We start from the raw sequence: 70,506 nt of genomic DNA, 5'->3' as shown, positions 1-70,506 counted from the left end.
TAATAAACGCGTAGTACTAATTTTCTAAACTAATTTACTACTACGTAACTAAAGTATCATTAAACTCCTACTTAAATGTTTCTACTATAGCACTAATTAAATTAAATTACTCTACAATACCAATGGAAAAATACATAAGCTAAATGTACTAACATGCAGATCACAAGTGTGCAATCCAGCAGGGCTTTGCCGCTTCCCTTCTCCTCACCCCTCTCTTTTTTCTGGATTTTTGGTGGAATTTTTGGACTCAAATGAGGTGGGAATGAGGGTAGAATGCTTATATAGGAGGGGAATGGCCGATCGCCCTAGGGGGCAACAGCCCCCCTATTGCCCGATGGGGGGCAACAGGCCCCCCTGTCGCGCCTGTGTGTGGGCCCCCGGCCGCCCGGGGGGCGACAGGCCCCCTTCCACCCGCGCGCCCCCGGCCAAGGACCTCGTTGCAAATTTGAAGAAAAAAAATTACATCTACGGCCTGTCGCCCCCATAGGGCGATCGGGGTATATTTTTGAAATTTTCCGAAACGGATATATATTTTTGAAATTTTGTTTTTTTTAATATAAAAAAGAAAAAAGCGCCTCACTGGACAGAGCCCGAAAGGCCTTTACGAAACAGTGAGCCCAAAAGACTGCACGAAACATCACGCGGGTCACTGTCTGGGCTCGGAAAGCGGATCCCAAAGGCCCAGATCTAGCCCACGACGTCGAAAAGCCCAAAGAATCCGGTGCCGTGACTGGTCTCCAACAGAGTTGCAAGTTGCAACCGCCGGTGTGCCGCATCCCTCTCATGAGTCATGACTCAATGTCTCTGCCTCCTGGGCTTCGGTCCTCCCCTTCGACTTCCGATGGTGATCCCTGTGTCGCCATCGGCTTTGGGCACGTCGGGATGTCACCGTGCCCGTGCATGTTTTGCGATCCTCAGGTGCAATCCCCGAGTTACAGACTTACACTGCTCTCTATCTCATCAGTCATCAGTCATCACCGCTGATGGACCAAGGAGACCCAGAATGATCTGCACAGGTAAAGATCTGAAGGAGGTTGCCACCGAGCGACCTCCCTAAACACCTTTCCTGTGTTATGAATGATTAGCCCGGGACCTTGTCCATTCAGAGTTGTTCCGGGCATCAGTAGCGGCGGCTCCGTCCTAAATGGATCAGAATTCAGGATCGGATTGAATGCATGGGAGGCAGGAACGTGGCCATTGGATATCCTCGCATTGCCAGCCGGCATAAAAAAGGTACTTCAATACGCCAGGTGTCCGGAGTTAAGCAAAGGGTGTTTGGGACAAAAGATTTTGGTAACCTTTTCTCACGGCCGTCAAACCTCCAAGGCCGCAGCAAAAATTGCTCGGCCAATCTAACAGAGGTAATATGAATGTTCTGATCAGATTTATTTTTTCGAAATGCTCACATCGGTCGTGACAGTGCAATTTTTTCGAAATGCTCACATCCAAAAGTCCGGAGAACGAGAGAAGCCAACATCTGCAGCATTCAGACTTCCAGAGGAGCAGGTCGAACGAATCATCCAAGCACAGACCCTACCTCAGGCCGCCCTCGGGGCTTTCATCATATATATATATATAGAAATACCGGCCACCCCAACGTTTGCAGGTTGACCACTCCATCCCTGCACAACGCAAGCATGGTGCCCAGGAAGTTCAAGCCGGTCGAGCAGTGCGCCTGCGAGGGCCGGTCGCGCCAGGCCGTGGCGGCCGACCTCGACGGCACGCTGCTCCTGTCCCGCAGCGCGTTCCCGTACTACCTCCTCATCGCGCTCGAGGCCGGCGGCCCCCTCCGCGCCGCGGCGGTCCTCCTGTCCGTGCCGCTCGTGTACCTCACCTACGTCGCCGTGTCCGAGCCCCTGGCCGTGCGCGCGCTCCTCTACGTCGCCGTGGCGGGGCTCAGGGTGGCGGACGTCGAGGCGGTGGCGCGGTCCGTGCTCCCCAGGTTCTACGCCGGCGACGTCCACCCGGAGGGCTGGCGCGTGTTCCGCTCGTTCGGCCGGAGGTACGTCGTCACGGCGAGCCCGAGGGTGATGGTGGAGCCGTTCGCCAAGGCGTTTCTTGGCGCGGACGTGGTCATCGGGACGGAGCTGGCGGTGGGCGAAGACGGGAGGGCCACGGGCTTCGTCGCCGAGCCCGGGGTGCTCGTCGGCGGGCACAAGAGGCGGGCGGTGGTGAGGGAGTTCGGGGACGCGCTGCCGGACGTCGGCATGGGCGACCGCGAGAGCGACTTCGACTTCATGTCCGTCTGCAAGGTATGGCTTTCTTCAGCTCTGTGTTCTGAACTTCTGATTGCATGGATTCTGCAGTGCAGTTTGCTACCAAAACTGTACAGTGTTGGATTGTGGTCTCTGGTGCATATGCACACGGCAGAAGGAACTTTAGTAATGGGACCGTACGGTTATTTAATCTGCGGGAGATATCGATCAGACACGCACCAACTCTGCATTTCCTGCGTTGCCGTTTATGGCGTTATGCCGTTATGCCATGTTGAAGAGTTGGTGCGCACACAGTGAGCAGGTAGCTGAGGTAGTTGTGTCACTGTTGGTCCACCAAGTCAATCAATAGCTCCCTTGTATTCTATGGAACTTGTGAGCCTCAAAACCATAGTACTCAATCGTGTCATCCGTTGCTGTGACAGTGTCTGAACGGTCTAGTCCAGTTGAAGAGCTGTTGTGGAAATGTTAGAAATCTGTACATGTTCAGATCCAAATTGAGGCCAAAAATGGCTGAATAGGAATCCAGTCTCAGAAGTCCGGACAGCCTGTAATGGCTCAACCCCTAGCGTTGTACTGAATTGGGTCAGTTGCTGCGGCTTTGTTTAATTTGAACGATCTGATCCAGGTGAATAGCTGATGTTCTGAAATAACGCCAAATCAGCCTGTAAGAAACACATACAAGATCAGAGTTTCAGACACAAATTAACGCCAGAAATAGCACTGAATAGGAATCCAGGTCTCATGACAACCTGTAATAGCTAGATATGTGTCGTCCCAGGGACAGATCTGCAGTTTTCGAACCATCCAATCCTGCAGTGAGTTAACACCACATTGCCTGACGAGTAGTAGGTCGCTGCTCTGGTACTGGTCCTGCTGCTTCAGGACGAGCAGCTAGCTTGGTTAATAATATAGCCAACTGCAGGCTGAAAGAATCCTTACAATCTACCTTTCAACTCATTTGTATAGTAGTTAGCTCTTCACTATTAATATATATCATCACTTGTCTCTCTCGCAAGTTTTCTTAGTTCTTATCGAAACGACTGCAAGCTGTCTCTCCTCCACATCAGCTTGTAGACTGACATCATCGCGAGTTCACGTTCGGATCGCCAAGCACGCGCATGCACTTTCCGCCTTTGTGCTGATCGTGGCGCGTGAATGCAGGAAGCGTACATCGTGACGCGGCGGAAGTACCGCGCGGTGCCCAGGGAACAGCTGCGGAGCCGCGCCATCCTCCACGACGGCCGCCTCGCGCGGCGCCCGACGGCGACCAACACACTGCTCACCTTCCTGTGGATGCCGCTCGGCTTCGCGCTCGCGCTGCTGCGCGCGCGCCTCCACCTGCTCCTCCCGGCGCGCGCCGCCTCCTACGCCTACAAGCTCATGGGCGTCAAGCTGGTGGTGCGCGGCCACCCGCCGCCGCCGCCCGGAAAGGGACGCCCGGGGGTCCTCTTCGTGTGCAACCACCGCACCGCGCTCGACCCCGTCGCGGTCGCCGTCGCGCTGGGCCGCAAGGTGAGCTGCATCGCGCACGGCGAATCCAGGTTCCCGCGGCTCGTCTCGCCGGTCAGGGCCGCCGTCGCGCCGTGTGGCAGGGTGCGCGAGGCGGACGCCGCCCGAGTCCGGCGGCTGCTCGAGGTCGGGGACGTCGTCATCTTCCCCGAGAGCGCCACCTGCCGCGAGCCGTTCCTGCTGCGGTTCGGCGCGCTCTTCGCCGAGCTCACCGACCGCGTCGTGCCCGTGGCCATCAACGCCAGGGAGAGTATGTTCCACGCGTCCACAACGCGTGGGGACAGGAGCATGGATCCCTACTTCTTCTTCATGAACCCGCGGCCGACGTACGAGGTCACGTTCCTGAATCAGCTTCCGAGGGAGCTCACTTGCGACGGCGGGCGGTCGCCGGTCGAGGTGGCCAACTACGTCCAGAAGGTCCTGTCCGCGCAGCTCGGGTTCGAGTGCACTAGAATCACGCCGGGAAGGACAAGTACGGGGTGGTCGACGGCTCTGACGGCCGCGCCCCGCGCGGCGTTGAAGTGAACGAAGGAGAGCTAGTGAAGGCAGAGCGAACCAACTGTCAAGGGAGGAATTTGGAGACCGTCGCTGTGCGTTGAGCGTTGCGATCAATCCATAATTTGACCTTCATCTACCATGCGTCTTAATTTTATTACTCGTGTACCTTCAGCAGGCGGCCTCGATCAGGCTGACGTGTCCCGTGTCCGTTTCTGCGTTCCTGTTATATGTTTTCAACCTTATTGTGTACTAATGATTTTGCCATGTGTTCTAGACTCATCACTGATTCACTTGTTCCAAAACCATAGGAGGGTCAAAGAAACAGAGATGCTCGGTCTTGTTTCCTTCAAATGCCACTAGAACATGGCCATGAAGAAATAGTCTTTTTAGGGGGGGGGGGGGGGGGGTTATTTTGAATGAAACAGTATATGAGGTACAGAAAAGACTTAATGGTGTTATGTGTAAAATTTTTGCAAGACCAGTGATATGAGTATTTTTTCCCAACAAACACATATAATGAAGGGTTTCTTCCCGACTTGGTAATACTGGATTCGATTGTAACTAGTGAGGTGATCTGCGCATTTGCACGACTAGTATTGATATTCTAAATATATCTTCTATTTTTTATTTAATTAGTATTAATAAATTCAAAACTTTCTCATCACATGCTACTTGTTTCAATAATTTTGAGTGCTTCTCTGCTGCTAGTGCAGTGGTGCCTCTTTTTGCCTACATCTTTTTTATCAGTGATGTAGCCGCATGACAAGCGCACAGCCCTAATCCTGTCAAGACTTCCTATCTCCTCGATCTTAGTTACTACCATTCGCTGTAGTAGTAACATGTTTCTTATCTGCCAGCCCTTGCAGAATGTTGCCCACTGCTCGGTTCAACTGACTCAGTTATTCTTTTGCTAACTTCCCTACTTTATGAACCTCTTGGTCGTCTGTTGCTACTATGTTTAATTATGTCACCTGTTGCATGGTGCCACGCCTCCATTGCCTAGTTTCTACTGGGAAACAATCAATTCAAGTTTCTTACTTTTTGCAAGCCAACAAATCTAGTGCAGACCACAATATTCCATTCAGAATTTCAACAACCTATGTTCATGTTCAAACCTGATGAGCTTACTATACCAATTATGCCCTGATCGATATTGTCCTGATTTCTAATATGCTTGTGGTGTTTTTTTTGAGCTTGTGGTGTTAATTGTGAGGTGCGGTAGTGTCTTGTAGCAATACCGGCAACAAACTTTGGAGGGTGGTAATCTAATATAGTGCAAAACCTAAAATTATCTGGTTTATTTTTACTAATAATAATATAATTGTGAAGGTGCATTTGAGATTTTGGTAATATAATAAGATATATGTGTTGTAAAATATGTTAATTGTTTGTGTAGCTAGTATCCTATATGTATGCATGATATGTAGTTTGATATGGAAAACAATGGATAAATTTATATTTATATATAGAATATATTTAATGGCACCGGTGGGTAATTTATAAACATATATATGGGTATTTTAGGCTAATTTTTTCGTAATGGCAGTGGTGGGTAATTTTATTTTTTTCTCTTTTTTCCGATTAATGTGAGAATTTCTAGACCTTAGATCGAACGTGAAGGCTCCGTTTGTTGGCCGATAATAATAATAATAATAATAATAATAATAATAATAATAATAATAATAATAATAATAATAATAATAATAATAATAATATAATCGTGAAGATGCATTTGAGATTTTGGTAATATAATAAGATGTATGTGTGGTAAAACATGTTAATTGTTTGTGTAGCTAGTATTCTATAGGTATGCACGATATGTAGTTTGATATGCAAAACGATGGATAGATTTATATTTATAAATAAAAATATATTTTAATTACAGTGATGGGTAATTTATTAATATGTATATGGATATTTTAGGCTAATTTTTTCGTAATGGTAGTGGTGAGTAATTTTATTTTTTTCTTCATTAACGTGAGAATTTTTAGACTTTGAGAGCGAACGTGGAGGCTCCATTTATTGGCCAAATAATATACAAAATGATAAATGATTGTTATTTCTAATTTCTAAACGAAAGAGGCTTAGGCAAGGTGCTCATCTCTCCCCGTATTATTTAATGTAGTAGTGGATATTTTGGCAATTACACTTATTGCTAGAGTCAAGGAGGAAGGACAAATGACTGAGATAGTGCCACGTTTAGTAGAAGATGGTTTATCTAACATAATATGCAGATTGTACAATTATTACCATGATATCGAGCAAGCAAAGAACAAGTTATATTTTGTACTTCTAAGCAATTATTGGGCCTAAAGCTAAACTTCCATAAGGCTGAAATCTTCTGCTTCGGATAATAAGGAAGAAAACAAAGTGAGTCGCAATATTTACTTTTTTGGCTGCAAAGCTATCCTTTTCGCTCTTTGGGAATCCCAATATACTATAGTAAGTTAATTAAATAACAAAGAACATAGGATGACGGAAGAATTGAGATAAGTTGTTGGATAGGGAAGCTTCCATGGGTTGGTAGTAGATCAGCGCTGATTAATACAATGTTGTCTAGTTTACCCATGTTTATTTTATCATTTTTACATATTCCAAGGAGAGTCCTTCAAAATCCAGTATTATAGACAAAATGTTGTTCTGGTAAATTTATTATCATTAAAAATATAGAATAGCGAGGTGAACAATTTTAGGCAAAGAACTAAGATGATTTGGGGATTTGAAAGTTAGCTATTCAAGACAAATGTTTACTAAGTGTTTTTAAACTATGTAACAAAGAAGGGATTAGGCAAGATTTACTGATAAATAAATATTGTAAGGACAAAATGTCAACTAGATGCGTTTCTTTGAGTTGTATGGGCGTCCATTTTCCTTTAGAATCGAATTTTATGTTGGTACCTTTTTAGGTGCTATGTGTTGTGTTGGTGCGTGAGTAGCGGGTGCTACAAATTGTGTGGTCTTATTTTTCCTTCATAGAAGGATGAAGTTCATCTTTCCAGTATCTAAACAGACTAGGAAAGTTGGCGCGCTAACGCCGCGCCTGCATGTAATGTGCGTATATAATTGTGACATGGCAACTGTAGTTGTAGGCGTCGTCACTGGAGCAAGGTGATGGTAAATTTCCGTGAAGTTAAGTTCGACGTGTTCAAGGCCTGGTTTGTTATATGCAGGTGATTGGTTAAACTGGGCCCATGATTTATTATTTATGATAGGTAAGTGCCAAATTAAAAGACGGAGCTGTGTATATTTGTTGCACGACAGAAACCTGACTGCAATAGATCATACTCATAATTTTGAAGTCCAGCCCTATCACATATCCATATTTGATTCTTTTACAGCCTCTGGGATACCATATAACCGCAGACCTATGTTATTAGAAAAATTTATGAATGTCATGTCTCCCTATGACTGCTACTCTGAGAATATTTTAATTTGGTAGGTTGTCTACCATAACTTTCAGCCAAGCATGTAAATGACAATACAGTTCTATGATTATTAACAGCATAAAATGATTGCAGTAGAAACCAATTTAGAAAAAAAACCATTAATTACATGTTATGACACAGTTACCAATCTGATCCACTAATCAGAAGTCATGTAACTTTGGGTATCATAGAACATGTGTCATGTATTTCAAGTTAGGTTAAAAAATGCACCAACATGTTACACTTTGCTCTATGAATAAACTGGTAAGCCTAATCATGTATAATTTTAATTTGGAAATAAAGTTTTCTCTGCTAGTTTATTTACTGATATCTTCAGAAATATAGCTATGCATTTTGTACTTCTATTTGTTATGCAGAAGTATAGGAACCTATTTGTAATTGCAATGTCAGAAGGGAAATCAAATGTTCAAGTACTCTGCAGTTTGTAGTGGAAATATTTTATAATGGCAGATCTGATCCTGCAAATAAAAGAAAAAAAGGTACAATTAAAATAGGAGCAGAAGAAATGGATAAAAGATAGCAACAAAAGTCGCTATTTAAAATTACTGTCAGTGAATTTGATAAAGCTGGCTAATGCAGCCACACTCCACATACAGCTCTGAATATTAACTGCTGATTATAGCAATAATATCATGGGAACAAAGGCTCAAACGTTACTTGGCAAAAGAGGTATAATGAGCAAATTATTTCTCATGAAGACACAATGGAAAACCCAAGCATTATCTCAGTGCCTTATCACTCGGTTGGAAAGCTACATATTGTAATCCAAAATAGGCACCAATACTCAGCATGTTCTTTGATACATTATATTGAACAGAGAGGTTCATCCATGTTCTCAAATTTGTTGAATAGGAGGCTCATGGCCTCATGCAGAACGCATATCAGATATTAAGCAGCACAGACCTTATCAGGTCGCTACTAAAGTTCTCAGATGCAGTTTGAGCAAGGTTCATACAAAAACTGACAGTATATTAGATAGTAATAAGTAAGGACCTTAAGCAGCTTGTTTGATATGATCCCTACATCTAAGGGAAAGAACACCTCTCGCAAGACAATAGATGCTTGCAAAACGGCAAGATCCGTGCCCAAATTAATTTGCATACTAAAAAAAAAGAGTGTGCGGGAAAGATGTCTCAGCCAGAGAGAGAGAGAGAGAGAGGGTCTCCCAACTGTCGTCCTGCTTGCCTTATGCTGACGCCGCAAAAAAAATGGATTTGATGTCGATAAATGCGGCAGGCCGAATAGAGGGGAGGGCGACGGCATGGCCGCATGGGACTTGAGCTCAACGAAGGATGCTTTCTCAGAGTGGAGAGGTGAAAGGCGAGGGGAGGAGGAGGCGGCTTCAGGAAGGACGGGATCTGGGATGGGGCGTGCGGCTCAGTAGAGGGAGGAAGAAGCGCAGGCTCGCATTCAAGCGAGACTCTACAATCATGCTCTAGCATCTTTTTACCTCCGCTAGTTGTTGCGGTCGTGTTTGCGGTGGCGGTCTGCTTTCCTCATGGCGGGCAGAGGAAGTCGATCATGGGTTTGAGCCATAGCGTTGAGCAACGAAGGCCAGCAAGGCCAGCGACGGCGCAGAGAGACGATGGCACGAGAAGCAAGGTGAACCAGGTAAAGGCCATTTGTTTGACTGGCAACGACGACGCGTTGGCCTTGCTCCGGACTCCTCGATGGATTGTCCTTCAACGGTGCTTAGGACGGACGCAACCTACCGATGGGCGCCAGCACGACGCAGGAGCTACGTGCCGAGCTAGCATGCGCCAAACGATGGATGGCCACCCTTTCTTCGAGTGATATAGATTTACACAAGCACTCCGGTGCGGGATAATACGGTGCTCGCACCCCTTGCTGGACGTACGACCCCCTCGGCCAGAACCAGAATAAACCCTCGTGTCACCGTGTTAGCTCTTGCATCAACCATCGAGAGATAGGATACGCAGCGCATTCACTAGTTGGTGCTAGGCCGCCGGGTCTATACACCGACAAAATGTGCACATAGTTATATGTGGTTGATACCTTGTAGGTGCCTTGAGAAATAACACATATTCAATGCTTTAAAAAATAATTTGATACTGTCATGGGGCAACAGAATACTACAAAATATAAAAGAGGAAATGAGAAAAGAGTCAATCTGATTGTACCTTCCTATCCTATGAAATTTTAAAGGAAAAAAACATCTGAGTATGCTCAATCTAAACTGATTGTACTCCTATCCTATGAAATTCTAGTATACTAAAATACATACTAATTTGAGGTAGAGCAAATTAGAACACTGAGTATAGGCATGTAACTTAATTAGACATGTAATCTTTTTACTATCTTGGCTACTTCGGAACATTGAATACCACAAAGATCTGAAAGATAGAGTACCTTAGAACATTTAGTATATTCTGAAATGTTCTTTATTTTTTAATAAAGAAAAGAGTATATGGAATTTCTAATAAGTTAAAATCATTGCAGGGTCTACTGAACTACACACTGTAATTTTCTCTTGGGTAAATTGATTGTCCATGGCCCATGTGGCCAAACAGAGGTAAATAAAGCTACAGGGATGAAAGCAACATGATGGGGAATAAAATTTACAAACCTAATAACAGTGAACTAAATAGCTTCTGTAGGTAAACAATGTACCCTGTTTAGCATTAAGATGTAGCCAAAACTATCCAGATGATTTTTCAATATTGGCAGCAAAGTCAAAGATGATTTATATGAGGTGATATGAAAAGTATAAGAGTTGAGGTGCGCAGGTGCCAGATTTATGGTTGGTTTCAGAGTAGCAAAACTTGCCAAATACCTCCTTGGTTAATTAAAAAGAAACTGATTTGAGAATCTTAGAAAAGGAAGATGAACATATCTGTATCATGTTGGTAATAAGATACTATTCAACATTGGGAAAATGATGAAATAGTTGTAGGTTATCACCTTTCCTTTTGCTATTAAATGTATTCATCACCCACAGAGATGCCTCATTGGGAATAGCTGAATGGTCGAGCACATATGGTTGACAGACCTGCAGGAAAATCATGAGCACACAAAAGGCTGTAGGTAGGAATTGCAGATCAATCTGGGGAAACAAAAGGGTATACAGAAAGAATTTCATAGGATATGAAGATTGCTCACGAGCGGAGACGTAGCCGAGTAGCTGTTGCAAGAGGTTGCTCACGTGAAGGACCAGCCTCTAGCAGTCTAGCTAGCAGGGGAGCCGCGACGGGAATCCGCAACGACGGGATTGCTGCAGATGATTCATTTGCTGGAGACGGGCCCGCCACCGTGCAGAGCATGTAGAGGGCCGCGGCCGCTGCGGCCTGTTGGGGCGGAAGCGGAAGGAGGACCGCAGCTCCGACAGCTTCGTCGTGGCGCTCCGCCTTTTGCACGACCTACCTCTCTCTTCTCCGCGTCCGTCCGGCCGAACAGAGCCAGCTGCTGCCTGCTAGCGCCATAGGAGTAATTGCGTCTGATTTGGATAGAGATCCGCCCGCACCGCTGCCAGCCATGGACGCAACGGCGGAGAAGTAGCAAGCCGAGCCATCCCCTGCACGCCGCTCGCCTACGCCGGCCGCCCCGACCATGGACACGGGAGGAGCAGGCACAGACCACCGCTGCTGCTCCTCCTTCGCGCCCCGCTCCTCCTTGCCGCGGGCCTGATGCTGCCGCCGCCTCGCCTCCAGGCTGGACCGCCGCGGGAGAGGAGCTGCCGGCCGGCGAGGCGGATGAACCGAGGCGGGCCGCAGCTGCTCCCTCCGCGCGCTGCTGGGCAGGAGGAGGGGGTCGCGCCGCGTCCTCGACCTCCGCCACGAGCTTCGTGGTCCGCGCCACGGGGTGGAGCTCGAGGAGGGCAAGCCGGTGGCGGAAGAGTGGCGGCGTGGTGGGGGAAGGAAGAGGGAGAGAGAGAAGGGAGGGAGAGGGCGCAAAAAGATGAACCAGGCAAACACGATTAGCTCACCGGACAAGGAGGACTCCCGCGGCATGTTCCTCGCATCGCGTACGACCAACGCGAAGTACGGATGGCTGCCAGCGACGCATGGAGAACAGGTGTGCAGCAAGGACGCGCCGAGCGCCGGATGGGCTCCCTTTCTTCGAGCGATATAGATTTACATATTCACAAGTCATAACCACTAGCCTACAACGGCATCATGAAGGAACCAGCAGCAAATCATCTATATATGAACACATGGCCACTCCCAATCCTTAAAAAATAGTAGCAAGCACTATCTTCTGCAAGCGTACAAATCCAGCCATCCAGGAACGGTGGCATGCGCGGCAAAATGCCGCCGCCCATCAGATGTTTTTCACTCTGTCACGGTGCAGGGGTGGACACAAACTGCAAGAACGCCTCGTCGCGGAGGAGGCAAGCCATGGTGTCCGGCGCGAGGCACACCTCCACGTCGACGCTTCCATCCCCAGCCTGGCCCGGGAACGCCGACATCTTGCCGTCGAATTTGTTCGCGCGGCCGCTCCGTACGGCGAGCGCGCGGCCCCACCCGAAGTCGTTCCCGTCGTACATGGGGAACCGGGGCGAGCTCCCCATCGTGAGCGCCGCGCCGTCGGGGTTGCCCAGCGGGAAGCACCGCGGCGCGGCCTCCCACTCCGCCGCGGCGCGCCGGATCGCGCCGTCCTCGTGCGCCGCCACGGTGGCGTGCAGCTTGGCCGCCGCCCAGCCCAGGTCGTTGGACGCCAGCTCGGCCACGGTCGCCGTCGTGGCCACGCTCTGGATGGCGTTGCCGAAGTAGAGCGGGGAGATCGGCGGGTGCAGACGGTGGCGGCAGTTCACGGCCATGCGGAACGTCGTCATCTTGTCGGCAGCCAACAGCCGGCGCGCGCGCGTCACCGCCCTCCATATGTGCGCGCACAACGACTGGAACGACGAGATTTGGCCGCGGCCACCCTGAACCTTGGAGTCATGCGTGGCCTTGCCGTTAACCTCGGAGTCTTGACCTGTTCCTTTCCAGCGGTTGGCCGTCGCCTTCAGCTCGCGGATCGCGGCGGCACTGAAGTGGAGGATCCGCTCGCGGAGGGGCGCATCGGCGTCGAACGTCACGGCCGGGCCCCCGCCGCCGGGGAAGCGCAGGACGGCGGTGGACTCGCCAAAGAAGTTGCGGCGGAAGTCCGGCTCGCGGACCGGCGCGCCGCGGCACAGCCCCGCCCACGTGTTGAAGAAGTGCCAGAAGGAGGTGCCGTCCACGATGGCGTGGTTGGCGACGAAGCCGACGAACACGGCGCCGTCGCGGAGCACGGTGAGCTGGAACGACGTGAGCGGGCGGGCGTGGCTGCCGTAGCTCACCGTCCGGTCCATGGGGAACAGGGCGTTCGTGAGCCTGGTGGGCACGTCGGCGCCTGGCACGAGGAAGTCGCCGAGCGACAGAGCCGGCGCGACCGCGTGGCAGAACTCGACGGCCGCGCCGTCGCCGCCGCACCGGATCACGATGCTGCCGTCGTCGAGCGTGACGAGCCGGCCGGCGAGGGCAGGGAAGACGCCGAGCGCGCGGGAGAGCGCCGCCGCGAGCGACGACACCAGCGGGCCCATCGCCACGCCGGGAGGCGGGAAGAAGAGCCCCTTCTGGATGTAGTGGCACGACAGCATGGGCATGTCCGAGACCGAGAGCCTGAGGTCCCCGACCGCCGAGGCGCCGGCGGCCGGCCGAACCGTCTGCTTCGAGACGACGGAGATCGCCGGCGCCAGGGCGTCCTTGCGAGCCATCCCGTTCTCGGCGGGTACCGGTGGAGCCATCCTCGGACCGCGCTTATCTGCAGCGATTGCGGTGTGTGGTGGTGATGCACGGTGCGGAGTGAGGACATTATATATAGGCATCCGGAGAGCTTGGATTCGTGCACCTGCGCATAATCGACTGGTCGTGTCGTGTTCTTGGGCCCATTTCCGTGGAGCTTCAGTTTTCCGGCTACCCGATGGATGATAGAGAAGTTGAAGCTTACCCGACCCGACGACGGAGCAGCGAAGCCAACCAAGACACAGGCATCAGTCTCCCAGGGCCTGCCTGTCCCGCCGTGCTCCTGTCTCGTGGGCCGAACAGGGGTCGGGGGTGGTGCTCGTGCTCCGACGGGTGGCCGTGGCGCGCACGTGCTGGGCGCGACCGGCCCTCGTGCGGCCTGTCGCGTGGTCCACCGCCGCCGCCGCAAGCCGCCAAAATTCGTATCCCCGCGGCGGTGCGGCGTTGCTGTCAGCCTGTCACGGGCTGGCCGTGGCCGCACGGGAGTGGGGAGGGGGCACCGGACACTACAGCGGCCACCCGGGCCGGGCCGGGGGGCAGCGCCCACGCGCGGCCGAGGTTCGCGGCGGGTGGCGGTCTGGCGGCGCACATGGCCCCCGAGGCCCCAGTTCGCCGCGGGCGCGGCGTGGAAGCGGCGGAGCCACAGCCTCTCGCGTCGGGGGTTCGGTGGCCTCGTGGACGGTACGCTGTAGGCGGCATGGTGCCGCACGCCGCCCTGCCGCCGCGCGGTAGCGACGGGGCGTCGGCCGGGAGCAACACCGACGCGCCGCGCCGCGCGACGGGCTAGCACACCTGCGTCGTCGTTGTCCCATCGGGCCGTCCGTGGCTGCCAATCTGATCAACTTGTCAAGTTGATGGGCCCAGCAAGCGTAGTGAATGCGGGCCTGAGTTGAAACCAGGGCCCACTCTTAAGAAACGAAAGCAACCATGGGCCTAAAGGGATTCTGGCATGAAGCCCAGTACTTTAGTTCCATTTACCCCGTATGAGCCCAAGCTACTGCCAGCGCAGCCATTTGCTGCTTGCCTCCCTCCGCCAGTCCACTCCGTTCTCCCCACGGCCACACCAGAGACCAGATACCACCTCTGTCCTCTACGATACGTGTTCCTGGAGGCTGGAGGACCATCCGATGCCGTGCCTTGCCTCCGTACCGACCCAATCCTCCATCCCTCCCTGCTCCTACGCCCGTGTCCTACCACGTTTGCAGGGACCCCCCGCGGCACCAGGGCGCAGGGGATGCTAGGTTGCTAGCTGCCCCACCCATGTGTACCGTACCCCGGCAAGGCTGCATCAGACCGCCACCAACTCGACGGACACGCAGGTCGGCGATCCCCACCGTCCGGTCCCCGTCGCTGTCACGAGCCCCGCCGGACGCCGGAGCCACGCCATGGACCGGCCAAGGACAGCGACGGCCGGCGAGCAGGTACGGAGAACCTGGAAACCAATCCATCCATCAATCGAGAGCCGCTGCAGATTTAAAGCCTCCGATCGATCGAGTGTTACGCGCCGCCTCATCTTCCGCAGCACCTCTTGCTGGCTGCATTGGCATGCCAAGGCCAAACAAATGTCTTGGCATCTAACTAACCGGTAGAAATGAGAAAACCACTCGAAATTACTGGCTGCGACCGCCTGGGTCGCCGTCGTCGTCGTGGTCGAGCCCGTGTGACTTGTGAGAAGGACTAGACCTGATCACAGGCTATCCGACCCGACAAACCCGACCCAACCCGTCCGAAAAAACCCAACCAATCCGACCCGATCAAGTAACGGGTTAGATACGGGCCAAAATATTTGACCCGAAACTTAAAAAAACCGATCCAACCCGAAAATTACACACAAAATTGCAGGCCAACCCCGACTCAACCCGAACTCGATCCGACCCGACCATGTCATGGGCCGGGCATGGGCCAACATTTTTTTGACACGAAACCCGAAGTGACCCAACTCGAACCCGAACCCGAACCCGACCCAACCATGTCATGGGCCGGGCATGGGCCAACATTTTTTGACCCGAAACCCGAAGTGACCCAACTCGAACCCGAACCCGACCCGACCTGACAGATGATCAGGCCTAAGCGGCTAAGCGTGACTCACCCAATCACCCCTCGTCTCGTTGTGGACGCAACCTGGACTTATAGAAGTCGGGGCGGCATCGAATAGATGGATAATCAGAAACCAGTATAAGTGGGAGTATCATCGTACAATTACCAAAATCGTAATATACGATGATACTTTCCATTCTCTCTTTAGCAGAAGCCAGTATCAGCAGATGCCAAGACATTATCTCTACCGCCGTTGGATCCATGGAACTCCTCCGAAGCCCCCCTATAATTTTTTACTGTGATGAGAGGCTAAAGTTGTTGAGAGGTAGAAGAAATCTCCTTCTAATAATTATCTTGAATCAGCCAGTGCTCTTCGACCATATAAGGAAATTTAGGGTGTGTTTAGTTGGTGAAAAAGTTTGGGTTTTGGTACCGTAGCACATTTCGTTGTTACTTGACAAATAATGTCAAATTATAGACTAATTAGATTTAAAAATTCAGCTCGTGCTAATCAGTTAGTGTAACACCCTAGTGTTAATTGCGATGCTAATCATGTGCTTAAACCGCTAATTATGGACTTAAGCTCATCGTTGGCGTTAATCGAGTTCGTGTGGTAAAACATTGTTTAGCCGTGTTCGATCTCGTTTTTCTCCATGATCCGAGCTTCAAATCAACTTTCGCCCAAAACAAAAGTTGTAGCTCTTATCGTTCTCTACAACTTCTATTTTGGCCAAATTTCACATTCCAATGTAAAATTTGGAGTTTTGGAGGCTCAAAGTCAGCTAAAAACCACTCAATCTCGGTCAACGGTGACTCCCCTGTTTTCGGTCAGTTCACCGCCGAGCTCGACGCTCGCGGCGTCGGCCGACGTCGATCCTCGCTCTCCGCGCAGATGTGCAAACGCGTCCTTATCCCCTCTCCCAGAGCCGTGTCCGTTTTCCCCTTTCTTCTCCTTCCTCACGCGCGTGGGTTGAGCCGAGCTCGAACAGAGCCATCGCCGGCCGCCGTGCCGACCATCCTCGCCGCCGTGCCTCGATTCACAGTGCCCGGAGCCGCACCACCTCGCCCTCCACCTTCCCCGACCCTCACCTGAGCTCTTCCCCGGCCGAGTTGGCCGAAACCCTAACCCTACCGTCGGCCGCCATTGGAGCCAACCCGAGCTCCGCCTCCCTCGCGTCAATCCGTTTCTCCGACCACCCCCCTGCTCAAATTGACCCCAAGAATGGGTTCGTGGTGAGTCACTAGTCCTCCCCGAGCTCCTTTCCCTTCCCTTCTAGCGCCGCCGCCGGCGGAACGCCGCCGCGGGCGCCATGGACGCCACTGCTCCCGCCGCCGCACGCTGCTGGCAGAGCCCGCGCGGCTCAGGGCCGCGCCACTGCGCGCGCCAGCGCCGCCCGGACGAGCTGGTGCTTGCCCCGCCCCGCGACGCCGCTCCCTGGCCCTGCGCTAGCCGCCGTGGCCGCGCCACCGCCGCGCACCGCGCGCCGCCGCGCGCCGCCGCCTAGCTCCGCCCTGGGCTGCCCCCGCGCGCGCCCCTGTGCGCTGCCCCGAGCGCGCCCCTGTTCGGTCGCAGGCGCACGGCCCCCCTGCGCGCGAGCCGTCGCGCGGCCCAGCTGGCCGGCCGGCCCCCACGGTCGCCGTGCGCGCGCTCCGCGCACCGCCGGGGCAGAGCAGAGGAGCCCCTGCTCCCTCTATCGCTCTGCGGGTGGGGTCCGCGGGTCAGTGGGGGTAGGGGTGGGTTTTGTTTTTTTATTTGATTTGAGTGAGATTTGCAAAATTCGTATAAAATCAAGGGAAAATGCGAATAATGCAAACTAAATTTTGTTAGGTTTCTAAAATCAAAAGCTTCTGAGGAAAAATACTTATGCCTGTGTTTTGCCACTTTTGCCCCTGCTAAATTTATGGTTTGCGTTTAAGCTAGTTTATTTTATATGGGTTGTTATGTTTATCTAAAAATCCTGAAAATTTTATGGTAGCCTACTATTTGCATGTGTAGTCCACTGAAAAATTATCAGGAGCATATCCTGTGTGCATGTTTATGGATCTATTGTTGCTCAGTTTATTTTGCTAGGGCAAAAATAAATGTCTTCCTTTTTGCAATAAAAGTTAATAAATTTTTCTTGCATGTGTTTCCAACGTATTTGCATGCTAGTAAAGTTTTGTGATTTTTTTCATATCGGCAAGTTGAATTTCTGCACGTGTTTCGCTCCTAGCCGCAGTTTTTCTTTTTGCGCTGCCAAATAATCTTTCTTTCGGTGTTAGCATTGCATCGTGATCACTTGTATCATTTCATTGCACCATTTTAAGTCTTGCATGGCGTTCCTGTGTAATCGATCCTGGTTACAGCAGGCGGTCTGAGTGTACCGGTTGAGTGCAGTAATTCTGGTTTATGTTTAAGTGTTAATTATTGCACTTGATTGGTATTATTTGGACCGTTCTGTGACAGTTAGATTGTGTAATTAGTTTTTTTAACTGTATTTAATGCTCCATGCATGTGTCCGAAGATTTGATGTGACGGGTACTGTGCAAAATTTTTTGGAAACTAAACAGGGCCTTAATGATCATGACACTCACATGACATTTCCATTGAGATTGGCCTAATAAACCCTTTGACATCTCAAATGTCATGCTACTAATGGTTCAAGTGTTAACTGGATTGAACGGTTTGAATTTTGCTTAAGTCCATATTCGGTTTGGTGTGAACCGGTTGCTCTAACTATTAGTTTGATTTAGTTTGGTTTCAAAAACAAAATAATTTTGCTTGATTGGGTTGTTCCTACGTTGAAACCGATCAAATTTATAGCGGAGAACATAGCGAAGTGGAAGCAGGTGTAGGCGTTTAGCTCTGAAATCAATCAAATTGACACAACGTGTTTAAGAAAAATGGTTTGGTTAGACCCGTTAGCATCTTGACTCGGATGCGCGGCCGGTGGCTAGCCGGTCGCAACCACCGTCAAATGGCTGCGTCATTATTGCTACGGTTGATGAGTTCATCTTTGGTTGATGAGACGAAGGCAGGGTGCCCGTTTTTTTCCCGTTTATTTTGGTGTCGTCTTGGAGCAGATGCTAATGACGGTTCAGCGGGGGAACAGTACTAGGACCGGATAACAAGCAGTACAGATCAACATTCACAGGCTCCTAATTTTTATCCTGTGTGGTGAAAGATGACCATGACTTGAGGAGTTGAGGACAGGTCTTGATTGGGCGGTGGTAGTGCTGGTACCAAAGAGAACAGTACACTAGTACAGTGCCCGTGGTGTCAAACGAGAGCAAAGACTACCTCCTATCCGTCTTCATTAACCTGACACGACCTCTTTTTCCGTAGCAGTTTTGACAATTTTTTTGTCTTTCAAAGATTTTAAGTGTCTGAAAATTGTCATCACATATGGAATTGTAGTGACATGTAACACTTTATTAGTAATGTGTATTTTGAGCTATGTAAATAATATTTTATACAAAAAGGAAGATCAAATTGCTACCGTAAAAGATGGTGTCAAGTAGACGAAAATGGAGCTCTTTCAAAAACATAAGACATAGTGAAAGACCAAATATGTGAATTTCTCGCACAACTGAAGTACCCCTAGCTTTTATAGTCTTATTTCCTTTTCACACGTGCCATAAAATAGATGCAAAATGTTAGTACTGTGATGAACAAATTTCTAAACGAACAGTCTTTGTGGGACGAAAGGAGTCGGTAAAGTAAATGTAGCCCTTATGCTAATTTTCGAAACCAAAATAACAAGACACTGGAGTAATTTTTTCAGGCAATACTAACGTAACTTCAAATGCTGGAAAATAGTTGTGGTGTTTATCTCTTGAGTGATTCATGTCAAGTTTGTAAGAAAGAAACTAGACCAACGTAACTTCAAATGCTGCTACGACTCGAATTTGGCTGCTTTGTGTCTACACATACACCCTTTCACACTTTTTTTTAACAAGTTCACATATAACGATTCCAACTAAAATAGTACAATCTTCACACGAGGTGTCAGTTTCAGTATAGGTGCCACATTTGCCGTTTTTAGCTTGAGCTTTGCAAGTGGTATGTGTGGAAAATTCTGTTTTTTTTTTCAAAAAAAAAGGAGGTGCACCGCTCGGCTGCGTTACCTGGTTCAGTAGCCGTCCCCGCATTAATACGAGTATAGACGCCAAGTAAGTATTTTCTTTGTTTTAAGAACAGTATTTTGTTTGCCCAGTTGCCGGCACGGAGACGAGAGTGTGAGCAAATTTTTTTCCAAGGACGAGAAGTCGAGAACGGACGTGACGCTCGACATACTCTCGGTACTCGTCACCAAGTTCAATTGACTGACCATTCTTCGTTTGACCATGCAAATTCTTGAATGGAGTTATGGAGACGAGACGAAACGATGCCGACCGGTGATCCAACGAGGATCGAGACCTCCGGGACCCAGGAGTGGAAAAACTGGAGCTCTCTCATGCAAGGCTGAAAGGGAGAGGCAGAGATGCAGGATTTTGCTGTGATTGAAAAGAAAATCAGAACTGAACTGCTAGGAGAAAGCGCCGAAGCTTATCGCCTGAAAACCCTGCATTAGTTGTCGCTCTCGACTTTTCGATAGGGTGCAAGCCACTTGCGAACGTGACTACGGGAGGATGGCTTCAGGCTTCTTCATTTTTTTTTTGGATCAAATTGTTCATATTTTATTTAATCCTCGTGAAGTTCGACAAGTTGACAATGGACTAGCTATCGGCAACCGTATTGGGGCTGCCACTACTTAAAAAAAAGCTATCAGTCCACCTCAAAGGTACCAAAACCAAAATGATCCGGTACCAAAGTTTCTTTTAAGGTGCATAGAAAGATCCAGACATTGGTACCGGGTGGTGTTACCACCCAGTACTAATAGATTCTTTCACATTAGTACCGGGTGAAAACATCACCCGGTAGGCCGGTACCTATGTCTAGCCTTTGGTACCGGGCGGTGTCTACCACCCGGTACTAAAAATGCTTCACAGGTTACTTCAAAAAGAAAATATCTTCCCCTTAGTCACAACTACGTCGTAGATGAGGTGGTTAAGGAGATACATGTGAGACAAGAGGTCACGGGTTCGAATCCTAACCACAGGTCATTCACCCGGTATTAACAGTAGTGTGCGCAAGTTGCCGGCGCCAACTTTATAGATTTAGGGATATGTACGTCTATATTTTAGAGATATGTCGAGACTATCTCTTGGAAAAGAGAGATCTTCTTTCTCTCTTCTCCGTATAAGTAGGTAAAACTTCTTCATATGATTAAAAAGTAATGTGCTATTTTTATGAGCTAGCTGAATCAATGTTCTTTGGAGAGGAGGTGTAAGTTCGCGCTGCCGCGGTGCCGCCTCATGCTGTCATCCAACGGCTGGCTGGCTAACTATCTTACCAAATATGGTTGGGTTAGATCTGCGGTTTGCGTACAAAGCAACCTCTTATTACGCCACGGTTACAGTGCGATCCAACACATCAACCTCAGCTAACACCGTTGATGATGGCATGACACCTACTCCTGCACAAGGGTGCATCTGCCGGTTTGGGTGGGCATTCGATTCTTTAGTTCAGTTCGGTTGGGTTTCTCGATCTTTTAAGAAATTCGGTTCTTAAAAAATAGAAACCGATCGGTTCCAAAAAATTTTAAGAACCGAGAATTTCAGTTCACAGTTATTTCGATTCGGTTTTGGTTCTAACCGAAATTTATTAGCAGAACTAAAATAACAAGAAAAACATACATATCCTATAGCAAATTTGGACAATATTTCCTCTATTTTAGAGAACAATAATTGAGAAAGGAATAATAACAATATGATAAGAGAAAAACATAGCAATTTATATATGGCACATCACATATAAACTAAATATACTATTACAAAATATAAAGTTTTATGTAATTCGGTCAACCGAGAGTAGGAATTGAATTTTTTTTAGTTATTTCAGTTCCAAGGTTTCTGGAACCGATTCTTCAATTTTGATCTTTCCGATCGATTTTGGGTTCTCAATAATTATGTTCACCCTGACCTGCCGGCGCCGCCCAGCGCAGGCGCACCTGCAATAACGAACGCCTGCAGGTGGTCGCCGCGGATTCTCTCCCTCGACCTCGAGATCCGGCTCCGGCACGCCGCACGCTGCGGCTGCCTCACCTCGGATCCCACCCGTCTGCGGTCCGTCCACCGGCTTCCGGCTTCCGTAGGCCGTAGCTGTAGCTGTCGCTGCTCGTAGTCGTAGCACTTGTTGGCGTCCGTGCGACGTCACGACGCCCAGGTGTGAGGGAGGGCACCAGAGATAAGATCGCGATCCGCGGGCTTTTCACGGGCGCCGTGCTGCTGCATGGCGGTAGTTGGGAGGGAAAACAAAATTTGAAGCAAGTGGACGGATGTGCCGACTGCTGCAGTTGCAGATTATTGCCCTGTTTAGCTCCGGTGCAAAAAATTTTTTGTTAGAATCTTACTAATTTGAAGTACTAAATGAAGTCTATTTATAAAATTTTTCACAGATGGTTTGTAAATCGCGAGACGAATCTAATGATGCTAATTAATTCATGATTAATCAATAATTAACGGATGATTACTGTAGCATTAATGTTGCAAATCATGACTTAAGTAATCTCATTAGATTCGTCTCGTGATTTACAGCTCATTTATGCAAAAAGTTTTGTAAATAGACTTTATTTAGTACTTCATGCATGTGTCGAAACATTCGATGTGACGGTTTTTTTATGTTTACGGAGTTTATGGAGTGGGAACTAAACAGAGCCTAGAGCTTGGTAGGCTACACCACAAAGCCCTAGGGCCTAGCGTTGTTGAGATCCCTAATTCAACTCATCAATTCATCATTGGTCTACGGCAGTCAGGTGGCGGCAGACACAGCTCTAGGCCCTTATTTAGTTCCCTTCAAAATTTCAAAATTTTACAAAATTTCTCATCACATCGAATCTTTGAACGCATGCATGAAGTATTAAATGTAGTTAAATAAAATAACTAATTACATAGTTTGTCTGTAATTTGCGAGACGAATCTTTTGAGCCTAGTTAATCTATGGCGGGACAATAATTACCGAATACAAACAAAAGTGCTACAGTGTTTTACATGTTCACTTTTACTCCCTCCATTCAGTTTTGATAGATATATTTCCATATGACACAATGACCAAGGGCACCACAAGTGTGCTTATCAATCTAATAAATGTCACAGACTTTTTTGTTGGTCCTCCAATGTTTTAACTAGGAACTCCTTGTAACTAGTGCTATTTATTGTCAATACCCATGCTAATAGTAAATATAGCTATCATTTTTGAACATTTAAATTTTTGAAATATAGTTATCAAAAGTGAATAGAGGGAGTATGCAACTAAACAAGGCCCAGATTTGGTAAAAGAAGAGTGGCTCTGTTTCCTTTTCTCCCCTTTCTTTCTTTCCATCGACCACTCACAAGCCACGGCTGTCGCTGGACGGAAACGCGGCCCGTTCCTGAGCACTCCTAGTTCCACGGATGCACAGCGCGCAGTTCAGCTCTCCGGCTCGAAACTTGTTAGGCGGAAAGTACCATCTTTTTAGGTAATGGGGGTCACACTTGCCTTTCCGTTTCTGGCGCTGGGCCAGGCCACGCACAGCGCACACTCACATCTTAACCGTGTGTTTGGTTGGAGGACTCAGTGGGATGGGTTGGGTCCAACCCTCGTTTTAGGGATGGCTCTAACCTCTCCCTTGTTTGGATGAAAAAATATCAAGAGGTTGGGTCGAACCCAATTCTTTATTTGGTTGAAGAGATTGGAAAGAGAGACGGGCCATGCTCACGCCGTTGGCTTCTCCATCTTCTTTCTCCAGCAGGCCCCATGTCAGTGGCACCGAAGCTCCTTCTTCCTCCTTCGTCCATCTTCTTCCTCCTCCGTCCACCACCGAAGCCATGCCACCCTCCTCCGCCGGCCGCCCCGCCCTCCTCCGCCGGCCGCCCCCGCCCTCCTCTGCCACTCGTCGTCGCCGGACCGCGCGACCGAGCTCGTCGCCGGATCCGCGCGCGACCGAGCTCGTCCGGCTTGTCCTCACTCGTGCTCCGCCGCCCGCCATGGCTCTGCCATACCGCCCTTCATGGCCCTTCATGGCCCCCGCCGCCGCCCCAGATCGACACCCTCCATGGCCCCGCCGCCCCAGCAGCCTCCTCCTCCACCGACGCACAGAACCGCCACCCCCATCAATCCCCTTCGCCGCCGCCGCCGATAGCCCGGACTTGCTACCGCACAGGCCCGCCGCCACCATGGGGAGTCCGGCTCTGCTCTGCACGGGCTACCTCCTCGTGCCCCATCCCCGCAGGCTCGCACCGCCGCTGGAGCTCGCGGTCGGAGCTTGAGGCCGCCGCCACCCTGGCTCGTGCCGGTGTCGGGGCTCGCTGTTGCCGCCGCCATGGGAGTTCATCTCTGCTCTGCGCGAGCTGCCTCCCCGTGCCCCACCCTTGCAGGCTCGCATCGCCGCCGAAGCTCGCGGTCGCCACCGCCTGGGCTCGCGGCCACCGTCGCCCCCGCCGGCTAGCACCGATGCCGGAGCAAGCGGCCGCTGCCGCCAGGGCCCGTGCCAGCGTCGGGGCTCGCTGCCTCCGTGCGCCCCCCCCCCCCCCCGCCTCCGCTGCCCCGCATCCTCCATCGCCCGTCATCGCAGTCTCCGTCATCGGACGTCGCGAAAAGTGGGTTCGCTGCAGGAGGTTCGCTCCGTCCGTCGTTTTTCGAGGAATCGGCCGAACCCGCATATTGGAGGAATATTCCTTCGCGGAGCCAATCCAACCCACCTCAATTGCATCCAAACAGCCATGGGGATGGGTCCAACCCAACCCAGCTCGCTCCAACCCCCAACCAAACACACGGTAAGTCTCTTATACGCCGGTGATGAGGAATTGATGATGGTTGCGCTTGCGCGCCTCCTGTGCTGCGTGCTGGCATTTTTAATGGAACACGGACGGGCCATCTTCTTATCCTCACCGTCTTCAGGCTTGACCTCTTTGCAGATGCCTGAAAAAGAAAATCAAAGTTGCCAGTTCGGCCCCACCGGCCATGGAAAAATACTCCCGAAATATGCCGTGGTACCCCTCCCGAAATAAGCTAGCTCGACCAAGCACAAACCGCCCGTCCAAGCGGGCACCATCATGGGCGCATGGAAGCCTCGCCGATCATCCCCCGAGAGGAAAGAAGCGGGAGAGATTAGGCCCGCACGCCAACGCCACGGCGATTAAGAAATGCGAGCTTAAGATTATTTTTTTGAGATTCCTAATCGCCACCGATTTTGGGAGTTGTTTAATTTGGCGGCGAATATTTCTCCGTGATCGAGCGCCGCAGGTCGCGGAGCGAGCACGCACTCGGATCAGGCGAGCGAGCGGGGGCTGCAGGAGGAAGATCTCGTCCGGCGTGGCGGCGTCAGTGAGGGTAGACGAGGAACAAAAGATGGGCACCGGCGTTCGCCGGCGAGCGGGACGGGAGGCATTTTTTATGCCCTAATGACGAACGGGTCGTCCAGATGCCCACTAGCGATATGATGAGTGAGGCTCTCAGATCGGAGATGCATCCCATCCCCGCCGGCCCCGCCCGGCTGTGCCCCCGCCCAATCCCCGACCTGCTTTCCCGGCCGCAAGAAAAAACTTATTAAGAAAAAGGGCACAATTGCTGGTGAATGGTGATGCATGCCGTCATCTGCTACGTTCACCCGGCGGGCTTGGTTCGTGCAGTGTGGGGAGAGATGGGCTTGTAACTGGTGCCGCTCCAGACACCGCCAAGAAGCCATCATCGATGACTTGATACCTGATCTAGATGTGGATAAGAAAATTCTTTTGGTGCAATCTTATGCTGCCCCGTTCACGCTATTCTCATCAGAAACAACATTACGATTTTTCACTTTAGATAAAAATATATATATTTATAGTTCTCTATTTGATATGGGTATGGTAGCCATCTACATTCAACATTTCAACTACATACTTTATATATTTATTTATTATTAACACCCTAAGTAGATAAATCAAAACTAGATCTCATAATTTAAAATCTAGTTCCACTAAATTATGCTATTATCTTAGCATTTTTTGTGAAAAGCAAGATAATTAGTTAGTTACTCAACTCCATTCCCAAATTGTACCCAATAGTTGCTATGATAGATAATTAGTCAAAAAACAAGATGCACTAAATTGTAAAAATTTGAACCCCGTACATACCAACCATTAAGTCAAGCGTATCGAGACATTGTACTATGATAGATAACACTTGTGCTAGAAAATAAATATCTAATAGTTGAAGCGTCCTAATATTATTAAAACTAATGAAACTTGTAACTTTTGTTGTAGCATGTTTATCACCGTGATCTAAATTCTTGTTCCAAGATTCAGTCCAGAAAAATATCGCACATGCTATGTGAATGCTTCAACATAAATGCAATTCATAAAATTTGATTGAGCTAGGTATGCATATGTTAAACTCCATACACATGCACAAGTTGCCAATATTATTTGTCATTTAGTGTTTTTTAAAGCATGATGTGAACTCCAGGTACATCTTGGTGAGTATAATTAAAATATAAAAACCATCATGTTTGCTTGGCTGTGGCTGGTGGCTGGTACTGATTTGTTATGAGAGAACAATACTACTGACTGGCTGGTAGCTGGTGGCTGGTGCTGATTTAGTATGAGAGAACAGTACTGCTGGCTGGTTGGCTGACAAGCCAAACGAACAGAGCGCATATAGATGAACAACTCTACATTTGTGTATACATGTCATTGTGCCAACAAATATGCCATCGTTTCTTTTTTCTCAAGCATGTAAGGAATCACACAATTTCTTCAAAAAGCAGCTTCTACTAGGCAATTATGTGTACACCATTAAAGTGAGTAAACCACACTAAAGATCAAGAATGTACCAATCTGTTTTACCATGTAGGTCCAACTATTTCTCATGACAATATAAATTTCTCAATCTTGATAAATTTTGTGTCTGGGTACATAAGTTGGCAATAGGTGTAGAAAATTTAAGTTGGCATTTCTAAGTTCATATGTTCCTTAAAAAGTATCATTTCCTCTCAAACAAGTATAACAAATGCATGATTTAACACCTTTATTGCAACAAACTATATTGGTCACACTATTTCTTGGAAAAAAAGAGAACCAACCGAACTGAAGTGTTTGCAAATCCTGATCATTGCATGTAGCCGCTTGACCAAAATAAGGTAAATCTCCATAGCACATGAAGTTTCACTTATTATATGATACTTTACATCCTCTCTATGACTTATCATGTTAGCACATAATTAGGAAGGACTAAAGTTACTAACCTCCATGCTCAAAAGTACAAGCAGATGATAATGATCGGCTTCAACCAACACTCACACGGTACAGCCGCTGGCTATCGCATCCCGGCCCCTGTTTCAAATCTACCGTCCTTTTCATCACCAGTTCACTTGGGGCCTGATTGGTTCTCTGCTCCGAGGAGCCTGGCTCGCGCTACCCATCCAGGCCCGTGTTGGCCAGGCTCGCGAGGTACAACATCAAGTTGTTTGATTCATGTTTCCCCGCAGCTAGGCCAACCAGAGCAACTAATTGGTTACACGTTTAACTAGCCTGTCCAGACACTTTTATTGGCCTGGAAGCTGGCCCCCACGCTCGCTCTTGCATCACGGCAGCCAGGCTCACCGCGTGCGACCAATTTCCACGTTCCTCCGGAGCCAGGCTCGTGGAAGCCTTTTGCACCGCCGGAGCCAGGCTCGCTACCTCATGCAGGTATCCAAACAGCCTTAAATTGCACCCCCTGGGCCTGACTAGAGGTTGATACAGGAACCAATCAGCCCCTTGACGGTTTCAACCACCACCACACAAACCAGGAGCAGAGCCTGCAGAGGACACCAGCCGGCGACAGGGCGCGTGCCCGTGTCGTGCGTGCGTGTGCGCCGAGCAAATTCCCTGCCCGGCCCCAAGCCGACGTGGCTCGGCATCCCCAGCTGGATCGCGCAGAAGTAAACGCCCCTTCCCGGCTTCCCCAATCCCCCACCCCACCTCGTCCCTCAGCTCTCCACTCTCCTCCTCCCTCCAATAATTTTCTCCGCCTCCGCTCGCTGCAGCTCCTTCGAGCCGCCACCGAATCAGGGCGAGAGGGAGCAGAGGAGGGAATCCCCATGTCTCCGCCCCTCTCCGGAGCAGATCCCCGGCGAGCCGGCGGGGAGCTGCTGCGGTAGAAGGCGAGCTGAGCCTGCGAGCGCCTGATCCGCTCGGGCCCCGATCGGGATCGGCGATGGGCGGGGAGGCGCCGGAGCCGCGGCGGCTCACCCGCGCGCTGAGCATCGGCGGCGGCGACGGAGGGTGGGTCCCCGAGGAGATGCTGCACCTGGTGATGGGGTTCGTGGAGGACCCGCGCGGCCGGGAGGCCGCGTCGCTGGTCTGCCGCCGCTGGCACCGCATCGACGCGCTCTCGCGGAAGCACGTCACGGTGCCCTTCTGCTACGCCGTGTCCCCGGCGCGCCTGCTGGCGCGGTTCCCGCGGCTCGAGTCGCTCGCGGTGAAGGGGAAGCCCCGCGCGGCCATGTACGGGCTCATCCCGGACGACTGGGGCGCCTACGCAAGGCCGTGGGTCACCGAGCTAGCTGCGCCGCTCGAGTGCCTCAAGGCGCTCCAGCTCCGCCGTATGGTGGTCACCGACGACGACCTCGCCGAGCTCGTCCGCGCCAGGGGGCACATGCTGCAGGAGCTGAAGCTCGACAAGTGCACCGGCTTCTCCACGGACGGACTCCGCCTCGTCGCCCGCTCCTGCAGGTTCACGACCCTCGATTCTTTCTCTTGCTCCCCTTTGCTCCGATCTGGTGTGGATGAAGTAACCTCGAATTGGGGTTAGGAAGAAGATAGTGACAATGACTGGGCGTTAGCTACTATTTAGTAGATTCCCCGAAATGGTGCAGCAAATAGCACTGAACTGAGCATCTCTCTCTCCACGTAGAAACTTGTTCTACCTTTGCCACCTTGGGAGGATTTTTACGAAAAGGTGGCTCCAGATCTGGCGCCCAAATTTTGGCACGGTGTCCTCAATGATTAGAGATCGTACGATCAGTAGCATAGAAGATGTGGAGATACCTTAGAAGTGATTTTCATTCATGTATGATTAAAAATTTACAATTCGTGGCTTCCTTTGTGGATTTCTCCGAAAAGAATTTCAAAAGAAAAAGTTAATGCAGTGGTGTTAACTGTGCATAATTTGATAGTTCTTGTGCCTTAATTGGATATATGAAGAAAAGGGAAACGCACTGAGGACGTCACTGGAAACAATGAATCAAATAAGGGAGTTATTGAAGATCGTGTTCTTATTCTGATCCGTTTAGATAGATCTACCAGAAATGAATTTTCCAATAAACCCCAAATTTAGGAACCTCTTTGTCTCTAGTATTGTTTTAACTGTTATACTTGTTCTCTATATTTCTTGGATTCTTGGGATTTGGGAATATCTAATACCACAACACTTAAACCACTGAGCAATCTCCACTAGCTTGAGTTGACTAATGTAATTCTCCAGCTTCTGAAATTCTAACAAAATGCTCAAGCAACACTGAAAACGGTGGCATAAGTCTCTCTTTTTGTTTCCTGATTGCCCCCATGACATACAGTTTTCAGTGTCAGCCACAGCTAACTTTGTATGTGGAGTGCTAAAGAAAGTTACATTTGTTTGTCTGTACTGCATCCTTTTATTCTATGATTTTTCCATTTATCATACTTATATCTCCTACTATTATGATGACTTCATTGCACTAACTTGTGCTAAATTCTTCAGATCGCTGAGAACTTTATTTCTGGAAGAATGCCATATTATTGACAACGGCAGTGAATGGATCCGTGATCTTGCATCCAGCTGTCCTGCTTTGGCAACATTGAATTTCCACATGACTGAGCTTGAAGTGATGCCAGCTGAACTAGAGCTTCTGGCAAAGAACTGCAAGTCACTGATTTCCCTGAAGATTAGTGACTGTGATCTTTCAGATTTAATAGGTTTCTTCCATTCTGCAACATCACTGGAAGAATTTGCTGGAGGGACATTCAATGAGCAAGGTGAACTTGCCAAGTACGGGAATGTTAAATTTCCATCAAGAGTGTGCTCCTTGGGTCTTACTTTCATGGGTACAAATGAAATGGCTATTATATTTCCCTTTTCTGCGATACTTAAGAAGCTGGATTTGCAGTACACTTTCCTCACCACTGAAGACCATTGCCAGCTCATTGCAAAATGCCCGAACTTGCTAGTTCTTGCGGTAATGTCTCCTGGTCATGTAAATTATGAAGATACCCAACTGGTGATCTTTTTCATCGTAACTGACTTTATATATATTTTTCCAATAGGTGAGGAATGTGATTGGAGATAAAGGATTGGGGGTTGTCGCAGATACCTGCAAGAAGCTCCAGAGGCTCAGAATTGAGCGAGGAGATGATGAAGGAGGTTTGCAAGAAGAGCAGGGAGGGGTCTCTCAAGTAGGCTTGACGGCTATAGCCGTAGGTTGCCATGAACTGGAATACATTGCTGCCTATGTCTCTGATATAACCAATGGGGCCCTGGAATCTATTGGGACTTTCTGCAAGAAACTTTATGACTTCCGTCTTGTTCTGCTAGATAGAGAGGAGAGGATAACAGAATTGCCACTGGACAATGGCGTCCGAGCTCTGCTGAGGGGCTGCACCAAGCTTCGGAGATTCGCTCTGTACTTGAGACCAGGGGGGCTCTCAGATGTTGGTCTTGGCTACATTGGACAGTGCAGTGGGAACATCCAATACATGCTTCTTGGAAACGTTGGGGAAACCGATGATGGATTGATCCGCTTCGCACTTGGATGTGTGAACCTGCGAAAGCTTGAACTCAGGAGTTGTTGCTTCAGTGAGCGAGCTCTGGCCCTCGCAATACTACATATGCCAGCGCTGAGATACGTGTGGGTGCAGGGCTACAAAGCCTCCCAAACTGGCCGTGATGTCATGCTCATGGCGAGGCCATTCTGGAACATAGAGTTCACGCCTCCCGTGAATGCACGGTTGATGGAAGACGGGGAGCCTTGTGTAGATAGTCAAGCTCAGATACTTGCATACTACTCCCTCGCCGGGAAGAGGTTGGACTGCCCGCAATCCGTGGTCCCTTTGTATCCTGCGTGACTGTAAATACACTAAGCCGTTGTCTTCCTCCCCTGTACTTGCCCCCTTAGCCTCTCCTCTCATTGTCAACGAGAGTGTTGATAACTTGATATGCGGTTATTGTATGGATCTAGATGGCTAGCTGCTATGTACTGTAATAAGCTACTGGTAGCTGAGATGTGCTTGAATAAGCGCTTACTATTTTCGCCTGTACTGCTATCTAATCCTAGGAGATGTATACTAAAAAGGTGGACGCTGTGAGCTGTGCTTGCTCCCCCCTGATTTGTACCATTGCAGGTATAAGATTACCTGGGTTTTGGCAGCCTACTTTGAGCATTGAGAAGTTCTCCATTGTATGTCAAAACCGCTTCTTGTATGGTACGACGTGGACACTGTTTAGTACTGTAGCATAGGAACTGATCATGCAGATCTGACTGGTGATCTTGCGGTGGACGGCTTTCGGAGGGTGGTAAGTCAGGTGACTTCTTCTTGCCTTTAGCAAGTCAGCTGAATCTCAATTCGGGAGTCCCACGGACACCACTTTGACACCATCAAACGACGTACAGCAGGAGCCGCGGCCATGATAGGCCTCTTCGGGTTCTTTCGTTTCCAGCCGTCGGCTTCAGGGATGCCATCGCAGACGTGGCTCCAGGAAGGCGACAGCATGTTGTGAAGACCAAAAAGGCCGGATGAAGTGAAGGAACCGGCGCGATCGCATGGCGCCACACGGGCCTGATGATCCGGGCACCTAGTTTAAGGGGTAGCGTACAAACGATGCGCAGGATCATGGTGCCCGCCGCGTCTCGCTTGACAGGTGGTGGGGGCGACGGGGACGGCTCGCGGGCGCCCTAGCGCTGCGAAAACGCCGACGGGAAACGGGCAAGCGGCTGACGCTGCCGATCCGGCGATCCACGCGCAGACCGGTCGGTGTCTTCGCCTCTTCGGACGCTTGAAATACCACGAAAGCGCTTTGCAATGTCCCATAAGCGGCGCAGAGCTAGGATTTGCCCTTTTTATGATTTTTTTGTTTGTTCTTGAGAACCACGGAGTAGTGGATACCAACGGAGCTCCGTCTCTGTAGCTGACAGCTGGGCCAATCTTACTTGCCGCCGGTGACTTCCCGTGCATCGCATCAGGGCCAGGCAGGCAGGCATCCAGGCTTCCCCATGTGCATCGGTGCCGCTGATCCGGGACACGAGGATCGGCGCGATCCAGATTCCAGGGCACGGCGCCGGTGGTCAGGCAACGGTCGGCGAACCCATCGCAGAAGGCAGTGGATTCCCGAGCATTTGGTGAAATTTTTTATAACTTCGACCACTAATTAGAGATATTAGATGAAGTCTAATTACAAAATCACCTTCGCAACCATGATACTGTAGCAGTTACTATATCTAATGAGACTTTTAACCGTGCGATTAGAGAAGGATTAGAGTATGATTATTATAGTATTACTATACCTAATCGTAGACTAATTAGACTTATTAGATTCGGCTCGCAAACTTACACATATCTGTGAAAAGATTTTACGAATAGACTTTGTTTAATACATCATGCATGTAAGATTTTTTGATGAAAAAATATCACGATTTTAACCAAACAGGGCGATTGTTTATCTTTGCAGAAGGGATGCGCCGTCGCTGCAGTGGATCCGCAAGCAGTGTTTATCTTTCTCCCCCGAGCTCACGATGGTGATTGGTTGCCGGGACTATAGGAGAGGTGCTGCTAGGATTTTGGTGTCCACCGAACTTAGAAGAGTGAATGGGGTGCCGGGTGCGGGAGTGGCTTTCTATCAGATGGGGTAGCACCCACAGGTGGGTCCACCGCCGTAGACGGAAAAATGACCGGCGGCGGAGTTGAGCGGTGTGAATTTTTCTTCAGAGATAGCTCACCTCACACACGCGCGAGTGAGGAATATAAATCTCTTGACAACGTCCCACTGTTCCAGTGACTGCATCAGCGTGTGCTAATTAACGAGCACACGCTAGGAGAGGTCCGAGCGATCGATTTCGGACAAATCTAATTTTGCTTTTCTAGAAAGTTTTTTCTCCATCACTTTTTATATTTAGAAAGTTATAACTTATGTATATATAACTTCTTCCATATAACTATTAGATGATTATTTTTTCAGCATAAATATTAGCAGATGACATTTTTTCAGCATATCTCTAATGATATGCATAATTTTTACCCATAATTTTTTCGATCAACTTTTTATAAGATAATTTTTTAACACAACTTTCACAACCCGTAAGCCTACTTACCAAAGGATAAATTTGAACATAACTTTCACGTGAAAAACTTTTCGCACACTTTTGATACATAAGTTCGCCATATAGATAGTAAAAAAAAATACAAATTCTCAAGATAAATTTTCAGCATACTTGACCAGTTGACCACCACTTCCCCAAGCGAGATATGGGGAATCAGAGAGAGAAAGAGAGATATGGGGAAATTAGAGATAAGGAAAGAGAAAAGGGAATGGAGCGGTTGAGATAAAGCGGTTGAGCAACTGAGATCGATCGTTAGTTTTATTGCTAGCGAGTGAACGTAGAATTAGTTTTGTGGGTTGCGTCGGCCAGGTCGCATCCGTCGGTTTGAATTTTAGAATAGATCGAAGTACTGTTCCCAATCCACAGCACCTGCCAGTATACATTTGTAATTCATGCGCTTGTTTCTATTTGATCGAATCAGCTAGTAGTTTAAAGTTTGTTTAGACTTCGAATTAGTTTCGAAATATCGTGCACTTTTGGATATAGCCTTTGAAATTCACAATCGGAGGCATCCGAAAATGTTTCCAGCTAAGCAACTCTATTTATATTCCTCTATTACGATTGAGTGCTTCCTAAGAGCATCTCTACCCGCCCCCAAATAATCATTTCCCAATAACTGGTATTGGGAGATGTCCCAATAACAACTTTAAGATTATTGGGGAGTTGCTTTTACAGTCTCCCAATAATCTCATACCAATCCAATTACTTTATTGGGAGAGTCACAACTCCCCTTTTATTTAGGAAGAGTTGGGGTGAATTATTGGGTTGTCCCAATAACTATTGGAAAAAAAAGGTTTAGGAAGATTGCTGACGCACTATTTTCTTATCAACTCTCCCAATATGATAGTTGGATTGGGGATTGGGGACTGCTGGAGATGCTCTAGGTGCATCCAAATGCTCGCCATGCCAAGGCCACATGGGCCGAGAAAGATATTCATTTTCAAAATAAAGTCCTGGAGTTTGCAACTCTAATTTAAAAGAAGTCCTTAGGTGGTCAAACTATCGTCGGCCCGTGTTACTGAGAGCTCCAACAAAACGGCGTACCGGCCCACAATTTTTGAAGCCCAATAAGTAGCCTACAGGCTGCAGCCCACAGGGCGTCTCCTACCTACTACTACCTCTGCAGCCCAATGTCAAATGCATCTCTTTTGCTGCATACAGTTTGTTAATTTATTACACATGTATTTCAATACGGTAGTTTGTAACACAGCAGCACAAGAAGTGCATCGCTTACAAATTATAGAAAACCTGCTGGCCTCAGTATCTTGTACTGCCGTGTAGAGGAACTAAAACGTTTTTGGCTGATCAAACCCCCCTCCTGTTTCATGAAAAAATATAACTCTACAAGACTACAAAATCAAGCACATTATGCAAGATATAACACGATGAGAATTTTTTTTATCCAATGTAACCACATTACCACACTATGCGGTTCGTCTTCACAATTGAGCTTTTGAAGGATACTAGGAAATGGTAAGACGAGTGGAAACCACACCCCACATTGCTCAGAACAATATACCTAGTTTGTGACACTGATTGAATCATTGAACCGTGTATATCAAAATCTATTGAACTGGTGGCGAACATTATAAAAGTGGGTGATTGTTAAAGAATGTGACTGAAGATGGAGGATTGAGGATTGTGCGTGGAAACATGCAAAATCTTAAGAGACTCGGAATCGATCGATCGAGGGGCGGTGATCCAAACCTCTAGGAAGAACAGGCAGGAGTTTACAAATTTGGCACGACACAGCTCTGGCATTCTTTGGGACATCATGCATGCAGCAATGGTTTCTGGGTTGTTCTGATGATTACAGAAGACAATGACAGCTACCCCACTCAGCAAAGGTTACTGGTGAGCTGCACCAAATTCCAGAGTTTCGTTGCTTTCGTACTTGAAACCAGGGGGGCCGTCAGTCTCATGTAGATCTCTACTACATTATTGGACAGTGCAGCAGAAACTTCTGGGTTATGTCGAGGAAAATGATATGTATTGTATGTCAAAAAAAGGGGGTAAAAATTAGTGTTACTATGCCAAGAATTCTTCGCACGTCCGAGCACGCAATGGCCAGCAGGCACTTGTTTAAAGGACTGATAGCGAACGAAAGACGAGTAGGATGGTGTCTGCATCTACTCAACTTTTTATGTGGGGAAACCAACCTCATCGACGATGACGGACCACGTCAGCATTTTTTCCGATGATTCTTTGATCTTTAACCCAAGTAGTAGTGTTCACAGTTCACGATATTTCAGTCCGCGCAGATCACATATATAGGGGTTGTTTGGTTGCTGGGCTTACCGTAGCCTGGCTTATTTCTGTAGCCTGGGCCACCCAATACAGGCTAAACGGAGCCAGGCGATGGTGTTTGGTTGGCTGGAAACTGAAGGCAGGCCCAGTGGAGATTGTGTTTGGTTGCCTAGATAAGGTTGTGGCCTGCAAATGTGGAGCAAATGGAGCCTGTTTGGTTGCTGCTGCATAAGCGGGTGAGTGCACCCCGCGGCCCAAATGGGTGCTCTTACCGCCCATCCTCAGAACGAAGCCCATATATTTGGTAGCGGTGACTTGCGTTAAAAATTACCAGTGTCCATTCGTGTGTCGTGCCCCCTCGTCTCCCTTGCCATCCACCGCCCGCCGTTCCCCGCCCTCCGTCGCCCGCTCCGCCTCCGGCCGAATCCCTTCCCGGCGTTGGGGGATGGTCAGAGCTAGGCGGCGCCGCGTGAGCCGCAGTCCTTCGCCGACGGGTCTGAGGGCCCCCACTCCGACGAGCTCTTTCGAGATCAGCTCGCCGGCCCCGACGGAGGAGCAGACAGATCCATTCGAGTGCTGCTCGGCGACCCCCTGCATCCGCTGCGTCTTCTACAAGAGTCGCTGCTGGGCCACGACCGGCGCTGGAAGGTCGTTGAGGTCGGTGACCCGCGTCGCTGGTGGTTCGCCCGCGCCCTCGGGCTCTGCTTCCTGGGACTCCATGGCACGGCGTGCGGCAACTGGCAGCGCAGGAGGCTCGGAGAACTCCGGCAACGGATCAGCTTCCGACAAATCAGATCCAGGTCATCAAGTCAGAATACATCCCCCTACCCCCCCTCTAGGGTTTCGATTCGCGTATTGTGGTGCATCTCTGAATGTATTTCCTAGGGTTAATCCTTTCGATGCTCTTAGGTTTAATGATTGTAATCGTGTTAATATGTATTCAAGTAGTTTCATGATGTAGTAATCGTTCTTAGAAGTTGTCCATGTCTGTAGTCAAGGTCTGTCTGTTCTCTTCCTGATGGGATAGAGGATTCGCATGGGGGTGGTGTTGTGGATCAGTCTTTGGTTCTCTGCCGTCATGGTAAGCATCCCCGCCGTCTGTTCGCCTGGAAAGGCAAACATACTGGTCGTCGGTTCCTTGGATGCCCTCTGAAGGTAAATGTTCATGTTTCAGTGAATGTTAGTCACATTGGAGTGAAATTCTTGGTTGTAGTTAATGGAAATGTATGAACTTTTGCTGTTTATATGTTCAGGACAAATTTGAGAGGTGTGGTTTCGTTCAATGGATGGATGAGGAGTGGCCACAGAGGGCACAAGAGGTTATCCTCACACTGTGGGACATGGTTAACAAATGCATAGAGAAAGCTGACAAGAACTTGGTGGACATGATGGCAGAGCAAGCAATGAAGAATGAGGCCAAAGAACTGAAGGAGATCCTAGAAGCAGAGAAGGAAACCTGGGTTAGGGAGAAGGAAGAGCTGGTTAGGGACAAAGAACAGCTCAATGTCATGTGTAGGTTCTATGTGGCCTGTGTCTCTGCACTGCAATCAATTGTGAAGAATAAACTTGAGGACAAGAAAAGGATCTGGATTGTGGTTGTTTGCCTAATTGGAGTTGTTGTGGCCTTGCTGTTTGGAGTAGTTCTCAAGATGAAGTGACCTTGCATGCATGAGGGTGATGAGCATTTTGTTTAGTGGTCTGGTTTGGACAAGAACTTGGTGATGACCTTGCTGTTGGGTCTGACTTAGTGGTAACCATGCAAGTAGCAGTTAGCTAATGCTTAGGATGGAAAGGCCATTTTGGTTCCATTTTGGTTGTATAAACCAATGTGCCACCATCTGGTGAACTTGATGTGTGACTGTGGTGGCTGCCTATGAATGGCACCATCTACTGAACTTGATGTGTTAGTGTGGTGGCTGCCTATGAATGGAAGTATGGAAGGAGTGGTCTGTCTTTTATCTTTGTTAATGATGTGATGTAAACTTATAGTCCTAGTAGTTTCAAGCATCCCAAACTGAATAGTTTAGACATTGATCATACACGAATGGTCTCAAGTCAAATATTTGTCTACAATGTCATTAAATCAGGCATGCAAACCAATACAGTGCACACTTTTTCCAGTACATGATCACAAGTACTACCACAAAAACTAACACAAATCGCAGGATGGCATCCTTCCAGGGGAATAGGTTTCTGTGCTTGTTTTCTGGGAAGCTTGTTGTTTCATTTTGGTTAATCTCGTCGTTGATCTTCACACTGGTCGCTTGTTTGTACAGTTCGAATGCTTGAAAAGCTTGGTCTGCAGTTTTGAATTTCTTGTAGCTTGCGTGACTGAAGCTTGAAACTTGGGCGTTGCATAAACCCCAGTCTTCAAACACACCAGGTCGCCTCCCATGATAAACCACATACCAAGTCACTTTTTCCCTAATCAATTGTGATAATGGTCAGTACTGATCAAGAGAAACATGCACAAACGAACAAGTAGTAGAAGGAGACACAACAAAGCAGTGATGAACACAAAGTTATAACAGACAGATAACAGATATGAACAATAGCTAGGCATCAACCAAATTACTCTGACTGCACATAGATCACGCATACAATTTGAGTTCTAGTATGCAACATGCATGAGGTGCATACTCAGTGTTCTGGTATGCAAGCATGCATACTTCACCTGTGTTAAGTAACATGGTTCATGTGGAACATTACTCAAAGGTCCTCCCTGAATGGCCCTAAAGCTATAGAAATTCCTAACCTAACTCAAAAAACACCAGGTGGTAACTTCCTGGCACAATTGGTCCTAAACCTCAAGCATTACAGAAGGAAACCCCAAAAAGCAATCAGCAGCACCATCTTGGGCATCCACCACATCAACCGAAGAAGTTGTTCTTCAGCAAATGATCCCTCATCCAGTAGCCCTTGTCTTCCTCATCCATCTCCAAGAAAGTCTCAGCTATTCCCTTGTTCACCATAAGGTAGTTAAGGCAGAACATTTGGGCGTCCTTGTTGAATTCTGGAATGTCCATGACTGCCCTGTAAAGCCCAGGAGTACCAGCTCTGATGGCATTGGACAGGCCATCAACTGACTTGGTCAGACCTCCATACAACTGAGTTTCATCTTCAGATAACCCTCTCTTTCTCTTCCCAGTTCCAGATCCTTCACCTCTTTCTTTCCCTTTGCCTTCTGCAGTGTGCGTATTCTGAGTGCCAACTGGTGCCTTGGGAGCTTCAGCATCAAGATCAATGGTTTCCTGGTCTTGAGGGTCACCAAGTGGTTCAGAGGATCACATTGCAAACCTTCTAGTTGCCACTCCACTCCCAAAGATGTTTTGCATCTGCAGATAATTGACAAGAGGTGTGTTCAAGAACTCTGCATCCTTGGGGTGGTCCTACAATCATTAGCAAAAATCAGTTTGATGCTTCAACAAATAGAGCATGTAAAAAATACACAAAATCTGGGAATGGTATTTACCTTGATGTATCCTTTGTAGTGGTCCTCATCCAGTGAAATGACATAGCTCTCCTCATTCTATAAAGCACCACTAATCTTTTTCAGTCTGCATATCTTCTGCCACCTTGATCTCCATTTACGCAAATGGTTGTAAACCTAGTTGCCTGTCACTTGAACATTTGCAAACTCCACTAGCTGCCTGGCAACTTGATTCAGATGAACCTCCTTGAAGCCCTTGTCAGTTTTCAGCCCTTCCCCAACCAAGTCAGAAAAGCGGCGCAGGACAAAGCCAGACATGACATTTGTCTATGTCAGCCTACCTGCACCACCATTACCCTGACCAACATTTGGTTCTACCCCACCCCGAACCTCCTCAACCTCAGCAGCAGCATCCCCCTCCCCTATAAATGTCAGCCATCCCTAAATTATAGTTAACAATATAGAATTCCATACCATGAATACAAGCAATACAAACATAATCAAACAAAAACCATAATGCAACATGAATCATACACTAGCAGCATTAAAATTAGATAAGATCATCATTGATCTAGTACATGGTCTCAGCAGGACAATCTGTTCATTACATCATTGATGAATAAAACAACAGCCAGCAGCAAATTTACAATTTAGTTCCTGTAGCGTCCATATTAGCCCACATTTCAGCACAAAAGGCATCCCTTTTGGCAGCCCATGATGCATTGTCCATCATCTGATCATTGGGTATGGCTTCATTGGAAGGGTTTGGTTCCCAAGTTGCTTCATCAGGGACATGTTCATCAAACCCATGCCTGAGGATCCAGTTGTGTAGGATACAACAGGCAAGCACTAGCTTAACTTGAGTAGGGTAGGGATAGAAAGGCTTGTTATACAAGATCTTGAACCTATTCTTCAGGGCACCAAAAGCCCTCTCCACAGTGGCTCTGAGTGACGAGTGCCTAAGGTTGAATAGTTCTCTTGCATTTTGTGGAGGCCTAGTACCATACTCCCTCAGGTGGTACCTAGTGCCTCTGTATGGGGGAAGAAACCCAGGTCTGCATGCATACCCAGCATCTACCAAGTAGAATTTTTCTAACAAATATGAGGTAAGGTGTATCAGATTAGAACATAGTATTTTGAACTATTAAAATTATGTGACGGACTGTTGTGTATGTACCTTGGGGGACCTTAAGCTCATCAGGCCATTGGAGGGCATCAGCAAGAATAAGGGCATCATGTGCAGAGCCCTCACAGCCAGCCAACACATAAGTGAACGTTAGATCAAAATCTACAACTGCTAGAACATTTTGTGTGGTAGTGTGCTTCCTTCCAAGAAATGCTGCTCTATTTTCTCAGAAACTGTAGCTAAAACATGAGTCCCATCAATAGCACCCACACAGTCCTATATTATTGGAATAGAGTGAATACTTTATCTCAGGCTTATGATTTTAGAAGTTCATGTATTGGATTTTATAAAGTACCTTGAAATATGGATACCACCTGCGGCTGTTCTGAATTTTAGAAGATACTGAAGGAGATGGTACAACTATCAGCTCATTCCTAAGCTCACCAACTGCATATAGAACCTCCTGGAAATACCTACTAACGGTTCCTGTGGACCTTCTAAAGGAAAACTTAATGCAACTGAACCTTTAGTTATGACCCACAATATGTAAGAACATGGCAACTTATTCCTCAATATTGCAGTGAATTGTATCCTTGAGTAACTCTCTGCTACGAAACAGATCACAAAGCTTGTAGAAAGGAGCCCTTCTCGTCCTAAGCAGCTCTACACACTAGGTATCAGTGGAGTTGAAGATATAGGCTAGGTTGCTCTTCCGCTCTTCATCTCTAGCAGACATTGGGCCATAAGTGATAGATGGCCGAGAATGACTCCTAATCCTAACAAGTAACCAGGTACAGAGAACAACAACTACTGCAGCTCCCCTACGAATCATCCTCAGATGCAACTCAGCAGGATCCATGGCTATAGAATGCAACATGTAACATAGGGAAATAAGAAATCTTTAAAACCGAAATCAGGTTATGCTGCTGGCGTTGTAATATTGCATCTAAAATAAGTTAAAATGGCACGGCTGCGACATGATGCATGCGCCACCTAGTGCCAAAATGCATCATCGACCACAACTAGACCTCAGAAAATGCTTTGTTTCAATTTCATATGAGAGTAACTCGACATAAACGAAGACTACAAAGAGTATATGTCAGTTCAGTTTCAAGTGCACCAGATCTACCAGAAATCGACAGGAAAACATCCAGATCTAGACATACGGTTCCATACTCAGTGAATCCATCAAGCAAACTACCAGATCTACACATCTACTTCCATCAGCGACCACAAAAGGATCCAATAAGTCAAACGAAATCAAGCGAAAACAAGAGCTCGGCCAAGTAATAGATAAAGGGGCGACAAAAACTAGCGGAAGGAGGCACAGACGCGTTACCAGGCTACCACCGGTCGATGAACCCTAGCACCGAGCTTGCATGAGCGCCAGCGGGAAGAAGACGAGAGAGAGAGAGAGAGAACGGCAGGAGATGGCGGCCGTGAGTGAACAGTTACCAGGGGCGGTAACCCTAGAGGACGACATGGGCTTATATACGGTGGCTCCAGCTCGCATAACCGGAGACGCGCCACGGGCACGCGGAGCCTGGCCCGAGTTGTGCGACCGAATCGGCCGCATAAGCGTAGCCAGGCCACGGGCCTCATTTTGCACAACGGGGGTCTGGCTCTAGGCATTATACAAGCAACCAAACATGGCCTTCTAGGCCTACTAGACCCTGGTTGGGGTTTATGAACCCAACCAAACAGCCCCATAGGAGATAAGTAGAAGATGGTTGCAGCTAATAACTCGTAGCCACCGGCGAGATCTTTGGAACATGAGCGACCACAATATAAAATCGGAGAAAGGCGATCTCTATAACATGAGGAAGGCCTTGTTCCTTTTCCTCTTCTGTTTCTAGTTCTGAATTATGATTGTTCGATCCTAATGGATATGCCTAGCAGTTGTTACGTAGTCTTCATCTTGATATTCACTTGGGCTGTGACTCGACAAAGCTTGATAGTCCCGGGCTTCTCTTGGATTGGATCATGACACAAATTCCCTCAAGCTCGCTATACCAGCCGGGCCATGTTTACTGATCTCGGCGACGGCGTAGGCTAGGACGCGCGCCTTGCTTGGATCGCCTCTTGTCCGACAGCATCGTGGTTCCTTCCAGTTCCAGATGAGCTAGGATCTGCGAGATCCGCGCGATCTTCCACTCCAGATGGTCGTGGCTGCGACTGCAGAGAAGGCGCATGTAGGGGTAGTAATGGGCATGGCCCTAGTGGCCTCTTCACAGCCCAATAAAGTCTTTAAATTATTTAGTTCAAAATTATATAAAATTAGAGCCCGACTTTTTTAGGACCCGACCCTTTAGATTTTCTAGTTCAAAATTTTGGTCCTTTTACCTCCCTAGGCGCAGTGGTTTGTCTGGGCATTTATGTCTTGTCGGTTCGGACTAATCATGGAAGCCAGGTCACTGCCACCGCCGCCCGATCTCAGATCGACGGGGTTAGCGTGCGTGCAAGATGGCGCCGGGTGGGTCTCATAATCGCTGACGATCCCGTTGGCCGTTGCTCTCGACTCGTGGCGTCGTCGTGTGCGTCCAATCCAATCCGCTCCCCATCGACCACGCCGACGAGTACCCGTCTGCTCCGCTCCGCTGCGCAGCTCGCTCCCTCCCGCCGCCGCCTCACCTCGCGCGCCATGGCGGCGCCGCTGTACAGGGACGCGTCGGCGCCGGTGGAGGCGCGGGTGCGGGACCTGCTGGCCCGCATGACGCTGCGGGAGAAGGCGGCGCAGATGGCCCAGATCGAGCGCGGCGTCGCGTCGCCGCGCGCCCTCGCGGAGCTCGGCGCCGGCAGCGTCCTCAACGCCGGCGGGAGCGCGCCGCGCGAGCGGGCCTCGCCCGCCGACTGGGCCGCCATGGTCGACGGCATGCAGCGCCACGCGCTCGCCTCCCGCCTCGGCGTCCCCATCCTCTACGGCACCGACGCCGTCCACGGCCACAACAACGTCTACGGCGCCACCGTGTTCCCCCACAACGTCGGCCTCGGCGCAACCAGGTACCGTCCGATCGGACCGCGTATTCCGGATGCCGCAATCGTTTGCCCACGTCACCGTGCTATCCCCTTGCGCTTCGTTACGTCAGTTGTAGCAACCCTGTTGCCGTTGACCTCACAGGGACGCGGAGCTCGCGCGTAGGATCGGCGAGGCGACGGCGCTCGAGGTACGCGCCACCGGCATCCACTGGACCTTCGCGCCCTGCGTCGCCGTGAGTGAAATTGAAACCCACTCCTGAGTCCTGATTAATTGGTGGCGTCTGTGCGGGATGTTCTTGATGTGCGTCTCGTCTCTGGTGCATGCTAGGTCTGTCGGGATCCGAGGTGGGGGAGATGCTACGAAAGCTACAGCGAGGATCCGGAGATCGTACGCTCGTTGACCACCATCGTCAGCGGCCTGCAGGGGCAGCTACCAGCAGACCACCCTCATGGTTACCCCTTTCTCGCTTCGGTTAGGTGCGTCGTGGTAATATTTTAGCGTGTTCTCCATTGCCCTTTGCCCACGGCCTGTTTGTGGAAATGTGCCCATGTGGCTTGCAGGGAGAATGTACTTGCTTGTGCTAAGCATTTCGTAGGGGATGGTGGCACGGACAAGGGGCTGAATGAGGGAAATGCCATTTGCTCGTATGAAGATTTGGAGGCGATCCATATGACACCATACCCTGATTGTATAGCTCAAGGGGTGGCTACAGTGATGGCTTCCTACTCTAAATGGAATGGGGAGCCATTGCATTCGAGTCGCTATTTGCTGACAGATGTTCTGAAGGGCAAGTTAGGCTTTAAGGTAGCCGAGCTTATAGCCATCGTTCAATAATAATGACTGGAGATTAGGTTGGCTATGAATTTTGACATGAGTAACTTCCTGTTTCAGGGCTTTGTCATTTCAGATTGGGAGGGTATTGACAGACTCTGTGAGCATCGGGGGTCTGATTATCGCTATTGCATTTCACAATCAGTAAATGCGGGAATGGACATGGTATATGATTATTGAGTGTTCATATGAAATGTATCATTCAACTATCTGTTCTTTTGCCTACATTGAGCAACCTACAGATTATGATACCTCACAGGTTTGAGAAATTTTTGGAGGATATTGTGTTCTTGGTGGAGACAGGGGAGATACCAATGTCTCGTATTGATGATGCTGTTGAGCGGATTCTGAGGGTTAAGTTTATTTCTGGAGTGTTTGAGCATCCATTTTCAGACCACTCTCTGCTGGACATAGTTGGTTGTAAGGTACAATGCTCTTTCAGACCGACTCAAATCTTTCTATTTGAGTCATCTAAAATTTGATATCACCAACCATGTACAATATGTTGACCTTTCAGGAACATCGATTGCTGGCACGCGAGGCTGTTCGCAAGTCTTTGGTACTTCTGAAAAATGGAAAGGATCAGAAGGCGCCATTCCTTCCATTGTCCAAAAATGCAAAAAGAATATTGGTTTCAGGAACACATGCTGATGATATTGGATATCAGTGTGGTGGGTGGACGATTGCATGGCATGGAGATAGCGGGAAAATAACTCTTGGTAAGATGGAACTCTGCTTTGCACAAACAAATATTTGTAGTTATAAGTTTTTTCGTACTTCATACATCCTTTATTTTGTACTATCAAGCAACTGTTTGACCTAGACAATACAGTTGTCTGGTACTCTAAGATAGGCAGAACGCTTCATAGTGGTGTAATTTGTCCAAAGTTTGAACTAGCACAGGTATCCTGAAGAATGGTCATTTTTTCGGTTGAATAACCTTGGTCCTGAAGAAACTATTTCCCCCTTGACGCTTGGGAACTCTAGTTGTTAACTGATTCTTGATAATTCATATAACACTTTCAAGTTTCAACTGCCATGGTGAAAAGAAATCATATCTTGTTGCTCTGGTAAACAATCTTTCCCTTGAATAAACCTCTGATTTCATATGTTTTTTTTTATAAAAGTAGCATTTAGTTTTATTATATGAAAGTAGTTCAAGTCTGCTATTTTTTTTTCAAGATTAGCTATTTATGCGATCTAAACGAACAGGTACAAGCATATTGGAGGCCATACAAGAATCATTGGGAGTGCAAACTGAAGTTGTGTATGAGAAATGCCCAACAGAAGCCACGATTGAGAATGGAGATTTTTCCTATGCAGTAGTTGTTGTTGGAGAGGTTCCATATGCTGAATGGACAGGAGACAGAACTGACCTTAGTATTCCGTTTAATGGCTCTGAGCTTATCTCCCATGTGGCAAGTAAAATCCCAACCCTAGTGGTTGTTATCTCTGGCAGGCCATTGGTTATTGAGTCACAAGTTCTGGAGAAGATAGAAGCTCTAGTTGCTGCCTGGCTGCCTGGAAGTGAGGGCATGGGAATTACTGATTGCCTCTTTGGAGATCATGACTTTGTCGGCAAATTGCCTGTGACTTGGTATAGGTCCGTGGATCAGTTGCCAATAAATGCTGGAGATGCTAACTATGACCCGTTATTCCCTGTTGGATATGGCTTGAAAATGTTTCAAAGTGATGATGATTCAACATAATCTTATCATTTATTTGGTTATATACATTTGAAACTTTGTGATGTTATATGCTCTGTACCATTCACTATTGCTTAAAGGGAAATAATATCATGTGGCAGCATGCATTGTAATGCGTTAAAACATTATATTCTTCTACTAGATTTTAGTTACTCCTTCAATCACCTTTCAACATGAGTGCACTAATTTGACTTCCTTCAATTTCATATTACTAATTTCCTTGATTAGTCAATGTTGCTTTGTTCATTACAATTTTTCTAGATGGAAACTATGAACACGGAGGAGCAAGGATTGGTGCATATCAACAGATTAAAGGTCAGGGGTGATATACATTGGAGGTAGAATTAAAGAGAACTAACAGTTGCTCTGAATAACATTTTTAAGCACTTAGCTCATTCATTTAGAATCACAGTCCCACATGATGGTAAAAGATCAAAGCACTGCAAAATGGATTCCTGTAACACAGCTCGTTTGGAAGGCTTTAGAGCAATAAAATTCTTCGAAATTGATCTCATGACACGGTCATCTTGTAGGTTGGTGCTGGTACTTTTTGGAAATACGTTTGAACCCGAGTCTCTTCTCATACTGCCAGTATCCACATTGTGCAAGCATCACATATGTCAACTGATTTGCAGGCATATGTCCTGTACATAACAGTGGACATCATCTGAATGAAAGAAAACAGTCTGGAGAAGTGGTACATGAAAATATGCTACTGCAGTCTGCAGTTGCCATGGATCGTAACTTGCAGGTAACCTGTTCCTGCAATCCTGTGGAATGGATTTGGTTAGTTTGTGGATTACTTTAACATACTGCAAGGATGAATGACAGGATCTTTAAGTGAAGTTTCTTTACAAGACCATTTGAGTAGCCCTGCACTTTGTCCATTTCTTAATGAAATTACTGAACAGCAACTTGTTAGGCTCTTCTTATGTATTTGTTTGGTTGGTTTTGTGCTTGTAGGCATACAAGTTTACTGTAAGAGTGTGAAATTATGAAGTGTGAATTAACAGGTGGTAAGAAATGTAGCTATGTTATCCAAAAGTTTGATTTCAATTGCCAAACCTCATAATGCGAAGTTGTGTGCATTTCATCTAAATTAGTTTGGACATCTTGCTGTAAATTGTTCCTACATGCAATCAGTTTGGACACAAGGATCACATCAAACAGTGCAGCAAAATATCACGGGGACAACCTCAAACTTTAAGCATTAGTGATCTGGTCTGATGTTGGATCGGCTGGAAAGGAATCAGATCATCACTTACAATAAGGCCTTAACAGCCCTACAACTAAACAGCCTGATCCGGCAAGGTGTTGCTGATGATTCTACGACAATAAGGCCTTAACAGCCCTACAACTAAACAGCCTGATCCGGCAAGGTGTTGCTGCGCTGAGCCTAGTGCGAACAACCTGTTTTTTTTTCTTTTCTTTTTTCTATCGCAGCCTGGCACAAGGTCTTGGTCATCACTCTACGTTTTTCCGCTGCTGTCTCCTATAATGAAAAGGCAGAGCACCTGCCATTGTCCTCTAAAAAAAATGTATAATTTTAGAAACCTTCTACATGTAGTTGAGCATCCACGCTGCAACAGTTTTGTATAGTTCTAGTGAATCTAAATGGCAGTGAGAACTAAGCTCTGTAGTTGAGCTCCTTGTGACAGGGTTCCCACAAGATTACTTGGCCTGGGTCATATTAAGTAATGTAATTTGTCATGCCATCTAATGAGGTCAGTTGGGACTTGGGACATGTCCTAATTCTGACAAAAACAAATACGGGTAGTTATGTGGAATATATACGGCAGTCTACTTTCGTTTTCACCAGTGAAATTTGAACTACTGTTAAGTTAGATTACTGGATTTTTTTGCCGTTTCTTTTTCCTAAACCGAATAGGAAAGTATAAACTTTCCATAGAGACTTGACGTTCATGAGGTAAGTGCTATTCATACAAGAGATAAGGATAAAATGAAAATTGAAGCAATAGTCAAAAAGGAATACTAGAAAGTAACAAAGGTGGGAATGAAAACGAAACTCCACCTACTTCAGGATCTTAGGAAGCACAATATCTGGTAAATCAAGGCGAATGAACATGAGGTGACTTCCTTTTGTGCTCCGTGAATGTTCGCAGACCTGTGACAGGGCACCGCGATGATCTGATCGACTGATCTGTGGTCTGGTCCAATCATTAGATCCCTGCATGAAACGAACCTATGGCGTGTCCATCTGTTGAGGAGGGGGGCACTAAACACCCGAGTTGATAAGCTTCAGAAGTTCAGAGGCTGACCAATGGGAAACATCTTACACTTCACCACCGGTTCACCTCATAGAGAAAAACTTGACCTGCAGGGGGTAAGACCGCCCCCACGGCATTGTTTTGAGAGGTAGAATGACCTTCTCACAGCAGGCCAAGAAAACCCCCGAACCCCTGCCCCACCCGTACACGGGGGGCCGTCACCTTGTGAGTTAGGCCGGGCTCCACAGTGCTTTGGACATGAGGCAGGCGAGGGGATTTTTTTAACCTCAACCTGAAATTCGCTCCCATGAGGAGTCGAACCCAGGACCTGAGGAGTGCCGCTGGATTCCCCTAACAAAGTCAGCTAGAGGTCCTTTGGCGGTTCACCTCATAGAGACGAAGCTGCAAGTGCAAGATACATGTACACGATGTGATAGCTGTCATCCTTCAAATTTGGACCAAATATAGTTTTCCAACTTTGTATAAATCAAAGGTAGATTGTTAGCCTCTGACAACGATGTCCAAGATATGTCAGCATTCAGCAAGGATATGTGTATCGTAGTATTCATGTGTAGTGCCCATCCTACTATTGGACCCTATATCCGTTTCGGCCTTTGCTATGGTACACCCAAATAACTGTGGACCGTTGATCTAATACCATATTACTTCTTAGAAGGTAATAGTTTTAATATTTATTCTATATATTTTAAATTAGAAAATAGAGGATTAGATCTAACATGCATGCATGATTAGTTGAGATCTCATATTTCTATTTTTTTCACATGATGTGCCGGCCATTAAATTGAGACAAGAATTATTTTTTATCCTCCGTGCACGTGACATATATACCCAGCAGATTGTATGTAACGTTTTTTTGCCATCACGAGTTTTAACATAAATACATGATGTATATGCACAATTTAGATCTAACATGATTGATACATCGATGGAGCATGTGTACATGTGTGAGTGTAACTTCTTTGTTTTTCTTGGGGAATGAAACGAACATGATTGGAGCCTTTGCATACTTGAGTTTGCATCATTTTTTGTGACATAAAGGAACCACCGTGAGTTTATAATGTTATTTTGTAATGATATGAGATGCATACCTTCAAGATCTAACTTGAGATGTGTATGACAAACTTGAAAAAAATATTTTTCCAAACAAGAGAGATCGACATGTAACAAATGTGTCTAGCTACCAACATGTAATTAAGAAACGTGCACACAATTGAATCCTAACAAAATAAGGGAGGATATCGAGATTTTCATGCATGCGTACATGCAAATTTGCAAGCCTCTGCTAGATCCACGGAAGCAGCATGCAGGTAGTTAGGATAGCCGGCAGATTTTTCCTTAATTAATTAGTTATTTAGTTTTCCTCCTAATATTCAAGGGCTAAGATTTATTTGAACTCTTACCTCCTAAAAGGTAATTGGAGTACCGTAGCAAAGCCCATCTGTTTCACATGGAGGAGAAGAGTAGGATCACGTAAAGAGTACTCTGAACTGGTAGATGATTCGCTACACCCCGAAGGCCTTAACTATCAGCTCGCTGATTTTCGGCGTTGTTTTTCTTTCCTCCCCAGTGTTCCCCATCCATGCAGTGTCGTGGCATGCGCCCATTATTATTGGTCCCTGCATCCTCTCCCTCCTCGCGTCATGCATGTGCAGCACCCCAGTTTCAACTTTCAACTTGTTACTTGTGCATACTAAACAAAAATCAAACGATCGGATGGTCCCTCTTTCCACTCTCCCTTGCACAAACACCCAGCATACGTGACACGACCCAAGTTTTACAACTCTCTGGGCTCTATCCGTTGCCTGGGAAGGAGCGCTAGCAAGAGAGAATCCATGGTGTCCTGCTTGCTAGATACAATGGCACAGGCACGTATTGCAATTGTAAATCTGTAATGATTGCGTGCAGCTGGGGAGGCCGGTCCCCGAGCTAGCAAGAGAGAATCCATGGTGTCCTGCTGCTTGCTTCAATGACCCCGCAGCTAGCTGCCGACTGATCGGACGGCCCTTGACGCAGAGTTGGAGTCACCATTGCCAGTACCAGCCGCGGCCGGAAGAAGCCAGCGGCAACTGGCCCCACCGGGCGCCAGCCGCCACGCCACTGACCGCCGCCCGGCCTGTTCGGCGATAGCGACCGGCCGGCAGCGGCAGGGCATCTCGCCCATGACGTCGCTGTGGCGGCGGCGGCGGCCTCAGTTCAATTGGTGCTCCGTTGCCGTCTGATCTGACCGCCAGGGTTGCTGAGGCGGCTGAACTTGACCTGTTTCTGTCTGTCCCCCCCCCCCCCCCCCCCGAGGGGCCTGTTTGCTCCGCCTCCTTCTTGACCGCGTGCAGAGCTTCGCAACGGCGATAATTGGGCTTGCCGGCTAGCCGTGTCGCGTAAAGTGTGTCAACTGAACGCGCCCTGCCACGCTCGCATGTTCTTTGTGAAAGAAAGGTTTGCATGTTCTTGGGCAGTGCGCTTTTGCAGCAGCAGTTTCCCTTGTCTTCTGATCAGGCAACTGGTCTGGTTGGCACGGAGATTGGAACCGACGAGTATTCTGATCGCAGTGGAGGGGAATAAACTACCCTCGGCCTCCTGCCGGGAAACTACGGGCGTGTTCGGTTCGCTGCCTAAGGCGCCACAGCCTAACCTTAGGCGCGCCATAGCATCGGAGGCATGTGTTTGGTGAACAGCTAAAGTTAGTCAGCCACACTTTCTTAGGCGCGGTTCCATCGACATGCCACACAATTTTCACGCCGCATCTGCGGCGGTCGATTTGAGCGCCACACCCCGAAGGCACGCCACACACTCCCCATTTTCCTCCAGCCGCCACCACTCCTTCCCTTCCCGTCGCTTGTGACCTCCGTTACCGGAGCTTCCACCTCCCACCTCCGCTCTGAACGACGTCCCCGACCCCGTTTTCGGCTGCCGATTGAAGGTACGCGTCTCCCCTTCTCCTCACGCATAGAGCACGCAAGCGCCGCTGCACCGTGGGAGCAGGTGCTGCCATGGGAGCACCAGCCGTCAACTTGCAGATCTGTGGGCGGCCATGGCAGCACATGCTGCAAAAGCTCAAGATCCGTTCGCGATAGGGCCTAGCTGCTATGGATTTGGTGGCCGTCGTGGTCGGCGCCGTCTGCATGGCTTGCTCGATGTGTGTCCGTCCATGCCTTGTCCCGTGGATCTGCCTTATTCTTCCCCCATGCGGCTAGCTGCATGCGTGTGTGCACAGGCGGCCATGTTCTACGTGGCCAGGAGCTTGCTAACGCCGTGGATCTTGGTCAAGATTCATTTGTCTATTTCTGTACCTAACATTCTTTTTTCTTTCTTGCATGCATAAACGAACATTGCTAGGGGCTGCTCCAAGGTATATCAATATTTTGGCATCCTAAATACTTTACAATCTACTGATTCAAATTGTGTTTTGTGTGTATTTTAATTAGTTTACAATCTGTATAGATGGGTGCAAAAAAACTATATCTTGAGTATTGCTATTATTACGATCATTACTTGCGAAGAAGAAGATTGCTTGTTTGCATTGCCATATGTGTTTGTATGTTGTGGTACAAGCTGCAAGAAAATAGATTGGCCAAGAGGCATGTCAAATACGGTTCTATGTTACAAAGAGATCTAGAAAGGGAAAGGCGCCTGAATCGTTTGTATAATGGGACTGAAGCCAACTGTATTAGCGAGCTGCGTATGCGTAAATTTGTTTTCCATAATGGGACTGAAGATGGATGGTGTCAATGAAGGCTCATTCTTTTGCACTTCTTCTAGGCTGATATATGATGGCTATGAAGATAGATGGTGTTGCTCACAACAATTTGTTTAGCACTTAGATGATGCTACACACTTTTGTTAATGCATATTTTGCTATAATGTAACTAATGTGAACCAATTAAGGTTGTTATTGACATGATGTGGAGACATTATCAATTTGATATGGGCATATGGATATGTTATGTCCATTGATTGTGATTATAACTATTACGGTTCTGTTATTTGATATGTTCATCAATTTATTATGTTAATTTCTCTATTTTTATTTGTGTGGCTAGTTTTATGTGTTGTAGCAAAACAAACAGCTACCACACATTCTCATGTGTGTCTAACTCTAGGTGTGGTAGCAAAACAAACAGCTACCACACTTTTTTACAAGATGCCTAATGTTAGGCGGAGTAATGAACCAAACACATACTTCAATTAAGGCAGGTTAGGTGCGCCACATCTGTGGCAGCATGCTAACCTTAGGCGTGGCGCCTTAGGTAGCAAACCAAACATGCCCTACACCTGCCGGGGGACCGGTGATCCGGGTGCCAATAGACTACGCTGGTCGGTGGCGACGCGCGCTTGTTTATGCCCGCGCATGCGCGTAGTAGCTATACCGGCCTGCTTGGGCTGATCTAGGTTCTTTCCACCAAATCTAGCCGTAGATGGCCCTGCTTTCCCCTCGTTTTGGAGAAAAGGAGGCGAGGTGCCGGCTTTCGACGGGGGCGCGTGCTCAGCATCATTGTGCACTAGCTACTAACAGGCAACAGCAGCATTAGCTTCCAAGGGTTTGCGTTGCATCCCCTTTTCCGGCTCTAGTGCTGTCGTACTGGTACAGTGCGTGCAAACACACAAGTTCTGGCCGAATTCGACAGAGCACGTTTTCGGTAAAGTTGATGCAGTTGGAACGGGCCGACGACCTAGAGCATGTTTGGCCAGGAAAGCAGGTTCGCGTCCGCCGAGTTCAAGTGATTTTCAAAACACCCGTGATGATGCTAGCTGGGTGGTGCACCCTTGCACAGCAAGCATCTTCATGTTTCACAACTTTTCCATCCTGCTTTATTTGTGAGCCCGTGGATTGAAGCTAGCTGCTTTCCCTCTCTTTTAGTCTCTTTCCATTGCGATGCGCTCTGGATCCGTGTGTGGCCCGTCGACGTCCGGCGCGAGAAAGCAAGGGCGGTGGAATTGGGGAATCTGGTATCTCAATTATGCGCCCATTTGCAGGAGCGCCCGTAGGAATCTGAATCTGAATCCGGGCTTCGTGCCGAGGCTTTTACGGACGAGATGCCCGAAAGAAAAGCGCCGTGGCGTCGACGCGAGCGGGGCCTCCCCGGCTGCCGCCGCCCAATCGCGGATCGGCAACGCCGAGAGCACTCGGCCCCGCGGTATCGTGCCGCCGGCACCGCGCGCCTGGACCCCGGATGCTTGGCCCACAGCCACAGCCCCGCAGGTGTTGTGTTCTTGCTAGTTGGTACTCGGCACTGGTGATTTGTGTTCGATGCTAAGTTTGGTAGAGTTCATAGGACTACTGTAACACCCAGGTATTAATCCTCGGTAATTAAGTCAATTAAGGTCATTAGTTTTAAACTCACACGGTAAAGTACAAACCAAAAATATTTCCTGTCAGCCTGGCCCGGACCGGACTGACCGGTATGGGCAACCGGTCTGACCGGTCTAACCCGAGTTGGTGGTTTTTGGGGCCCCACGTCATTTAAACCTCACTCTCTCTCTCCCAACCACTCTCTTCCCTCACCAGAGCCGGCTCAAGCCCGAGCTCTCTCTCCCTCTCCTCTCAATTCTTCCCCCAAACCCTAGGACCCAAATCCATTCATCCTCCATTGATCCAAGGCCCAAGAGAGTTTCATTTGGGTGGAGAATCATCCTTCCCGCGTGCTCCATCCCGGGGTGCCTTGGTTTCAAGCTCTTGAGGCAAGGACCCAAGGTAATAGCTTGTGGTTTGAATTGATCTCTTGCTCTAGGGGGATTTAGGTAGTTTCCTTGGTCATGAACCTTGGCTTGCACCTTAGGCTAGAGCATAGATGGAATTTGTGCGGTGGAATCAAATTCTTGTGGGGAAAAAGGACTCATTCAAGGTAATTTAGGGGTTTGGATCGATCTTTGGTTCTAGAAGGTTTTTAGGTGGTTTTCTCTGGCCAAAGGCATCCACATGAACCCCTGAACTAGATCCTAGGAGGTGTTTGCGGTTGTCGGACGATTTTTGCCACGCCCAGGATTCTAGGTTCTGGTCTGGGTAGGACCGGTCTGACCGGTCGGAGGGACCGGTCTGACCGGTAGCTTGCTGCGACAGTAGGACCGGTCTGACCGGTGTTAGAGACCGGTCTGACCGGTAGGGGCTCGGACAGTCCGGCCATTTGTCCGGACACTCCGGAGTTGGGGTGGGTTAAACATTCCGAGTTTAGGTCCGGATTCTCCGGACTCGGTGGTCCGGATACTCCGAGTATATTTCCGGGTACTCCGGATTTCGGTCTCAGTGTGCACCCAGGCCAGACCGGTCTGACCGGTTGGGTATACCGGTCTGACCGGTGTGGCAGAGGCTGAGAGGAGCTTAATCAGAGTTGCTGGTACAATCACTTAGAAATTAAGTGGTTATTGGTTACTCTTATATTTTTATAAATCATGCATGCAATCTCTCATGTCATATGCATATGCATACGTGTAGTGGCCGCGGCGGATGAGGTCGTATACGAGGTGGTTACGGAGCCACCGGAGCCGCAGGGGCAAGCCCCGCAGGACGAGGTTCGCGGGGAGTCGGCCCAAGGCCCGGCTAACCCCAGGGTGGTGCAGCAGACGCAAGGCAAGCCCCGGTGCATGTCCTATTATTTTAAATTATGATTCACTATGTATATGTTTTATCTATTACTTGCGCATTACATATTAGGAAATTGATTGGAACCCTAGTTGCATGATCCCTAGGTTTCCTTGAGTTTACTAGTAGGTCTAGGTCGATAGCGGTGCTAGGCTAAATAAGTCCGGTAGAAGTCGGGTGGCTTCGTGTCACTCACGAGACACAGGGAACTTTAGAAGCCGAGTAATTGCCGGTTACTCGCCAGATACATTATTATCTTTGTACATCAGTATTGTTGAAGTGGTTTGAAATGGTTATGGAGATGTGAGGCCGGGCGGGGATGATGGTATTAGGTTTGGCAGCAGGACAGGGTTCCTGGGTGTCTTAGCCCCGTCCGTGTCGATTAAGGACTGGTCGTTGTGGCAGTGCTGATCGGGGATTGAATTGTACTAACCGCATGCCGGGAGTAGGAGGTAGTCGAAACCGGTAAGCCGAGTACTGCCTTGCTTCGAAAGTATAGGAACCCGCACCCAACTCCTGGGGCGAGTCGAGTAGTCGCGGAGAATTGGGATGTGTATGTTTACTTTTGGTGGTCTCACGTTGAGCTCGGCTGGCCATATGTCGTTGGGCTGGTTCCTGTAGTTCGAGGCGGGGAGGGGAATGGTTGGCATGTATAGTCCGACGGGGTAAATACGTACCGTGTTGGTTATGTCCACCTTGCAAGGTTAAATCGGATCGATTCGCCGTGTCTCGTGGATATGAGGGCCTTGATCTCTTTGTCACACCGTAGCGAATGAGTTAGGGTATTAGAGATATAAAAATAAATATAAATTCTGAATCTTATTTGGATGCTCCACATGTGTGTAGACATGCAAACTTTAGTGAGAGTCTAGCTATATAAGATATGCGGCTAAAATGTTGAAAGTAAGGATACACTTCTAGTTGCTATTTCTGCAAAAACAAACCACCAGCCAAAAGCCTTGCATGTCTAGATATGTGGGCTAAGTTATACCCACTGGTCGGATATGCCTTACTGAGTATTAGAATACTCAGGGTTTGTTGCCACCTTTATTATTACAGGACACCCCGGACGTCGATTTCTGCCCCTGTTGTGTCAAGTTCATCCGCCGGGATGCAGAGGGGTGGCAGGTCGAGGAGCGGGACCCTTAGGTTAGAGCGCTGTCGAGTTGTACACTTTGTGGGCTGAGTGTGCAGTCTTTCTGTTTTGCGTAGACCGGTCTGACCGGTCCGTGGACCGGTCTGACCGGTTGAGTCGGCAGGCAGTGCCGACCGGTCCGACCGGTTGGTAGAACCGGTCTGACCGGTCTTGAAGGAGCAGAACTGATGGAAGTTAAAGTAGTGGTAGGATCTTTTATATTCAAACTTCAGGCACATTTATTGTAAAGTTTTGTAAATTATTTATGTTTTGAACTCAGCTTGTAAAACTAAATGTTTCGTGTCGTGATCACTCTTGTATTTTCAAGTTTTAAGGCGTGCTTGTACCATCTGCGCCCACCTTCGCGTGGGACTACCGGTGATGTTTCGATCGGGCCGTGGGTTGAGAAAGGATCGCCAAATTAAGCCGTTAAGCTAATGCGCCCGATGTGTTCAAATGACGGCCATTAAGCTTAATTAGAGTTTTAATTTGGCGGTTCCGTCACAACTACTGGACACACATGTTGTCGCGCATGCAGTTCTTTGGCATACAAAAATTATTGGCACGCTACATTTTCCGCCAAGGATTTTCTTCAATCTATGGGAACCAATCTAGAAAGTTCCACGTGATCTATCTATTATCTTATTATTTAGCCAACAAACGGAGCCTCCACGTTCACTCTCATAGCCTAGAAATTCACACGTTAATCGGAGAAAAATAGAAAAATAAAAATTACCCACCACTGTCATTATGATAAAAATTAGTCTAAAATACCCATGTGCCTAATTAAAAATCACCCACCAATGTCATTATGAAAAATCAAATATAAAATACCATTTAACTATGTATTAGTTACAAACATATACTTATTAATAAAAACAAAAGCTAACAACAATCAATCAAAATAAAACAAAAATAAGAATAATTATATGTATAATATTATTAAAGCTCAACAAATCAAATTGTTATTATAGGTAAATCATATTTGAATTATTTTAACCAACAATATGACATAATTTATGATAATGAACAGAATGATAGGATGATGTATGGTAAAAAAATAGTATAATTTTTAAGTAAGGATACAACGACATGCAAATTTTGAATTTTTAATACTAGCCGCACAAATGTACGGGCTATACACCTAGTTTTTTTGTCAAATCGAGCAGCAAGCCAGCCGACGAGCGAGGCGAGGCATGCGGTGACCACACCACGGCGACCAGGGCGAACAATGTCGTGAGCAACGCGAGCAATGACGACGACTGGCAATCCCATGTCTACGCTAGTTTATATAAAAGAAATCCTCCAAATAATCATCCGTTTACAGATAAGATAACAACAATACACCGTTACATAGAGATATCCAATCCGACCAACAGGTCCACAATCTGTTTGAATATACTAGCTATCTGATAGCAAGGAGTCTAGATTCATTAGGCAGGTCATCACATGTCACTCCCTGTGCCGGCATCGCCTCCTCCCCGACCGCATGTGCCGCTCGTGGTCCACAGGTGCTCCAGCTTCTCAAGACCATCGGCGTGGCTCTCTCTCGGATGATCGGCGCGGCTCTCGTGTGTCCAGAGCTCACGCGCTCCACCTCTTCAAACCGCCTAGCTTGCTTGGCGGCCTCATGGCGAGCTTGGAGCTGAGCTGCTCGATCCACGAGGTGCGCTGCCCAATCTACTAGGTGTACTCTCCTTTAGCTCCATGATCACCGGCAATAACCTTCTGGCGGGCACCGAAGAAGATGCCTCCTCGGACTCGGAGTCGGACACAATAGGCCGAGCGGCTAGTGGTTTCAATGGATCAACGAGCACCTCGCTGCTTTTAAGCATAATTAGCACTGTTGACATGTTCGGTCTCTAAGCAGCCTTATCTTGAACGCAGAGTGGCCCGATGTGGATGCATCTCACAGCTTTACCTGCCACTAGTGAAGAATTGACTCAACTGAATTGACTCACCAAAAGAAGGAGAGCACCAATGGAGTTCTTGGCGGTAGGGGGGCTCAAGCCCCCATGCCCCCACGCTGGCTCCGCCCCTGATTTCAAGAAATCCCAACACGATCACGATGACTTTGCTGATGACTTTGCTACTCCATTTAGTTGATGACTTTGCTGATCCGCATAGTCGAACCAAAGTCTTCTGGTTGCTGTTCGAAGAGTTCGTAGATCAATAGCTAGGGAGTTAATTAGTTTTTGTTTTTCTAGGTCAAGGTCAAGTAAATATTGCATAGCAATTCCACCTTAAAAGTAAAAGCAATTATAAATTATTCAATTATATTATTATTAAAAGTAAAAGTAGCCCTTAAATCTACACATTAAGTGCACCAATATAAAATTCTAAATGGATTTGATGCAATTTAGAGTTGCGTTTTGTAGTATAGGGTGCACACTTTGGTGTGGTTGCATGGCATTAGGGTTGAAAACGGACGGAAATATTCCCGTTCCGACCCGTTCCGTTTTCTATTTTTGTCTATCCGTTTCCGTATTTGTGGGATCCCGTTTTCGTACTTACAGAAGTAGAAATGAGGTTTCTCCGTTCGTTTCCGAGGACTCCCGTTTTTACATGGAATTAACACGTATTTATTCTGTTTTCATCCCATTTTTAATCTACATAAGATATGTCTAAAAATTGATATGTTCAAAAACATACCAATCACTACGTATGCATGTTAACATGTTAACATATGGCATACTAGTGAATATTGGACCAATAACTTCGTACGTGTATATTATTTTGTGACTTTGTTAATGTATACTCGAGAATATTTGATCGCGTTATTCTTTCCGGCTCAACATCCGTATTGGTTTCGTTTTCGTACTTCCGCGTAACCCGATCCTGTTTCCGTACCCGTATTTTCCGAACCCGATCCCGTTTCCGCCAAAAAATATAGAAATGGAAGTAGAAATGAGGTTTTTCCTTCTGTTTCCGTCCGTTTTCATCCCTACATGGCATACCTGCAGCATTTCTCCCCCTCTGGAGATAACAATAAAGAACAGTAGCAAGCGTCCCAACAGCACCTAAGATGGGTAGGATGATGGATAGAACCAGACCTAGTTATCTTATTATTTGGCCAACAAACAGAGCTTCCACGTTCACTCTCAAGACTTAGAAATTCCCACGTTAATCGGAGAAAATAATTAAAATTATCCACCACTGCCATTACAAAAAAATAGCCTAAAATACTCATATACATGTTTATAAATTACCCAACAGTGGCATTAAAATATATTTCTATATTAATATAAATCTATTCATCGTTTTACATATCAAACTACATATCGTGCATACCTATACGATACTAGCTACACAAAAAATTAACATGTTTTACCACATGTATATTTTATTATATTACTGAAATCCCAAATGCACCTTCACGATTATATTATTATTAGTCAAAATAAACAAGATAATTCTAAGCTTTGCACTATATTAGACTACCACACTCCAAAAGTTTGTTGCCGACATTGCTACAAGACACTATTGCACCTCACAATTAACACCACAAGATAAAAAAAATTAACCACAAGTAGATCAGGAACCAGGACAATATCAATTAGGCCATGGTTGGTATAGTAAGCTCATCAGACTTGAACATGAACATAGGTTGTTGAAATTCTGAACGGTGTGCTCTGCACTATGGAGATTCTTGGCTTCCAAAAAGCAAGAAACTTGAATCGATTGTTCCACAACACAAACTAGACCATGGAGGCATGACGCCATACAACAAACGACAGAAGTAAAATAGTAGCAACAGATGACCAAGAGAATCATAAAGTGGAGAAGGTAGCAAATGAACAACTGAGTCAGTTGAACTGAGCAGTGGACAGCATTACTGCAAGGGCTGGTAGATAAGAAATATGCTGCTACTACTACATCGAATGTTAGTAGATAAGACCGAGGAGATAGGCAGTTGTGACAGAATTAAGGCTGTGTGCTTGCTATGCGGCCACATCGCTGACAAAGAAAGATGTAAGCAAAAGGAGGCACCACTGCACTAGCAGCAGAGAAGCACTATTAATTACTGAAGCAAGTAGCATGTAATGAGAAAGATTTAAGTTTATAAATAATAATTGGATAAAAATACAAGATATATCTAGAATATCAATACTAGCCGCGTAAATGTGCGAGTCACCTCACTAGTTTACTACATACAACAACCAACCTTGAGAGTTCCACGTTTGCTGGGAGTTCTGAGACACCGTTCCCCTAGACCCATATAGCACAATTGCAAGACTTTGTTTCAAAAAAAATGGCAACACCTCCATCTCCTGGTGCTAAATATAATAAAGTTGCAAGCGGCACGACACAAAGTTTTAGTTCTGGTAGCTTGTAGTACTGTACAACCCACTATTGCATATTGCCATTTCCTATTGAGTGGAAAAAAAGAGGCCAAAAGACAGTGAGGCGAGCAGCGAAAGCAAAAGGCAAGTCGAAAGGCACGCAGCAGCGCCCACTTTGCTTGCGTTGGATTGCATGCATCTTTCCGTGCAGCCCCACAGCCGCAAGTTGCTATCGTGGTTCTTGGCCTTGAGCATCGAGAGATACAATACAACACAGTATTTCTTTCAAAAATAAAAAACAATACAGTAGCCGTACGTGGTAGGGTGGGCCCAGCAATAGCAGCAATACACAAACATGAAACAATCATCGTGATGCTGCTGCTATTGTAGTAGCTGCTGCAGTTGTATTATATTGCCCCATGCCACAGTGACACGCAGCAGTGTGCAGGGAACCAAGGAGATTAGAACTATTAGTATTATTATTAGAGGGTTCGCGGTGAAGGGGACACCGGCAGCCAACCAATCAGCACGCAAGATTCACCAGAGGCCTGTGATCCTTGTTTGGTTGCTAGTAGAGCAACTAGCGTTACAAGAGAATTTTGTATGCATGCAGTATTAAATGAAATTTATTTGTCAAACTTTTTTACGGATGACTGTGTTTGATTTGGGCTGAAAAAATTTTTGTGAAAACTTTTTGCACCTTTGACTACTAATTTAGAGTATTAAATAAAGTTTAATTACAAAACCACCTGCAGGACTCCTGGTAAATTCGCGAGACCAATCTAATGAGGTTTTTGACCGCACGATTAGAGGATGATCACTATAGCAAATCATAGATTAATTACCGTTATTAGATTCGTCTCGAAAAGTTACACCCACCCGTAAAAAGGTTTCGCAAATAAACTTCGCTTAGTACTCCATGCATTCATTCATCTTTTTGTGAAAAAAATTTCATCGTCTCAACCAAACAAGGTGGATGAGTGTAATTTTTCGCGACGAATCTAATAACGGTAATTAATTGATAATTAACTAAAGTAATGCTACAATGGTTATTGTCTTATCATAGATCAAAGGCTTCATTAAATTCATCTCGCCGAGTAGCACAAATTTTATAAACTGATTTTATTTAATATTTCTAATTAATAGTCAAAATTTGATACAGTAGCTACTGGAAACAAACAAGGCCATGTGACGGGGGAGAGCGGCCGGAGAGGCCGTGACACCGAATCCCAAGACCCAAGCTCAACAATCCCACTGCGTGAGGTGATCATTGGGAGCCTGTCCATTGGGAGGCTTTAAGATGACGGCGTGAGGTGATCACTGGCACGTCAAGTGCCACGACATCGAACAGTGAGAGCAGTGGCGTCCCGCTTTGTGTACCTGTAAGCAGTGTTCTTTTGCGTTGTTGTCGCCATCGCCTGGTGGACACGGTCGCTGTTGGTCCAGATTCCTCCTCCCTTTGGAACGCTCACCATTTTTTCTTACTTTTATTTGAGAAATAAACTCTTCTCTTAAAACTTCCTTAGAACTCTGATAAAATTCTTCCACTCATTTTAATTACTCTGTTTGGCTAGCTGTAAAGTTGGCGGCTGATGCAGATTTGTTGTGAGAAAAATAGTATTAGTTGGTTGGTGACTTGTGCTGATTTAGTATGAGAGAAAAACATTGCTATTTGGTAGATGCCACTAGCAAAGAGAACGGTGGACACCGGAGCGGCCGCGGAAGCCTCTCTTTCTTTCCCCCATCTTTCTGGGGAGGGCCCGGGGATCCTCGCGGTTTTGTCCACGGCAGGGGAGATACCGCAGCCCCCACCGGAGGTCCAGAATTCCTCCCAAGATTGCGTCTTCCTCCCAAACAACGAATCAACCTTTTTCCTCCCCTGCGGAACCAAGCAAAAAGTCGGGCTCGGCTGCTGCCCACGCCCGTATCAGATCATTCCCGGGAGGGCATTTCCGTTCTCACCCACACCACGAGCACGGCCACCGAGACTATCCGATTCCCCGCGCTCGCCGCCGCTGCAAGCCACCGGAATACCCCTAGGGTTTTTTTTCCCGACCGGTCCGGTCAAACCGCCGCCCTCCGGTAGCGGTTTACCGGACCGGTTTGACCGGTGGAAACCGGTTGAATTCAAATCCAAATTCAAAATCGCATGTGTAACCAGTTCCGACCGGTTTGATCGGTTTACCGGTCGCCATATGCGGTGGGCCTTAATGGGCCGGCCCATTTTTTTCTTTTTCTTTTTTCTTTTAACTGCAAATCCCCGCAAACTATACTAAATGAAAGAATTTTTGAGAAAATTTGACACCATTATATTCGTCGCACCTTAGAAGTATTTTTAAGAATTTTTCATTTTTTGAATTCAAATTTGAATTTTGAATTTGGGCCGGTTGGGTACCGGCCGAAACCGGAACCGGCCCGGACCGGTTTGATCGGTAACCGGTCAAACCACCGGTTTTTTTAACCCTGAATACCCCACGCCCCTTTCCGGGGGGATCATCTGCTGGGTGCTGGGTGCTGGGTGCTGGGTGCTGCTGCAGGAACACGACGGGGGAATGTGTGCGCAAGTTGGGGCCGGGAGGAGATGCGCCCGGCGGGCGACAGGAGCAGGCCACGACCCTGTGGCCGCGTGCAGTGCACGGTGCACCCGCTGCTCCGCGCGCTGTGTGGCGCTGGTTCTTCCCGCCGGGGCGGGTGTGGGCTCCGGCTCGGTGCCGGTGCCGGTGCGGCGGTGCCCTTTGCGCGGCAGGGCGCCATGTGAATTGTCCTCTTCTTTAGATGTCTTCAAAATTCTAAAATTTTATAAGATTTTTCATCACATCGAATCTTTAAACGTATATATGAAATATTAAATATAACCAAACAAAATAATTAATTACACAGTTTATCTATAATTTACGAGATGAATTTTTTAAGCCTAATTAATCTATGATAAGATAATAATTATTAAATACAAACGAAAATAGTATAGTATTTTACAGTCAAAATTTTATACATCTAAACAAGGGGCTGTGATGCCTTGTGCGGCCACCATTGGTGGACCTCCAACTCATCCCCCCCGGCAGCCATGCCTCCCTCCATCAGCGTCTAGGAAGGTACTGGAAAGGTACGACCTCCGTTTCAGCTAAACTAATCAGGTACTCCGGTGCCCTGTTCCCATTGGCCAAGGGGAGTAGTTCAGTAGGCATCCCTGCCTGACCTCTGACATTTTGTGGTCATAAATAAGATTGTGAATTGACGATTTTTAAGTCGAAAACAAGGCTGCCATTTTGGCTAGCAAAGTAGTAAAGTACAAGGCCTGTTTAGTTGCAGGTTGTAAAGTTTTCGAAAGGACATTTTTTATATTTGAAGTACTAAACATAGACTAATCACAAAATAAATTACAAAACTCGTCTGTAAATCGCGAGACGAATCTAATGAGTCTAATTAATCCGACATTAGAGGCTATTTACTGTAGCATTACTGTAGCAATTTAGTGTCTAATTACGGCCTAATTAGATTCGTCCCGCGATTTACAGACAAACTGTGCAATGTGTTTTTTATTTTGTCTAAATTTAAATTTCCATACAGGTGCCGGAAATTGTTTTTAGAATTTTGAACTTTGCAAGTAAGAGGTAAGACTAGATTTCGCGCAGGAGACAAGTCACTGAGAAGCTTATCCTAGCTTAGATTCAAACTCCTGCACGGCTGCACTACACAACAGGGGAAGGGAGAGAAGGGAGAGATTTGGGCCATATAATCTGAAGTACTATAGCATTTTTGTTTGTATTTAGCAATTATTGTCCTGTCATGAGTTAATTAGACTCAAAAGATTTATCTCGCAAATTATAAACAAACTGTATAATTAGTTATTTTGTTTAGTTACATTTAATACTTTATGCATGCGTTCAAAGATTCGATGTGACGTGAAATCTTGTAAAATTTTGGAATTTTGAAGTGAACTAAACAAGGCGCTAATATGTGGAGTCCCACACCAGCCACAGCCGCATCCATCTGCGCCGGGGTTTTAGGTTTTATTGCCTCAAAGGCGACAGGAAACAGCTGATGAAAACTACTACTACAATCATTTCATCGCCATCATTATTTGTAACAAAAGCACAGGTCCATGAGAGTGTGACCGATGCTACTAATACACACCCCCAGCTTGAAAGATAAACAACCCTTACAAAAAACACACACCAAACAGTACGCTGCTGATGCTACTTGCTATACCAAACACATGACATTAACCGATCCAATATCCATGACGCATCATTACAGAAGAAAAGCTAGCGTAATCAGAGCATCTAGCAGTACACTCTCCCGTGCCTCCCACAACACAGGAAACCAATTCCAATCGAAAATTATTTCACCGCGGGCGTTGGGCTCTTATGTACACAGAGGCGGAATGATGCAGGAATGGCATCGTCCATTTTGCTTCTACTGTTCTTGCTCTCATCTCCGGAGCACTCGGCACGGCAGAGAACCGGAGCTCGGCTGCGAGTTGCGCTGAGCTCGTAGCTGTATGATCCAACGTGTTGTACCCAGATGCTGCTTGCCTGTTTGGAATCAACAACAGGCACGCGCAACGGGGTGATTCCCTCCTCGTGCATGGCCAGAGATGAGAGCTTTGTTTTCCTCCTTTTGCCATTGTTGCAGCTCGAGAACCAGCCGGTCAGCCGAGAGGCTGCAGCTGGCCGCATTGCATCTGCATCAGAACAGAGTCGTCCAGGAAGCCGGAGTTGCCGGGCTCGAGCTTCACGTGGCCGTAGGGGTGCGGCATGAAGTGGTGCGCCGGCGCGGGGCTGCTGTCGACGAGGACGCCGAACTGCTCGGAGATGACGGGGCCGCCGGTGGACGAGGCGGCGGTGAGCACGGAGGGCGGCGACGGCGAGGGGTTGCCGCCGTCTTCGTCGGGGAGGTTGACGGTGGTGATGTCGTGGATGCTGGAGCGGCGCTTGTCCTTGCCGCCGGAGTTGAGGCGGATGAAGTACTTCTGCGCGTGGCTGGCGACCTGCGTCGGCGTCCGGGTCGTCACGAAGTTGCGCGAGATGTTCCTCCAGTCCCCGCGCCCGTACTTCTTCAGGCCCATCAGGAACAGCCTGCGGCAAGCAGAGCGAGTCGATTAATCCTAGGCACGGGGATCTCACCAATTCAGCGCGCAAGATCAACCGGATGGTCGGGCGGAGCTGCTCACTTGTGCTCCTCCTCCGTCCAGGGGATGCCCTTCTTGCGCTCCTGGTCCGGGCCGCGCCCGCGCTTGACGCCGGCCATGTAGCAGGAGCGCTTGAAGCCCAGGCCGCCGGCGGCGTCGTCGCCGCCGTCCCAGTCGAAGGTGAACCCGGCGGCCGACCCGCCGCCGTAGTGGGGGAAGGGCACGAGCCCGGCCTCGATGAAGCAGACGTCGTTCTCGAGGTCGTCGTAGTGCGCCACGACGTCGGACACCATCCGCCCCGGCAGCAGCGCGGCGACGCGCTCCCACCGGTCGGGCGCGTCCCAGTCCACCCGCGCCAGCGCGCGCTCGAACAGCTTGTTCTCCTCCAGCGTCCACGCCCCGGGGCCGGGGGCCCGCCGGTCCGGCAGGAACCGCCCGCCCGCCTGCCCCGCGAAGTTGGGCGGCTCCGGCGCCGGCGGCAGCACGTCCGTCTACTCCGCCATCAGTCCCACCCACCCACCCGAGTAACCGGGCGCCGCCGATCAGCCGGGCCGACCAAGATCGCGCCTTTCCCTGTCGCGGGGAGACGAGACGGGAGGCGGCGGGTCCTTGGGCGGGCGGTCCGGAGAGCTGAGCAGCGGGGGGAGGTGGGAACGGGCGGGGAGGAGGGGGGGTATTTATGCAGCGGGGAGGTGGTGGCGTCGAACGCCGGCAGATGCCAAAGTGGCCAGCGGTGATTCGGCCTCCACCGCGGGAGGGCGCTTAAAGAAAGCGGCGAGCCCCCTCGGCGATTCCGATTGGCCCGCGGCTCGGTTTGTGGCCTCTCTCCTCTCCAGTCTCCACTCCTCGCTCGCGGCCACTCTGCACGAGCTCGCGCCGTTTGTCCCGCTCCGCGGCCGCGAGCGCGCACAGGGCAAGGGCAGCAGGGGCAGCGGGCGGGGAGAGCAGCTAGCGTGTTCGTCCCAGCAGTCCAGGCTGGAGGAGTAATAGTTTGTGCGTGTGGTTTGCAGGGGCGACGTCGTGATGCCATGGCCCATGGCCCCTCCTCCTCCTTGCCCTTTTCTTTATTGGCCGTTGCTTGCCGCTTTCCCAATGCCGGGCTCGGCTGCTGCCGCTTTACTTTATGCGCTTTTATGGATGGATTTGCATTTGCTAGTTGCTACACTAAGGCCCCGTTTGGTAGGGCTTCGGCTCTTCCAAAAACAGCTCCGGCTCTGCCTCCTCAGATGAAGCGGCTTTTCTGGTGGAGTTGCTTGCCGCTTGCATGGTGTACTAAATGTAGTAAAAAAATAAATCGCATTACATAAATGGAATGTAAATCGCGAGACGAATCTAATGAGCCTAATTATTACGTGATTAGACACTAAATTGCTACAATAATGCTACAATAAATATGCTCTAATGATAGATTAATTATGCTCATTAGATTCATCTCCTAGTTTACAGACGAGATCTGTAATTAGTTTTGTGATTAGTCTACATTTAATACTTCAAATATTGAAGATTCCCTTTTAAAAACACAAAAATGCAAAATGCAAATTGATCTAAATACACCCTTAGTTACCTGGTGATACGCTAGTATACGACGAAGGAGAACGATAATGGCAGATCCAGAAATGGATTAAGGGGGCTGATTTTCTTCTTTCTCTTCATTCCTTTCTTCTTCCTTCCCTTCTTCCTCCTAGGGAGCTCTCCTAGACCCACTACTAGATCCGCCACTGGTTTAGAACGGAGCTGGTGGGATATAGGTACACAAGAATCATTTTCATGAGCGAGGGCCGAGAGAGGCAATGCCGCATTGGTTTGAGCATGCAGAAGCTCAACGTTGACAATTAATTTAACTCGTTTATCCAGCAACATTAAGTGAATAAAATGAAACCTACCATAGCTTTCCTTTCACTACTTTGACAAGCTTTGCTCTTCCTGTCTATGGTTTGTCAAGTTACCTAAAATCCATTGAAAATCATCAGACAAAAAACACATACTGAGCTAGTTAGTTCTTTTTCGCAAAAAAAAATACTGAGCCAGGCCTGTACTGAGCTATTCAATGGAACCTATATTTTGATACACTGGGTCAAAACTTAGCCGATTTACTGTTTCCTCCTTTCGCTTTCGTCATGTGTACGTGCAGAGCTCTCAGCTTGGCTGTGTTCACTTCCAAAATTTCTCTCTCCAAACTTCACTATTCACCTATCACATCAAATCTTTTACCTCATGCATGGAGTATTGAATGTAGATAAATAAAAAAAATTAATTGCATAGTTTTGATGTACACGACGAGACGAATATTTTGAGTTTAGTTAGGTCATGATAGGACAACAATTAGCACAAACAAACGAAAAGTGCTATAGTGATCCTTTTTACCCCTATTTTACGGATCTAAACACATCCTCGTCCCTTCGGCTCCGACGATCCATCCAAGCGGCTTCTGACGCCGGAGGCCCCGCTCACATGATGGAGCGGGGCCTTTACCGCCGCATCTTCAGGTGCACGCATGCAGCGAGCGAACCGGGTCAAGCCACTGTGCAGTCAGTGCGGATCAGGCGTGGCGCGCGCGAACATTGATCGCACGTTCGCGTTAGGCACATAGCAAAAGTGGAAACAATCAAGGGCGTCACAGGGACACCAAATCGGGGGCCTACAGCAACGTAGCAGCTGAGTATACCTACGAGGTACATACACGTTCACGGGAGCGTGTCACTATCGGTGAAAGGCTCCACTACATTTACGTTCATATTTTTTTCATCGAAAGCGAAAATGATATGATATTATCCGAACGAAAATGGCATCGGTATCATGGTAATTTCGAAAACAAAAATATACGATCGAGACCACATCAATAACGATCGAAACCTATTGAAATGGTATTTTGAAGAAAAAAAATATGTCAAATCCTAGAACACAACTCTAACCATATAATTTGTCACATTTCGTGCATAAATACTGATGGTTAAGATGTTAATCCAAATATCCATTCATCCATGACATGTATCTCATTTCATAGTACAAAAATTTAGACAATAATCCCATCATCCAAAAAATTATTCATAGTACTATAAATTCAAGTTGCTAGGTTGTGATTTAAGGGTTAGGACAAATGAGTCGTGACTCTCTAAAAATATAGATATGAGATTCTAAAAATACAGATAACAGAGTGCTGGTATTGTACGTGAATACAGTATTTCTATGATTCTATCGGTAAAATATGGTAGAATACTCAAAAATACGATAGTTCTCGAAAATGATCAGAGGATGCTCAAATCATTTGTTTTCACTTTCATATTATTTTACCATTTTCGTTTTTGTGTCTTCGATAATTGTTTTCATTTTCGTTTTGGCCTTAAAAGTCGATAAAATCTTGAAAACGATTCTTGAAAATCGAAAATTACCATTTTCGTTTTCATCCCTAACTCTTCGCACCACCGGAGCCGCCGCTGCTGCACAACCAGAAAACTCCATCTTAGGAGAGCAATAACTAGATGCCGGAGGCGTCCCCGGTGTCAGTGCGACGCGGGCTCCAGCGGCGGGTCTTCGACATGTACGTCCACGGTACGCTGCAGGGCTCTTCTGTCCAACGCTCCGAGAATGTCGTCTGTTCGCAAGCTGGGGCTCCTAGATAATGAATTGTCGCCTGTGGAAGCTGCACTACAAGATTACATTGCTATGTTTCATGGCCCTCTGCCGCCGGATGTGATTGCTGCTCTCACCACCATGTTCAACATCGACGATGACGCAGAGATCGACCACGCGCTTGCAGGCCTTGTTGATGATGGGATTGCGGAGCTCCAGGAGGGCGTGGTGGCTGCAGATGGAAGTTGTGGGTCTTCAAGCGAGCGCTGGAGCCCTGCAGGCGGCAGCTTAAGCAACCTCTTCTGCCAATGGGATCAACGCATCTACATATGTTATTTCTACCTACAATGTTGCTACTGATCATTTGGCTTCGCCTCACAAGGGTTGTTTATGTAATGACTATGAACTCTGGCTGCTGCAGTTCAGCCGTCGTCTGTCGCCTAAAGGCGAACTCATTGGCGCTTTTTCAGCCTCTACTCTCCGTGTGTTTCCCTCCAAGCTGTTACCGATGTAATTGCTCGGGCTAGCCTTCGCAGCTGCCGTTGTCTGCCAACCAAGCGTTGTTGCTTGGTTGCTTATGACAAGCCATAATCTAGAGATTTTGTGTTGGAACGTTCGCGACCTGAACCTACCCGCACGGTGAGACACGGTACATCAAACAAATGCTTCAACCTACTGCCATATTGCATGCCTGCAAGAAACAAAACTGAGTATCTTGGATGCGGCAACAACAAACTACTTAGGTGGTCATCATCTCAACCGTTTTGCACACAGGCCTGCAACGGGTCGATCTGTCAAGTACTAGGGGAGGGATCCTTCTTCTCTGCAGTGATGACCACATTGAGCTTGACCAACGGCACCATGGTTGACTTCCACATCTCTGCAACAGTAACTATTAGAGAGGACCTAACCTCCTTCCTCCTCACGACTTCCACATCTCTGCAACAGTAATGATTAGAGAGTACCTCACCTCCTTACTCCTCACGACAGTGTATGGACCTGCGAGGCACAATAGGAAGTGGGCCCTCCTTCAAGATATGAGGAACATAAAGCCGTCACCGGGCACGCAATGGCTGATCCTGGGGGACTTCAATCTCATCTACAAGGCGAGCGACAAGAATAACCGCAACTTAAATCGACGGCTCATGGGACAATTCAAGGATGCGTTAGATAAGTGCGACCTTAGAGAAATTAATTTACAAAACCGCAATTGTACTTGGAGTAACGAGCGACGAAACCCCACACTTGCAAGGTTGGATCATGTGTTCTGCAATGCAGAATGCATGGGACACTGCTTTCGACACACACGTCCTTCACGCGCTCTCCACGTCACTATCAGACCACTACCCGATCCTCCTCGCCAATCAGAATTACCCGAGAAGGCCATTATGTGGTTGGAACGGGAGAAATCTAAACCATGCGGAGCGTCTAGCGCTCGTCAAGTCTATTCTTACATCACAAGCCGTCTATTTTTTAACAACACTCAAGGTCCCTAAGGAAACCTTGAAAGAGATTGATGCGAAGAGGAAGCAATTTTTGTGGGTAGGCATAGAGAAATTAACAAGAGAAAAATGCAAGGTTAATTGGGTTAGATCAGCGAGACCAACTAAGAATGGAGGCTTGGAATTCTTCACCTAGGCAAGTTTGCTAGAGCGTTGCGTTTACGATGGCTTTGGCGTGCTTGTCGAGACAGGCTGTGGGTGGGTGAAGATCTCCCATGCAATGCCACAGATCACCAGCTTTTTGCGGCATCAACAACCCTCACGATTGGCAATGGAGAAAACATAGCCTTTTGGAGTAGTGCATGGTTGCAGGGCATGTCCCAAAAGGATGTCGCCCCGTCCATTTATAAGATATCAAAGAGGAAAAATCATTCGCTCAGCGAAGCGCTTGCAGGAAATGCATGGATTAGAGACTTGGATCTTCAGAGCCTTGCTTTCTCAGCTGGCCACTTCATTGAGTTTGTACAGCTCTGGAAGACCGTACATCAAGTGAACCTGAACCCTTCAGTACAATGAAATCAATTGGGAATTCACCGCATCTAAAGAGTATACAACAAGGACAGCTTATCAGGCACAATACATAGGATCCATGAACACAAACATCAACATGATTTTCTGGAAGGTTTGCGCCCACCCCCCCCCCCCCCCCCCAATGCAAATTATTCAGTTGGCTGGCGGACCGACTAAGTGCAAGGGGATGGCCAAACAATGGGGTGTGTCCACTCTACCGCTAGGAGCCTGAGACCTGGAGACATCTCTTTGTTGACTGTAGAGTTGACACACACATTTGGGCAGTGTTGGCATTTTGGCTAGCAGTGCCAAGACTTCGACCAATATTTTGGGAGGTAACCTCCTCCGTTCACACTTGGTGGTCGGACTTGGCTACATTGACCAGCTCAATTGTGTCAAGAATGCTTTAAGTGGCCAAGAGAGTCCTCAAATGG

General features: G+C 47.8%; 4 protein-coding genes, 1 long non-coding RNA gene and 1 pseudogene across 16 annotated transcripts; 4 read left to right on the top strand and 2 right to left on the bottom strand.

Annotated features, from left to right (window-relative positions):
* Positions 1-1,612: 1,612 nt before the first annotated feature.
* On the top strand, positions 1,613-4,476 carry LOC120665312 (annotated as a pseudogene).
* A 3,013-nt stretch (positions 4,477-7,489) lies between these two features.
* LOC120665311 (uncharacterized acetyltransferase At3g50280-like) lies at positions 7,490-13,572 on the bottom strand. The gene is made up of 3 exons (XM_039944844.1): positions 10,790-13,572; positions 10,592-10,679; positions 7,490-8,127 (listed from the first exon to the last, which is right to left on the bottom strand). Exon 1 carries the CDS (start codon positions 13,476-13,478, stop codon positions 11,967-11,969), a length of 1,512 nt encoding a protein of 503 aa, XP_039800778.1. The 5' UTR covers positions 13,479-13,572; the 3' UTR covers positions 7,490-8,127; positions 10,592-10,679; positions 10,790-11,966.
* A 13,813-nt stretch (positions 13,573-27,385) lies between these two features.
* LOC120665310 (coronatine-insensitive protein homolog 1b-like) lies at positions 27,386-30,864 on the top strand. Its single transcript, XM_039944843.1, has 3 exons — positions 27,386-28,185; positions 29,192-29,666; positions 29,755-30,864. The coding sequence occupies exons 1-3, from the start codon at positions 27,668-27,670 to the stop codon at positions 30,550-30,552; spliced, it is 1,791 nt and encodes a 596-aa protein (XP_039800777.1). The 5' UTR covers positions 27,386-27,667; the 3' UTR covers positions 30,553-30,864.
* An 11,252-nt stretch (positions 30,865-42,116) lies between these two features.
* Positions 42,117-46,319, top strand: LOC120665307 (beta-glucosidase BoGH3B-like). 12 transcript variants are annotated; one of them, XR_005671138.1, is made up of 10 exons: positions 42,117-42,604; positions 42,723-42,813; positions 42,909-43,057; positions 43,142-43,385; positions 43,473-43,577; positions 43,655-43,837; positions 43,930-44,131; positions 44,625-45,015; positions 45,380-45,456; positions 45,652-45,790. XR_005671138.1 is itself a non-coding variant. In XM_039944839.1 (10 exons), the coding sequence occupies exons 1-10, from the start codon at positions 42,246-42,248 to the stop codon at positions 46,106-46,108; spliced, it is 1,530 nt and encodes a 509-aa protein (XP_039800773.1). In that variant the 5' UTR covers positions 42,117-42,245; the 3' UTR covers positions 46,109-46,319. The 12 variants fall into 12 exon arrangements, 8 of the variants coding, with proteins under 8 accessions (XP_039800773.1, XP_039800771.1, XP_039800770.1 ...); XM_039944839.1 differs by lacking the exon at positions 44,625-45,015 and adding an exon at positions 46,082-46,319 and having other exon boundaries at positions 45,380-45,433; positions 45,754-45,869; XM_039944837.1 differs by having other exon boundaries at positions 45,380-45,433; positions 45,754-45,851.
* A 3,432-nt stretch (positions 46,320-49,751) lies between these two features.
* Positions 49,752-51,312, top strand: LOC120665308. The gene is made up of 2 exons (XR_005671142.1): positions 49,752-50,713; positions 50,806-51,312. It is a non-coding gene; the product is annotated as an uncharacterized LOC120665308 (long non-coding RNA).
* Positions 51,313-63,398: 12,086 nt separating this feature from the next.
* Positions 63,399-66,986, bottom strand: LOC120667688 (transcription factor DIVARICATA-like). The gene is made up of 3 exons (XM_039947714.1): positions 66,942-66,986; positions 64,533-64,981; positions 63,399-64,437 (listed from the first exon to the last, which is right to left on the bottom strand). The coding sequence occupies exons 1-3, from the start codon at positions 66,984-66,986 to the stop codon at positions 64,011-64,013; spliced, it is 921 nt and encodes a 306-aa protein (XP_039803648.1). The 3' UTR covers positions 63,399-64,010.
* Positions 66,987-70,506: the final 3,520 nt, after the last annotated feature.

The sequence above is a fragment of the Panicum virgatum genome, chromosome 3N, assembly GCF_016808335.1.
Source record: "Panicum virgatum strain AP13 chromosome 3N, P.virgatum_v5, whole genome shotgun sequence".
Taxonomy (NCBI): Eukaryota; Viridiplantae; Streptophyta; class Magnoliopsida; order Poales; family Poaceae; genus Panicum; species Panicum virgatum.
Note: the sequence above shows the minus strand (reverse complement) of the source record. Positions and strands in the feature narration are given on the sequence as shown.

Excerpts from the sequence above, each read along its gene's own strand:
- LOC120665311 (XM_039944844.1), bottom strand. The coding sequence starts at position 13,478 with ATGCCTATATATAATGTCCTCACTCCGCACCGTGCATCACCACCACAC.
- LOC120665310 (XM_039944843.1), top strand. The coding sequence starts at position 27,668 with ATGGGCGGGGAGGCGCCGGAGCCGCGGCGGCTCACCCGCGCGCTGAGC. Across the intron at positions 28,186-29,191 it reads CTCGTCGCCCGCTCCTGCAG|ATCGCTGAGAACTTTATTTC; the intron begins GTTCACGACCCT and ends TAAATTCTTCAG. Across the intron at positions 29,667-29,754 it reads CGAACTTGCTAGTTCTTGCG|GTGAGGAATGTGATTGGAGA; the intron begins GTAATGTCTCCT and ends TTTTTCCAATAG.
- LOC120665307 (XM_039944833.1), top strand. The coding sequence starts at position 42,246 with ATGGCGGCGCCGCTGTACAGGGACGCGTCGGCGCCGGTGGAGGCGCGG. Across the intron at positions 43,578-43,654 it reads TAAATGCGGGAATGGACATG|ATTATGATACCTCACAGGTT; the intron begins GTATATGATTAT and ends AGCAACCTACAG. Across the intron at positions 44,132-44,624 it reads TAGCGGGAAAATAACTCTTG|GTACAAGCATATTGGAGGCC; the intron begins GTAAGATGGAAC and ends CTAAACGAACAG.
- LOC120667688 (XM_039947714.1), bottom strand. The coding sequence starts at position 66,986 with ATGCGTGCACCTGAAGATGCGGCGGTAAAGGCCCCGCTCCATCAT. Across the intron at positions 64,982-66,941 it reads TAAAGGCCCCGCTCCATCAT|ACGGACGTGCTGCCGCCGGC; the intron begins GTGAGCGGGGCC and ends ATGGCGGAGTAG. Across the intron at positions 64,438-64,532 it reads TGGACGGAGGAGGAGCACAA|GCTGTTCCTGATGGGCCTGA; the intron begins GTGAGCAGCTCC and ends TGCTTGCCGCAG.